The 71,706-nt window shown below is 46.0% G+C and overlaps 2 protein-coding genes and 1 pseudogene across 2 annotated transcripts; all 3 read left to right on the top strand.

The window, feature by feature from the left end:
- Nucleotides 1-28,190: 28,190 nt before the first annotated feature.
- LOC132590575 (zinc finger protein 3-like) lies at nt 28,191-40,210 on the top strand (the record flags this gene model as incomplete). The annotated part of the gene is made up of 5 exons (XM_060263515.1): nt 28,191-28,280; nt 31,390-31,587; nt 35,223-35,349; nt 38,982-39,049; nt 39,521-40,210. Coding segments are annotated over exons 1-5 (1,173 nt in total), but the record flags the coding sequence as incomplete, so codon positions are not given.
- A 126-nt stretch (nt 40,211-40,336) lies between these two features.
- On the top strand, nt 40,337-41,890 carry LOC132567499 (zinc finger protein 84-like; annotated as a pseudogene).
- Nucleotides 41,891-66,603: 24,713 nt separating this feature from the next.
- LOC132567497 (zinc finger protein 418-like) lies at nt 66,604-67,677 on the top strand (the record flags this gene model as incomplete). Its single annotated transcript, XM_060233176.1, has 1 exon — nt 66,604-67,677. A coding segment is annotated over one exon (1,074 nt), but the record flags the coding sequence as incomplete, so codon positions are not given.
- Nucleotides 67,678-71,706: the final 4,029 nt, after the last annotated feature.

Here is a 71,706-nt window from a genome sequence, read left to right as displayed (position 1 = left end):
GCACGCCCCTTCAACTTCCTGCCCTCTCCTTGGGCATGGGCCACCCCCTGCCCAGTTATGCTTCTTGCCCGTGCGTGTGTGGCTGGCAAGTCACGGTGGTAGTTGGTGGGCCTCCCCCAGCTTTCTCCTCTCGTATTCGCTCTCACTTGCAGAAAGTTTTACTATAACTCCTGCCTCCCTTTTACCCGCTGGCTTTTGTCAAGCGGGTTTAAAAAAAAAATCTGAAACAAGTTTGAGTGAGACCTATCGTGCACAGTGTGGGAATACTTCCAGGGATTTCCTCTTCCCGTGTTTCCTCTTTGCAAGGCATTTTCAAGGGACTGTTGGTCTCCTCCCATTCCCCCCCCCCCCCCGCCCCAGTGCAGAACTAGCAGCCGGGTAGGCGCTGAGTCTTCCGACTGTTTGCTGGTTGAAGCCTGGTAACAACTGTTCCGAAGAGAAGGTCTGCCCCCTCACTCCCTTGATTTGATTGACTGCCCCAACAAGTTCCATTGTTACACTTGGATTTGGGAAAAGAATGATAGGAAAGAGGAAAGGTGGATTCTAGCATTCAGTGTTTATTTTCATTCCTCTCATTTTAATGTTCTCAGCTTTGTAACTCGCTACATGTGGTTAGTTTGTAAGGATCGTCTGTCTCTGTACTTTCTTTAAGCATATCTTCCTACTTACTATAGGCTGATTTGTCAGTACTTTTTAAATGTTAACTTGGTTTTGTATGATTTATCATAACACAAATTTTATATAAAACCATATATCTGCAACAAAAATTATCACTGTGACTGGAAGCTCAAATTCATATAAACAAGGAAATTGAAAATTGATTCTTACACTGTACACTGGTCTTGATACATATGTATGTTGTTTGCCAATGCACTGTGCTAGAGATAAGGTTCTAATAACTTAAGGCAGTGCTGAAAACACATTTCTGGAAGTAAGCCACATTGGATAGACTAGTTTTCATTTCTGAGTAGACGTTCTTAGTGGTTGTGGATAGAGTCTGCTCAGAGTCCTACTCAGGTCTATCCAGTAGGGCTTATTTCCAGGAAAGTCCTCTTAGATTGTACTATGAGACCATTAAGGGCTTAGAAGGGGTTAACTCTACTATGGCACTGGAAATCATATACTTTAGAAATTATTTAGGTTAAGAAACATGTCTAATAAAAACGTAGAAACTTTAGTGATTTGCTGTAAGGTTATACTTTGAGATATACTACGTAAAGAGGTATTAAGTGTTCCAAAACTTTCAAGGGTTTTCCTTTGAAAAGGTGGCCTGGGTGCTTTCTAATAAACTTATTGCCCATTTTATAAATATATGAACACTTCAACTTTGAAAACAAACTGCTGCATAGTGCTAAGACCTGTGGGCTGGGCAAAACCTGGAGCACATGTAGAAGTGCTTGTACGAGTATGTTGTAGTGCTGAGAGTGTTGCTATAACAAGTTTAAATACTGTTTACTTGGAAAAACAGTCTGGAAACACTTTTCACCACGATTTTAAACTGGATGTAAAACTAATGAAGAAAATCTTTGTTCATACCGATATTAATACCTTTCAATGTGGTTTCAATGTGGTATTAAACATTGCATTGATTTAGTACATTTCTTTATGGAATAATGAAATCATTAACCTCTTTGGACCTTAGTTCTGCAGTTAGCACATACAAACCTAATGTGCTATAGGCATTGTGCCTGCAACAAGACCAGGGTTTTTTTTTTTAAAAAAAAAAAGAAAAGCCCAACAGGAACTCATTTGGATATTAGGCCACACCACCTGGCCTGGGAACATGTGGCTGCAGCATGGTGGGTCAGGCCAGCCAGAGCCCTGGCCAGCTCAGGTGGAGCTCTGCTCCTTTGGTCTCCAGCAGAAAAAAAAGCCCTAAACAAGACTATCCCTTGAACCCCATGCACAATATCAGGCAGATCTGTATATTTTGTAGAATGACGTTTGTGATCTTGGATTAGGAGTATATTTGAGATACAAACAAAGCAAAGTAGAGATTAGAGAATTCACTGAGTTTTCAAACAGCAATTGTATAATGCTCAGTTACATTTACAAATGTATATGATAATGAACGTTGTATGTGTCTGTTGTTGGCTTTGAGACACAAGAAGCTGCTATACTGATTCAGACCATTGTTCTATCAAGGTTAGTATAATCTGATGTGACTCAGAGTCCCAGTTGATATCACCTGCTGCTTTATCCTTTATATTAAAAGTTTACTTTCTTTTAAAGACCTAGTGAATAAAAAACTAAAACTGTGTATCTAGAACCTGAACCAATACATATTTGTTCAGATATAGGTGTTAATAGGTTTTACTCTACACATTTACTTCTAGGTGAATGTGTAGAGTTGCAGCCTTGGACTGCTGAACTGTCACAGTAGTTCAAAATGTCGCAGACTAAGATTGCTCTGAAATGTTCAAAGCTTTTCCTTTTAAGAGGTGGCTGGGGTGCAACCAAACTGTTGTGCAGTGCTAGGACCTGTGAGCTGGGCAAAACCTGGAGTGCATGTGGAAGTGCTTGTGTGAGTCTGACTATTATATTGTTGAGAATATTGCTATATTCAGCAGAACAAGCAAAAGAATTTGGATTTTGGATTTCTCTGAGATACAGGCTTGCTTAGTCTGGGTGGTACTCACCTGATAATTTGTAAGGAACTCAGAAGTGAACTTTAGTAAAATATATCCAAATAGGCAGCCGTGCGGAGAGAGGGAGTGGTTGTAGTTCACATCTGCATAACTGATTTTGGTGGATAATAAGAAGCATTTCCTCAGGTTAACATGAGAAGGGAGGCGTTCTTTCAGTAGGGGGGAAACAAGCACGAAAATGAAATCCTGATGAGCATCTTGTCATCAGTTTCAGTGATGCTGAATTAAGTTTACAGAACACTGTGTGGATGTTTAAATTGTCAGGACAAATCTTTTTGCTTTCCTGCCTGTGAGTTCTAGAAATGAAACTCATGGAGAAATGGCTGTGGCGCGGGGAAACGATGTCACAGGAAGTGATGTCACTTCCTGTTTCCGGCGGTGGCATGACGTCACCGGAAGTGACGTCACTTCCTGTTCCCGGCGGCACTCACTTCGCGCGCACACGCACCCATTCATTCCCCCCTCAAGGTGTCCCTGGCTGGCCTGCAGATATTATGGCCACCCTACTATATGCACCAAATGGCGCAAAAGATGTTTTTTTTTAAGATATTATTCGACAGTTGGATGAAGTGTCTTATGACCAGATCTTGGTGATGGGTGATTTTAATGGAACAATACAGAACAATATAGATAGGTCTGGCCAAAAGAGTAATAACAAGGAAGGGAAACTACCAAAATCTTTTTTTGAGTTGGTTAAGCAAGGAAGTTTGGAGGATATTTGGAGAAAATTTAACCCTGAAGTAAGAGACTATACTTTCTTTTCAGCAAGACATAATACTTCCTCCAGAATTGACATGTTATGGGGCTCTAAAGAGTTGGGCCTCATAACTAGAAAAGTAGAGATTCTACCAAAGATATGTTCAGATCATAATCCAATATTTTGGGCTACAAAATTGCAAAGGAAAACAAGAAGATGGAGAATAAATGAAGATTTGTTACAAAAGAAAGGTACTGTGACATTTCTAGAAAACGAAACCAAAGCTTTCTTCCAAATAAATGACACTGATGATATAGAATTCCAGATGGTTTGGGACACTTAAAAAGCGGTAATGAGAGGAATATTGATCACATTAAATAATAAGGACGGGAAAAAAAGAAGGAAAAACAGAGATTGGACATCCAGAATGAGATAAAGAAAAAAGAAGGGGAATTGAGAAAAAGACCGGAGAAAAAGAATATTATAAAGGAAATTACTATATTACAAACCCAAATGAGACATTTGTTGAATAAAGAAGTGGAATGGAACTTGAAAATCAACAACAGAAATCGTTTGAAAGTGCGAATAAACCTGGAAAGTACTTAGCCTGGCAACTGAAGAAAAAGAAAGAAAGTAAAATTATTAATAAAATTGTGGCTAATGGAAGATAGATAGATAGATAGATAGATAGATAGATAGACAGACAGACAGACAGACAGACAGACAGACAGACAGACAGATTTATTGTCATTGTTCTCAAAAAAGAAAAATGAGAGCAACGAAATGAGGTGCTCTTCCACAAGCATACCAACACATCAACACCAAAAAAACGAACATATACATAGACCATTTAAAATACATTCAAAACAAATAACCATTCATAACCCTGCATTTAGCCTAACCACGGCACTTGGATAGAAGCTGCCCTTAAATCTATTTGTCTTAGCCTTCAACACTCTATATCGTCTACCTGACGGTAAGATCTCAAATAACAAGTGACCTGGATGTGAAGGGTCCCTTAAGATCATTTGTATCTTCCTTTTACATCCCATATTATACAGATCCACCAATGAGGGGAGAGGACATCCACAAATCTTCTGTGCTCTTACCATCATTCTTTGGAGCACCCTTCTCTCTGCTTCCGTGCAGCTCCCAAACCACACGCAGAGGCAATAAGATAAAATGCTCTCAATGGAACTACGATAAAAGGCAACCAGCAGACTCCCTGACAGTTGTTGTGATCTTAAGAGACTTAAATAATATAGCTGTTGCTGGGCCTTTTTCTCTAGAGCTAAAGTATTTGCCCCCCATGTTAGATCCTGTTTCATAGTAATTCCCAAAAACTTCCATTCTGTCACCTGTTCTACCATAACACCATCAATAAACAACGGCTGAATGTCCAGACTACTCTTCCTGTAATCCACTATGATTTCCTTCGTCTTATTTACATTAAAGATAAGATTATTTACTTTACTCCAAAGGGACAGCTGATGAACTTCCCTCCTATACGCAGACTCATCATTCTCGGAGATGAGCCCCACTAACGTTGTATCATCTGCATACTTAATGATTTTGTTACTCAGACTACTAGAAACACAATCAGACGTGTAAATAGTGAAAAGAAGTGGACTCGACACATCCCTGAGGAGTGCCAGTATTTAAAATCTTCACGGAAGAAGTATATCCGTCCATTTTAACCCTTTGTGAACGACCTGATAAAAAGTTCAAAATCCATTCACATATAGAGTCTGACAGCTTCAAATCCTTAAGCTTAAACAACAATCTATGGGGTGATATTGTATTAAAAGCGGAGCTAAAATCCACAAACAACATTCTAACATACGTCCCCTTTTTATCCAAATGCGATAAGGCAGTATAAAGGACAGTATTAACAGCATCCTCAGTAGATCTATTTTTCCTGTAAGCAAACTGATATTCATCAAAAATAACAGGAAGGCAGGAAATAATATATTTTCGAACTAATTGCTCAAAACACTTCATTATCACAGAAGTCAAGGCCACTGGCCTATAGTCATTTAAAACCTTTGCTGGCGTTCTCTTTGGTATTGGGACACTAAGAGAAGCCTTCAAACAAGTGGGAACAATAAATTGTGACAAAGAACGATTGAAAATCTCAGTCCACACCCCAGCTAACTGCCCTGCACATTCCTTTACTACACAACCAGGGATATTATCGGGACCTGCAGCCTTTCTAGAATTTACTGCTTTCATTATACACCTAACATTGTGCTCCCTCACAACGAAAGGAGCACCTTGTTCGGTCTCCAGCGGTGATGTAACTAATGATTCCGCTTCCTTTCGAACCACTTCGAACCGGGCATCAAAAGTGTTTAACTCCTCTGCCATCTCCTGCTTTCCATTCATACTAGCCTTTAGCGCCTTGAAATTAGTTAACTGCTGAATCCCCTGCCAGGCTTGTCTCAAATTGTTCTGAGAAAGCCATTCTTCTATCCTGCCCTTATATGCAGCTTTGGCCTGTTTAATACCCCGCTTCAAATTCGCTCTGGCCACACTATAAAGTGAGGCATCCCCAGACTTAAAAGCCTTATATCTCCTATGCAAAAGGGACCTAACAGTGCCAGTCATCCATGGCTTTTGATTTGGATAGGTTCGAATACACTTGTTTGTCGTAACAGTATCAATACAGTGGGCCATATACCCCAAAACTGAATCTGTATAGCACTCCAGGTCTGGATGTTCAAAGATGTCCCAATTCGTTCGTTCAAAACAGTCTTGAAGCTGCATAGTCGCCCCCGCAGGCCAGCATCTCACTGTCCTAGTTACAACCACCCCCCTCTTCCGCTTAGAAATATACACAGGAACCAAAACCAAGGATAAATGATCCGACATACCTAACTGTGGTAGCTGCAAAACTCTATACCTCTGTGCAATATTTATATAAACTTTATCTAAAATATTCAAACCCCTAGTCACACATGCCACTTGTTGATAAAATTTAGGAAGAACAACTCTCAAATCAACATGATTAAAATCCCCTGCTACAATAAAAACAGCATCTGGATTCTTAGTTTGCAACTCACTAACTTCATTGCCTAAACAATTTAAAACTAAATCAGCTTTTGCATCTGGTGGAATGTATACAACCAATATAATGACCGCACTAAATTCCCGTGGCAAATAAAAAGGTCTAATCTTTACAGTCATATATTCTACTTCAGCAGAACAATGGCTTGTTATAATCTTCGAGTCCGTACTCCAGATAGTGGATCAAGAAGGAATAAAAAGGGAATTTTTTAAGTATTATGCAAACCTATTCAAAGGTGTGAAAACAAAAAAAAGAAAAGATTGAAGAGTATTTACAAAATATTAAAATAGCACCCTTGACTGAATATATGAAAAAGATTCTGAATGATCCAATTGAAAAAATTGAACTTGAAGCAGCAATTTATTTATTTCACATTTATATCCCTCCCTCCCCACCGAAGCAGGCTCAGGGCGGCTTACGTTCCATAAAAAGTCATATAAAACCAGTATCTATATAAACCTCAATCATAAAAATATGGAATAAATAAAAACATAAACAGTATTGGGTGCTATTTCAATCTCAGGGGGAGTATGTTAATGTTAATGATGGCAGATAGGTCTTAAAGCTTCGATTGTGCATTTGAGGTGGGCCAGATAGTTCTGCTACTTTGGGCCTGGTGGTTCAATGTCTGTTGTCATTGAGTAGCAAATACCTGGTGGAAGAGCACCTCATTAATGCAATGAAAGTAAGAAAGGCTCCTGGGCCAGATGGATATACAGCTAAATTTTATAAAACTTTTAAAGAAGAAATTGTACCAAGATTGCAAAAACTGATGAATACGATAAGAATAAAGGGGAAAATTCCAAATACCTGGAAAGAAGCTGTAATTTCGTTTATTCCTAAAGAAGATAGAGATGTCACAAATATAAAGAATTATAGACCAATTTCATTATTAAATAATGATTATAAGATATATACAAGAATCTTGGCAGAACGACTTAAACAATATTTGATTAATTTTATAAAGGAAGATCAAGCAGGATTTCTACCTAAAAGGCAAATAAGGGACAATATAAGAACAGTTGTAAATATTGTAGAATACTATGAAAAGCATCCAGAAAAGGAGGTGGCATTATTCTTTGTGAATGCAGAGAAAGCCTTTGAAAATTTGAACTGGGACTTTATGTTTGCAGTAATGGAAAAGATAAAATTTGGAGAACACTTTATAAGAATGATAAAAGCAATATATATGGAACAACGTGCAAAGTTGTGTATAAATGCTGACCTTACGAATGACATGATGGTTTGTAAAGGTACAAGACAAGGATGTCCGCTCTCACCATTGCTGTTTATAATGACTCTTGAAATTTTGTTAAGGCAAATACAAGATGATAAAGAAGTAGAAGGGTTGAAAATTAGAAGATTTTCTTACAAATATAGAGCATTTGCTGATGACATTGTGTTTATAACTGAAAATCCTATACAAGTAATACCTTTGTTGCTGGCTAAGATAAAAGAATATGGAGAACTGACAGGACTTTACATTAAGAAAGAAAAACCGAAATTTTTATGTAAAAATATGCAACCAAAGAAACATCAGGAGCTGCAGAGATTGGCGGGATGTGCAGTTACCTCTAAAGTTAAGTATTTGGGCATGGAGATAACAATGAAGAATATTGATTTGTTTAAAAACAATTATGAAAAGTTATGGCATAAGATGGATGAAGACATGGTGAAATGGAATAAACTTAATTTGTCATTGTTGGGCAGGATAGCTGTAATTAAGATGAATATTTTGCCAAGAATAATGTATTTGTTTCAAACTATTCCGATTGTGAAAGATAGTAAACGATTTAATAAATGGCAAAGGAAGATTTCAGAATTTGTATGGGCTGGGGAAAAAACCAAGGATCAAGATGAAAATTTTAACAGATGCTAAAGAAAGAGGAGGATTTCAGCTTCCAGATATAAGACTATATCATGATGCAGTTTGTTTAGTATGGATAAAGGATTGGGTGATGCTAGCAAATAAAAAACTATTAATGCTGGAAGCTCATGGAAGTAAATTCGGCTGGCATGCTTATACGTATTATGGGAAGAAAAAGATGGATGGTCTTTTTTCTCACCATTATATTAGAAATAATTTGTTAAATACATGGACAAAGTACAAGAAATATGGTGATGAAAGAAAGCCATTGTGGATAGTGCCAGCGGAAGTAATAAAAATAACAGCTGAAACTGATGAAGAGAGAGGGTTGTCATATAATCAGTTATTAAAAATACAAAGTGGCAAAATAGAACTGAAATCTGCTGAAGAGCTGAATAACAAATATGATTGGTTTCAAATGCAACAAATAAAAAGCCTGATGGAGAACGATATCAAAACTGAAGGAATTAGACATGAACAAATAGAAATGGAAAAGGTTCTGCTTGGAGATAATGAAAAATTAATTTCGAAAATTTATAAGTTATTGCTGAAATGGTCTACAGAAGAAGAGGTAGTAAAATCTCAAATGATTAAATGGGCAATTAATATAAATAAGGAAATACAGATGGACACATGGGAATATCTTTGGAAGATCTCTATGAAAATATCAATATGTCAGAGTATTAAAGAGAATTCTTTTTAGATGATGTATCGGTGGTATATGACTCCTAAAAATTGGCAAAGATGAGCAAAAAGATGTCGGATAGATGTTGGAAATGTAAAAAACACGAAGGTTCTTTCTATCATATGTGGTTGACATGTGAAAGGGCGAAAAAGTTTTGGCAGATGATACAACAAGAAATATCTAAGATCTTGGGATATGAGTTGAAGAAAGTAGCAGAGACTTTTCTGTTGGGATTACAAATGGAAAAATTTCCAAAAGAAGACAGAACTCTGATCTGGTACTTGCTTTCAGCGGCTAGAACATTATATGCGCAGTTATGAAAGCAGGAAAACATACCAGAAAAATGGGATTGGATTGTTAAAGTTTTATCATGGAGTGTGTGACGGAACCGGCCCGATTTTGCCTTCAGACCCGGTCCCGTCAACTCCCTATTGAGTTGCCCACTCCTGGAGGGAGCTATTTCTCCTCCGGCCACTTGGGCTCGCTGCCACCACCTGCTCCGTCTAGGGGTTCAGAGTGAGAGGAACAGGACTCCCAATCCCCCTCTCCAGCTATGAGGCCAGGCCTCAAGGTCCTCTGCCACCCTGTACTTGGGTATCACAGAGACCACAGCACTTCTTCGGGGAACCCCTGGAGGAATGGCACCTTATCCAACTGCATGCCTTCCCCGGGGCCCCCTTCATAAAGCAGCGTGGTCTAAGCGGTCGGGATCTATGTGGTACAGAGTTTGACTGCCAGCATTCAAAACAGTAAAAATGTTTAATTAAAAGAGAAAAACAAAACAAAACAAAACAAAAACAGTTACATGTAAAAGTTGAGCACAGCACAGCATGACAAATAAAAGGGTGGATATAAACGCATCCTACTGTCCCTGGTCTAACTTGCCCTGCCTTGTGGATGACTTACTCCGTCTGACTGCCTGGGGTCCTTCTCCTCCTGAGTAGGCCTCTCCCCCAGTCAGGAGCCCACAGACTCACAACCTCTCTCCTTGGAGGACCAGCTGCAGACTCCCTGTTCCCCCCTAATTCAAATAATAAGAAACAAAAGAAGTTCCTGCCTCTCTAGGAGGCTTTCCTCCAAGAGTCGATGGTTTAACTCCGTAAGGGAGGGGGGGAGTAAAGGGAAGACTAGGCCGCAAAGCCTGCCTGGCAGTTTCATGTTCCCTCCCAACCAAGCATCATCATGAACTAAGATGGCACTTCTCCACACGTCCCCCTCCTTAAATTCTGAGCCGGAGGGGTTGCCTCCTACAGAGGTGACCCCGTAGCAGAATACAAACAAACAAGGAGAAACCAATTAACCAAAACAAAACATATACCAAGATTAGGAATTTTCCCAACAATAAACAAAGTCCAACACCCTAGGTGTCCCTATCCTTTCTGGACAAAAAGTCACATTGCTGCATTCAGAAGGAATGTCTAGTCTTTAAAGTGTACTCCTCCATCTCCCAGGACCACCTCTGGAGTTTGGTGCTCTCCCTCAGTTGCTGCTGTTGCTGGGATGAGTGGTCCATCAAAGGAGGAAATTCCTGGCCCCATATATGAGGTTGGAAACTGCCCAGTTCCCACACAGTTGCTTCTTCTTTATCCCTCATTGGTGGAATGTTCCCTCTATCCACTCTGTCCTCCCAGAAAACCACCTCTGGTGCTCCAAACAATTGTTGTTCCAGCTTCTTTTTATCTCCTTCCTTCCTACTTACATGCAGCACCATGGACCTCGCAGGGAATGGCTGCTGTATATTCACCTGCACCACTTTAACTGTCTTTCCAGTCTTCCCCATAGCCCCTCCATAGCATCGTCCAGGTCATCCACAATCATATCGGGTCCCTCCCATTCCGCTTTCCGTTCTCCAGTATGAAGTGGCAGGAAAACCATCACCCTATCCCCTGTCTCAGCTTCTGAGGACTCCACTTTCTGGTCCCTTGCCACCTCACACAGTGATTCCAGACTAGGGTCACTTTGAACCTCAGACAGGAACATTTCAAGCTCCCCCAGACTTTCCATCATCTGTTCCTTCAAGCCACCCCTAGTCCCACTGTTTCCAGAATCCTCAGCAAGGGTTTGGCTTGGGTTCTCAGTCCCCTCGGTTGGTTTTTCAGCACTCCCCAACTGACCCCCTTCCTTCCTGGAAGGCCCCACAGCTTCCCAGGACTCCTGTCTGCCCTGCTTCCAGACAACCTATTCGGAGAGAGTCTTGGAAGATCCCACTTCCTGATCCACAGCTACTTGGTGAACCGGTTCCAACCTAAGGTCACTCAGGACCTCCTTCTGGAACCACTCCCATTCCCCCAAGCCTTCAGCTATGTGCTCCTCTGAGCCCACATTAACCTTGCTGCTCTCAGAACCTCCTGTGAAATCTCCACCCTCCACCTCTGTCTCTTCAGCATGCACATCCTTTACGCTAGACAGGTTCCCTTCCTCGCTAGGAACATCTGCAGCCTCTTGCTGCACTTGGGGAAAGCTACACCCCTCTTCCCCTTGGGAACACCCTCCTCCAGGGCTTGAGACAGGCTGGTCCTCCCCCTCCTGGGTGACTGACCTCTCTTCGTCCTCAGTAACCTGGGCTATTTCCCCCTCCCTGGTTGGTGGTGAGGTGGCTTCCCTAAAGTTGCCTTCCTCCCTCCACTTTCCTCTGAGGGTTTGGCTGCGGGTTACAGCATTGATAGAGTACTGGCCAACCAACAAATCCCAGCCCAATAACACTGGAACTGTCTGTTCCTTCATTACCCCAACCTCCATAAGACCTGCTGATCCTCGCCATTCCACTGGCATCCGGGCCACAGGAATATTGGCTGGTGGTCCCAGAACCCCCTTGATTCTGAATGCCATATCGGGGACAATGTCAGCTTCTGACACCAAATCTGCCCTCACAAGGGTGACTGAAGAGCCAGTGTCAGCATATCCCAAAACCAACCGGTCCTTAAGCCTTACTGGTTCAACAAAATCACCCCAGGCCTCTGCAGGCTCCATTCTGATGAAAAGATATTCATGGCTTACCATGGCCACATACTCCTCCTTCACCTTTGGAGTGACTGGTGCTTGTGTTGTGGGTTTGGGGGGTTCAGCTTGCAACTCTGGGCAGGCTGACCGTAGGTGTCCAGCCTTCCCACAATTGTACCACGTTCGAATCTGGGGCCGATCCTGATTAGTCAAACCAGGGGATTTCCTACCCTCTTCCTGGGCAGGTTTCCCATCCCTTTTGGGTGCCGGGTGTTCCTTCCCACCCATTGGGGACCCCTTTTGTCCCCTTCCCAACTGGGAAGGGATCCAATCCAACCCCTCTCTGTTCTGCACCAGCTCGTCCGCCAGTTCTGAGGCCTCTGTAATGGTTTTAGGTTTCCTATCTTTTACCAGGCATTTCAACTCTTTGGGAAGTCTTAAGCAGAACTGGTCTAAAATCAACAACTGAAACAAAGCCTTAAAATCCTGGGCCTTTTCTTCCTCTACCCATCTCTTCCCAAGATCACCTAGCTTTACACCAAATTCAGAATAGGATTTACATTCTTGTGGGGCTAAACCCCTGAACTGCTTTCGGAAGTGGTCTGCCCCCAGTCTAAACCTTTTAAAGACAGTGGCTTTGTAGGCTGCAAAAGTTATCCCCCCATCCTCCATAGGCATGCTGTGATAGATGGCTGAAAGTTCTCCAGTCAGGATGCTACAGAGGTAAGACATATAGTCTTCCTCTGAAATTCCCCACTGTTTGGCTGCCTTCTCAAAGTTGGAGAGGTATATGGAGGGGTCTTCTCTCTCTTTGTACACTGCAAAGTCTTTGGGGGTGACTTTGATCTTTTTGCTTTGTTCAGCTTTCAGATATAGCACCTCAAGCTCATGGCGATGTTGCTCTTCCTGCTCCCGTCTGCGGATCTCAGCTTTCTCTCTTTCCTCCCGTCAGCGGATCTTGGCCTGTCTTTCATCCCTCTCTCTTTCCTCCCGGCTGCGGATCTCATCCCTCTCTCTTTCCTCCCGGCTGCGGTCTCGGTCTGCCTCGATACGCATTCTCTCCAGTTCCAATTGTAGCCGTAAGGTTGCTTCTGACTGGGTGGGGTGCCCTTCTGCAGGTGCCCCTGCATGCTGATGATGCTCCAACAGGAGGTCTTTTCATATCTACTACAGTCAAGTTGTCACACTCCAGCTTTTGCTTTGCGCACTCTTCCTGGAGCTGTGGCTTTGTCATCTTCAGGATGTCCCGTCTCTTAGCACGCTCCATCCTAACTAAACTAACCTTTCCCTACTCCAGTTGACCCGAAAATAAAACAAAACCTCTGTTGCTTCCTCTGGATGCTTGCACGTATCAAAAACAAAAATGCCTGGCCAATCAAGTTCTCTGTTTGTTTGTATCCCACCGCTGCCACCAAATGTGATGGAACCGGCCTGATTTTGCCTTCAGACCCGGTCCCGTCACCTCCCTATTGAGTTGCCCACTCCTGGAGGGAGCTATTTCTCCTTCGGCCACTTGGGCTCTCTGCCACCACCTGCTCCATCTAGGGGTTCAGATTGAGAGGAACAGGACTCCCAATCCCCCTCTCCAGCTATGAGGCCAGGCCTCAAGGTCCTCTGCCACGCTGTACTTGGGTATCACAGAGGCCACAGCACTTCTTCGGGGAACCCCTGGAGGATTGGTACCTTATCCAACTGCATGCCTTCCCCCTTCCCCGGGGCCCCCTTCATAAAGCAGCGTGGTCTAAGCGGTTGGGATCTATGTGGTACAGAGTTTGACTGCCAGCATTCAAAACAGTAAAAAAGTTTAATTAAAAGAGAAAAAAGAAAAGAAAAACAAAACAAAAACAGTTACATGTAAAAGTTGAGCACAGCACAGCATGACAAATAAAAGGGTGGATATAAACGCATCCTACTGTCCCTGGTCTAACTTGCCCTGCCTTGTGGATGACTTACTCCGTCTGACTGCCTGGGGTCCTTCTCCTCCTGAGTAGGCCTCTCCCCCAGTCAGGAGCCCACAGACTCACAACCTCTCTCCTTGGAGGACCAGCTGCAGACTCCCTGTTCCCCTCTAATTCAAATAATAAGAAACAAAAGAAGTTCCTGCCTCTCTAGGAGGCTTTCCTCCAAGAGTCGATGGTTTAACTCCGTAAGGAAGGGGGGGAGTAAAGGGAAGACTAGGCCGCAAAGCCTGCCTGGCAGTTTCATGTTCCCTCCCAACCAAGCATCATCATGAACTAAGATGGCATTTCTCCACAGAGTGAGATGGACAAACTAACAAGAATCTTAAGAGACTATGATTTGGAAGTGTATACAAAGGAGTGGAAGAAGTTTAGATGTTATGTAGAAAAAGAATGGAATGTAAAAAGACATTTTCTAATAATGACTAAGTATTAGAAAAAGGCAGAATATGATTTTAAGTTTTGACAGTACCCTTAATAGTTAATTTTAAGTATATAACTTCGGCGGGAGTCAAGTAATGGAGGGAGGGGGGATCAGAAAATAACATATGGGATAGAGAAAGAGAGGATTTAAATGGATATAGTTACCATATGTTATCAATAAAATTGTTTTGACCCAAAAAAGAAAGGGCAGCTTCTGTGAAAGCTCTCTCAGCCCCACCCACCGCACAGGGTGTCTGTTGCGAGGAGGTGAAGGAAAAGGAGATTGTAGGCCGCTCTGGGACTCTGAGATTCAAAATGTAGGCTGGGATGTAAATTCAATATCATCATCATCAACCGCTTCTTGAGGCCGGCCCATCAGAGAATCCACACAGGGGAGAGACCTTTTGAATGCTCAGAGTGTGGAAAGAGATTCACTTGGAGTGGCCATCTTCAGCCAAATAACCCACATAGGGGAGGGAAACCGTTCAAATGCTCAGAGTGTGGAAAGAGATTCACTTGGAGTGGCCATCTTCAGCAGCACCAAATAACCTACATAGGGGAGAGAAACCGTTTGAATGCTAAGAGTGTGGAAAGAGATTCAGTCAGAGTGGCCATCTTCAGTGGCGCCAAATAACCCACATAGGGGAGAGAAACCGTTCAAATGCTCAGAGTGTGGAAAGAGATTCACTTGGAGTGGCCATCTTCAGCAGCACCAAATAACCCACATAGGGGAGAGAAACCGTTTGAATGCTCAGAGTGTGGAAAGAGATTCAGTCAGAGTGGCCATCTTCAGCGGCGCCAAATAACCCACATAGGGGAGAGAAACCGTTCAAATGCTCAGAGTGTGGAAAGAGATTCACTTGGAGTGGCCATCTTCAGCAGCACCAAATAACCCACATAGGGGAGAGAAACCGTTTGAATGCTCAGAGTGTGGAAAGAGATTCAGTCAGAGTGGCCATCTTCAGCGGCGCCAAATAACCCACATAGGGGAGAGAAACCATTTGAATGCTCAGAGTGTGGAAAGAGATTCAGTCAGAGTGGCCATCTTCAGCGGCACCAAAGAACCCACATAGGGGAGAGAAACCGTTCGAATGCTCAGTGTGTGGAAAGAGATTTAGTCAAAGTGGCACTCTTCTGAGGCACTAAAAAAACCACAAAAAGAGCAACCATGTAACTGCTTAGACTAACCTCTTAGGCCGTTAAAAGAGCTTTTCTCTTATTTTATAACTAAAAAACAACCACAAACCGTATAAAGGACTGGCACTATATGAACTAATGTAGAAAGCTTGAATCTACACAGAAATGTTACTGTAACCAGGAAGAAATATTAAAAATGCTCTCAATATGGAAGAAGTTTTAGCCATGTTCAAAGCCTTCAGCTATATCTCACTACTCCATATGGTGTCAAAAGGACACCAGACTCTCTTCTTCCAGCCAGTTGGCAACCCTAGATTGTTTATTAATCTGAGAAAACGAAGCTGAACTAAGGAATGTTTATAGGTTGTTTAAGAGATTATTATGTGTATCAGGTACATCAGATTTATACTCCTTATACATAGCTATCTGGTCCTTTGAAATTAATTTTAATAAGTCGATGATTATTGCTGTGAGATTATTGTAAACTACTGTATTATTTTAAACTGTATTTTTTCCATCTAATTGTGGGGGCTGGGGTGAACAGAAGTATCATTTGTTATTGAAGTTCGTTCCCTTTCAGATATTTGACCTGCAACCACAAATTGTAAGTTGCTTCGGCTCCAGCTACCAAAGGAGTGTTGTTCTAACCCTCTGTGAAGTATTCCATCTGCGGCTTTGGTGTGTTCTCCCTAAGCATCCCACACCTGCAAATGATACTTCATCATTCGGCCTTGATTGGCTGGCAGGCTCTTTAATGCTGCTGGAGGCCTTCCTTTAGGGGGATTAGCCTCTTCCCCTCCTGGTCACCTGGGTCTGAGAGTTTGAAACTTCCTGTCTCTGTTATCTGACAATGATGCTCATGTATCTTATAGAGTCTCTTTGCTTGCCCTTGCAGCTGATAAGCGCAAGAGTGATATCAAATGTAACTGATGGACAGTTTGGTGTAGTGGTTAAGTGTTCAGACTCTTATCTGGGAGAACCAGGTTTGATTCCCCACTCCTCCACTTGCAGCTGCTGGAATGGCCTTGGGTCAGCCATAGCTCTCTTAGGAGCTCTCCTTGAAAGGGCAGCTGCTGTCAGAGCTCTCTCAGCCCCACCTACCTCACAGTGTGTCTGTTGTCGGGAGGGGAAGGAAAAGGAGATTGTAAGCTGCTCTGAGATTCAGAGTGAAGGGTGGGGTATAAATCCAATATCATCCATCAACAACAACTTCTTGAGGGCGGCCCTTCTGGGGAACTTTTAAGATGTTTTCTGTGAACTTTGGCGTTTGTGTTCTGTTTTGTAATGGCCAATGGCTATACACAATAAATTTTTGACTGACTGAAACTTTGCTGGCATTGGTATTCTTTTTTCTCTATCATCAGACAGTGATTTGTTACTTTTTTGACTTTTTCTTAATAAACTTTGTCAGGTTTTTTCAAAGCTGAACTGTGGAACAGTTTTGTCAATCAGTGCGTCTTCCATCCCAGAGCTGAACCGGAAACTGGAGAGGTGGCCTTTAAAGGGGGGAGGGTTTTAATTCTTGTTAATCCACCAAACCACTCCTTGCCAACTCGAAGCCATGCGCCCCTGCAGCTTTTGATGTGCAGAGCCGGGGGTGGAGGGGAGAGAAGCTCCAAGTCCACGGAGGATTATACTATTAACTACTTACACATAGCTATCTGGTCATCTGAATTGGAACATTGCGTATCAAAGGCTGAAATGGAGCCAAAGGACCATGGCTCAGTGGTGCGGGGCTGTTTCACGCACACTGAAAAATGCACTTTCCATGCACTTTGCAACTGGAGTTTACTGTGCGAAAGGCCAAAATCCACTTGCAAATGGTCACTAAAGTGAATAGAAACAGTGTTTTTTAAAATGTCTGAAACCGCCTACAGCAGGGTTTCCCAAACTTTTTTTTCCTGGTTATTTTTACACTTCTTCGTGCCCCACTAAAATGTGGGAGTGGAGCCAGGAGACTTCGGGGGTGAAGCTGGGAGACAGGAATTATGTCATTTCCTGTGGTGTCACTTCCAGGTCAAGGGCCAAGTGATGTCACTTCTGGGGCACACTGAACCAAAACTTCACCTTTTCATGTGATGTCAATTCCAGGGCATTCCCCCAAACCTGCTCCTTCTTCTGAAGTAACTTCGTTTTCGGAAAAACCTTTCTGAAACTCATGCTGAGCCAAAATGAGGGTGGAAAGGGGGCAGTCTGCAACTTTTTCATTCATTCCCAGGGTCCCCTCTTTCCACCTCCACACCTGCATGCACCTATGTGTGTGTTCTTCTCCACCTTCCTCATGCCCATGTTCAGTTGCCTGCACCACCTACACAGCCCTTCCTCAACAGCACTGGCCAGTGTATGCAGTTGGGAGTGCTGTTGCCATTGCCATCAGGAGTGCCAGCACTGTATACCACCCACACTGGGCCCTGGCAGCTGCTCTACCTCAAAATATCTGACACATTTAGTAGGCCTTTCCTTCAGCCGCTACTACTGGAACCCTGCCTCAAGCTACAACCAAGCTTGCTTGGTTTCAAGAAAATCTTTTGACAGCTATTTTTCATACTTGGCTAAAACACTGGGAAATTGCTGTGAAAGGTAGCAGAGAATTGTACTGTAATTAATAAATTAATTTTAAGTTATATAAGGTTCATACAAGCTTTTCTGCAGTTATCCCAAAAAGGATATTTATGAGGGGCTTGCAGCTTTTTACTGGCTGTTTTCCCCATTTCTTTGTTTCCTGCCCCCCTCCCCCCAGCTCCAAGAATACAGACAGAGCACCACTTGTAGGGAAAGAAAGAAAAGAAAGAAAGAAAAGAAAGAAAGAAAGAAAGAAAGAAAGAAAGAAAGAAAGAAAGAAAGAAAGAAAGAAAGAAAGAAAGAAAGAAAGGGGGGGGAGAAAAACCAAGGAAGGAAGCCAAATAGAGGTCAGGCTTTGCAGCCTGTGTCAGTCTTCAAGGCTAGCTTTTCTCTGCACAACAGAGAGATGGGGGAAGGAAGGAAGCAGAGCAGAGTCATGCTTTGCTGGGGGCAGGGCTAGCTTTGGCTTTTCTTGTGAACCAGTACTAAGGCATCTGTGGCCCGGTACCTGGTCGCAACCATGCAAACGGGAAACACTGGCCTACAGAAATTCCTTGGCATGAAGAAGCTCCCAGGGTCTTTTATGCCATTTGATAAATGGGTTTTCCATCATAGGAAACTTCTTCTGTTTTGTTTTGAGTCCCCCCCCCCCTTTAAAAAATTTTTCCTCCTACTAATGACTGGCATCCGAGGAGGTGAGCAGTGACTCACAAAAGCTCACAGCCTGCCAGAAATTTTGTTAGTCGTTAAGGCTTCTAGTGTCCCATACGTCGTGGCCGGGAGGTCCTGACAGAGGGATCCCAATTGGACTCTTTAATGTTGAGAAGATAAGAGAAGCCATGTTGGATCAGGCCAAAAAACCCAGGCATCACCAGTGGGGCCAGGACGCTAGGAGTCCTGTTAGCTACAGGGTATAGATGGAACTCTCTGTCTGGGGCAGTGATGCTCTGTATTCTTGGTGCTTGAAGGGACACAGTGGGAGGGCTTCTAGTGTCCTGGCCCCACTGATGGACCTCCTGATGGTGCCTGTTTTTTTCGACCTTTTTGTGACACAGAGTGTTGGACTGGATGGACCATTGGCCTGATCCAACAGGGCTTCTCTTATGTCTAGGGCACTGATGCTCTATATTCTTGGGGCTTGGGAGGGGGCACAGTGCGAGGGCTTCTAGTGCCCTGGCCCCACTGATGGACTTCCAGATGTTACCTGGTTTTTTTGGCCTGATCCAACATGGCTTCTCTTATGTTCTTAACATTCATTTAAAAGGCACGAGGTCCCTTTAAAGGTGATTGCCAAAACTTCTTTGGGAGTTCAATCTTGCTTGCCACACCTGGCTCCACCCCCAAAGTCCCAGATATTTCTTGAGTCAGATTTGGCAATCCTACACTGAGTCCAGCTTCCAAGGCAGCCATTTTCTTTAGTGGGAACTCTGTTTTCAGAGGGTTTGAATTGGCAGGCATCTCTTTTAACGGAGGGAGGACTAGGGATTTTTAAAAGAATTTTTAAATGAAAGGCCCCGTGGCGCAGAGTGGTAAAGCAGCAGTACTGCAGTACTGTGGTCTGAATTCTCTGCTCACGACTGAGTTAGATTCCGGCGGAAGCTGGATTCAGGTAGCCGGCCCAAGATTGAGACAGGGGAGGGACAGTGGCTCAGTGGTAGAGCATCTGCTTGGTAAGCAGAAGGTCCCAGGTTCAATCCCCAGCATCTCCAACCAAAAAGGGTCCAGGCAAGAAGGAATGAAAAACCTCAGCTTGAGACCCTGGAGAGCCGCTGCCAGTCTCAGTAGATAATACTGACTTTGATGGACCGAGGGTCTGATTCAGTATAAGTCAGCTTCATATGTTCAGCCTTCAATCCTTCCGAGGTCGATCAAATGAGTCCCCAGCTTGCTGGGGGGGAAGGCAATGGCAAACCACCCCGCAAAAAGTCTGCCGTGAAAACGTGAACGTCACCCCAGAGTCGGAAACGACTGGTGCTTGCATGGGGGACTTTTCCTTTTCTTCTTCCTTAAATGAAAACGGTTTCAACTATTATTGTAAGCACTTTGAACTATAAGGAAAGGTGAAGCTTAATGAAATGAATTGTAAATGTCCCAGGTTAGGGGTGACAGGTTATTTATCACTGCAATGCCGTGGGACTACCCTTGACCCTAACTCAGAAACCACAGCTAGTGCAGAACCCTGCAACACAGCTGTTAACGGGGCTCCCTCGATGGGAGCACATTCAACCGGTGCTGAAAGAGCTGCACTGGCTACCTATTGTGTTCCGTGTCCGTTGCTATTGACCTTTAAAGCCCTATATGGTCGGGGCCCTGCCTATCTACGGGACCGCCTTTCTCCGCCTGTTCCCCAGAGAGCACTGCGTTCAGGGACACAAAACCTACCGTCTATCCCCGGATCAAGGGAGGCCAGATTGTGTTCTACAGGGGTGCTAGGGCAGGGGTGTCAAAGATGCAGCCCTGTGGAATCTTTCCCATTTCCACAGGGCCTGCAAAACTGAATTGTTTTGACTGGCTGACACCTAACTGGGAGAGGACTGCCCCCTTGCACTGCTGAGGAATTACGATCATTATAAGATCACTGTCGGAAGAAAGAAAGATCCTGCCTACACTGAAGTTAAGCAGCACCGTAAAATGTTTTTCAATTGTTTTTATCGTTTTAAAATTGTAATTGTAGATGTTTCGACTGATTGTTAGCTGCCCTGAGTCCGCTTGCGGAGAGGGCGGGAAAGAAGTCTAAAGTAATAACAAAGGAAAGGGAAAGGTCCCCTGTGCCAGGACCAGTCGTTTTCGAATCTGGGGTGACGTTGCTTTCACAACGTTTTCACGGCAGACTTCTTACGGGGTGGTTTGCCATTGCCTTCCCCAGTCTTTTATACTTTGGGGACTCATTTTACCGACCTCGGAAGGATGAAAGGCTGAGTCGACCTCGAGCCGGCAACCTGAAAACCCAGCTTCCGCCGGGGATCGAATTCAGGTCATGAACAGAGCTTAGGACTGCACTACTTCAGCTTTAACACTCTGCGCCACGGGGCTCTTAATAAGTAATCACTCAATCAATAAATCAGTGGGGGATGGGAGATGGAGGCTTGCCAGCTCAAGGTGGGGAAATTCCTGGAGATTTGGGGATGGCGCCAGCGGAGGAGAGAGACCTCAGTGGGGTGCAGGGTGCTCAGGTGTGTGTTGGGAAAGAGCTGGAGATTTTGGGGGTGGAGCCTGAGGAGGGTGGGGTTTGGGGAGCAGAGCTCATCAGGGCACAGGGCTATAGGGCTCGACCGCTGAAGCAAGGAATCTGATCTCTCTAGTCAACTATCGATCAGCAGCAATGCCAGGAGATCCCTCCCCAGGCCCTAACTGGAGGTTGGCAACCCTAGCTGCGGTGCAATGCCATAGAGTCCGTCCACTCCCCGCCCCCCCCCAAAAGCATCGATTGGTTCTGTAGCCTGTAGAGGGCGAGCTGTTTAGGGGCCCTCACCCCGCTTCAGGGTCATCAGAAAGCAGAGGGTGAGGAAAATGTCTTCGAGCACTCCATTATTCCCTAGGCAGACCAATTCCCATAGGGTATAATACAGAATTGATCTGTGGGTATCTGGGGCTCGGAGGGGGGCTCTTTTTTGAGGTTGGGGTACCAAACCTGCAGCATAGTATCCAGTGCCTCTCTCCAAAATGCCTTCCAAGTTTCAAAAAGATCGCACCAGGGGGTTCAATTCTATGAGCCCCCAAAGAAAGTGCCCATATCCTTCATTTTTTCCAAGGGAGGGAAGGCATTTAAAAAGGCGTGCAGTCAAATTTGGAGTATAATGGTGCTTTTCACAGCCTTGCTCCTGGCTCCACCCCCAAAGGCTCCTGGCTCCACCCCCAAAGTCCCCAGATATTTCTTGCATGGGACGTGGCATCCCTAATTCCAGGCGCCGAACTTCACCCGCTGAGTTTCTGCCTGCCCTGCTGCAACGCAGACAACGCAGAGCTCTGCAAGGAAACGGGAGCGGGAGAAGGTCGGGCCGGGGCTAAAAGACGGCGCGTGGAAAGGAGCCCCACCTGCAAGGAAGGAAGGAGGGAGGGAGGGAAGGAAGGAAGGAGGGAGGGAGGGAAGAAAAGAAGAAAGGAAGGAGGGAAGGAAGGAAGAAGGGAAGGACCGAAGCCCCCGGAAGGGAGGGAAGAAAGGAAGGAAAGAGGAAGGAAGGAGCAAGGAAGAGGGAGGGAAGGAAAAAAAGGAAGGGGGTCCCCGGGAGGGAGGGAGGGAGGCCGCTGCCGCCGGGCGAGAACTCTTGGAGGAGGCCGGAACTGTTGGGGGCGGAACCCAGGGGCCGGGGAGGGTCTCCCGGCGAGGGCGGCGCGCTGTGGCTGCTGCACCCGGAGGCCCTGGGGGAACGGAGCCGGCGGACTGGTGAGTCTTGCAGCCCCCTCCTGCTGCTCTTGCACGCCGGCTCTGGCTCCCCGAAGGCAGCCCCGCTCGCTCAATGCACGGAGCCCCGCGAAAGGAGGCGGGAGGGCTTGGCAAGCAGAGAGGGCTCCGGAAGCCTGCAGGGAAGGACCCGCCTCTCCTTCCTGGGAGGGGCTTCAAGAGAGGCTGCGGGGCCCCTGACAGCAGTGAGGGTCCTGTGCATTGAGGGGAGGGGCTTGTGAGTGTCTTGCATTGCACACAGGTTGTACTAGATGACCCTGGAGATCCCTTCCAACTCTAGGATTCTATGCTTTAACTGGGCTCTCTTTCCTGGGAGGGGTTTCAAGAGAGGCTGCAGGGCCCCCTGACAGCAGTGAGGGTCCTGTGGATGGAGGGGAGGGGCTTGTGAGTTCCCTGCATTGTGGAAGGGTTGGACTAGATGACCCTCTAGGTCCCTTTCAACTCTAGGATTCTGTGCTTTAACTGGATTCTCCTTCCTGGGAGGTGTATCAAGAGAGGCTGGATGGCCCAATGACAGCAATGAGGGTCCTGTGGATTGAGGGGGAGGAACATAAGAACATAAGAGAAGCCATGTTAGATCAGGCCAATGGCCCATCCAGTCCAACATTCTGTGTCACACAGCGGCGAAATATATATATATATATATATATATATATATATATATATATATACACACACACACACACACACACACACTGTGGCTAATAGCCACTGATGGACCTCTGCTCCATATTTTTATCTAACCCCTTCTTGAAGGTGGCTATGCTTGTGGACGCCACCACCTCCTGTGGCAGTGAATTCCACATGTTAATCACCCTTTGGGTGAAGAAGTACTTCCTTTTATCCGTTTTAACCTGTCTGCTCAGCAATTTCATCGAATGCCCACGAGTTCTTGTATTGTGAGAAAGGGAGAAAAGTACTTCTTTCTCTACTTTCTCCATCCCATGCATTATCTTGTAAACTTCTATCATGTCACCCCTCAGTCGACGTTTCTCCAAGCTAAAGAGCCCTAAGCGTTTCAACCTTTCTTCATAGGGAAGGTGTTCCAGCCCTTTAATCATTTTAGTTGCCCTTTTCTGAACTTTCTCCAATACTATAATATCCTTTTTGAGGTGCGGCGACCAGAACTGCACACAGTACTCCAAATGAGACCGCACCATCGATTTATACAGAGGCATTATGATACTGGCTGATTTGTTTTCAATTCCCTTCCTAATAATTCCCAGCATGGCGTTGGCCTTTTTTATTGCAAACGCACACTGTCTTGACATTTTCAGTGAATTATCTACCATGACCCCAAGATCTCTCTCTTGGTCTGTCTCTGCCAGTTCACACCCCATCAACTTGTATTTGTAGCTGGGATTCTTGGCCCCAATGTGCATTACTTTGCACTTGGCCACATTGAACCGCATCTGCCACGTTGACACCCACTCACCCAGCCTCAACAGATCCCTTTGGAGTTCCTCACAATCCTCTCTGGTTCTCACCACCCTGAACAATTTAGTGTCATCCGCAAATTTGGCCACTTCACTGCTCACTCCCAACTCTAAATCATTTATGAACAAGTTAAAGAGGATGGGACCCAGTACCGAGCCCTGCGGCACCCCACTGCTTACCGTCCTCCACTGCGAAGACTGCCCATTTATACTCACTCTCTGCTTCCTATTACTCAGCCAGTTTTTGATCCACAAGAGGACCTGTCCTTTTACTCCATGACTCTCACGCTTTCTAAGGAGCCTTTGATGAGGAACTTTATCAAAAGCTTTCTGGAAGTCAAGGTAAACAACATCTATCGGGTCTCCTTTGTCCACATGTTTGTTCACCCCCTCAAAGGAATGTAACAGGTTAGTGAGGCAAGATCTTCCCTTGCAGAACCCATGCTGAGTCTTCCTCAATAACCCGTGTTCATCAATGTGCCTACTCATTCTGTCCTTGATAATGGTTTCTACCAACTTTCCCGGTATTGAAGTCAGACTGACTGGCCTGTAATTTCCCGGATCTCCTCTGGAACCCTTTTTAAAGATGGGGGTGACATTTGCTACCTTCCAGTCCTCAGGAACGGAGGCAGATTTCAATGAAAGATTACAGATTTTTGTTAGAAGATCCACAAGTTCAACTTTGAGTTCTTTTAGAACTCTCGGATGTATGCCATCCGGACCCGGTAACTTATTAGTTTTTAATTTGTCTATTAGTTGTAGGACCTCCTCTTTTGTCACCTCAATCTGACTCAGGTCTTTCAACACCCCTTCCAATATTAGTGGTTCTGGGGCGGGCAAACACTTCTCATCTTCCACGGTGAAGACGGAGGCAAAAAATGCATTCAGCTTCTCAGCCATTTCCCCATCCTCCTTCAGTAATCCTTTTACCCCATGGTCATCCAAGGGCCCCACTGCTTCCCTGGCTGGTTTCCTACTTCTAATATATTTGAAGAAATTTTTATTGTTGGTCTTTATGTTTTTTGCAATATGCTCCTCATAGTCCCTTTTTGCCTGCCTGATCACAGTCTTGCATTTGATTTGCCACTGCCTGTGTTCCGTTTTATTAATCTCACTTCGACTGGTTTTCCACCGCTTAAAGGAGTCCTTCTTACTTTTTACAGCTTCCATTACTTTGTTTGTTAACCATGCTGGCCTCTTCTTATACCTGTTTGTGCCTTTCCTAACTTGTGGTATGTATTTTATCTGAGCTTCTAGGATTATAGTTTTAAATAGCCTCCAAGCTTCCCCAAGGGTTTTGACCGTATTTACCTTTCCTTTCAGTTTCCTCCTCACATGCCTCCTCATCTCAGAGAATTTACCCCTTTTAAAGTTAAATGTGGTTGTGGCGGTCTTTTTGGGCAACTCCCTATTTATACAAATGGCGAAATCAAAAACATTATGGTCACTGTTCCCAAGCGGCGCAATCACTTTTACGTCTCTCACCAAGTCTTGGGCATTACTTAGGACCAGATCCAGGATCGCCCCACCCCTGGTAGGTTCTGAGACCATCTGCTCCATAGCACAGTCATTGAGAGCATCAAGAAACTCAATCTCTTTCTCTCGACCAGAACACATATTGACCCAATCAATCTGCGGGTAGTTAAAATCACCTATTACGACACAGTTTTTACGTTTAGCCGCTATCTTTAATCCCTCCATCATATTATAATCGTCCTCTCTCTTTTGATTTGGTGGGCGATAACAAACTCCCATAGTTAAATTTCCTTTTGGGCCCTCTATTTCAACCCAAAGCATTTCTAAAAGGGAATCTAATTCTCTGACCTCAGTCTTACTGGACCGTATATCCTCTCTGACATACAGAGCCACCCCACCTCCAACCCTTCCCTCCCTATCCTTCCGATATAACTTATATCCAGGAATCACCGTGTCCCACTGATTCTCCTCATTCCACCAAGTTTCTGAAATTCCCACAATGTCTATGTTTTCTCCCAACACTAAACATTCCAATTCACCAATTTTACTTCGGACACTTCTAGCATTTGCATACAAACATTTATAATTTCCCAAGCAAGCTAGGCCCGCCACCTCTCTCCTGCCGCCTCGAGACTCTAGCAGACAGTCCATACTGTTTGTCACCATCACAGTGGACAACTCTGATCCGTTACTCGGTAGAAAAATAGAAGCCAACCCTTCATCTCTTTGAGACGAGTCCTCCCGAACCAGAGACATTCCATCTCCTGTCGGCTTTCCCCCAAGATTTAGTTTAAAAACTGCTCTGCCACCTTTTTGATTTTAAGCGCCAGCAGCCTGGTTCCATCCGGAGACAAGTGGAGACCGTCTCTTTTGTACAGCTCCGGCTTGTTCCAGAAAGCATCCCAGTGCCTAACAAACTTAAACCCTTCCTCCTTACACCATCGTCTCATCCACACATTGAGACTTCTAATTTGCGCCTGTCTCTCCTGCCCTGCACGTGGAACAGGTAGCACTTCCGAGAAGGCCACCTTGGAGGTCCTGGCCTTAAGTCTCCCACCTAGCAGCCTAAATTTCTCCTCCAGGACCTCACGACTGCATTTCCCCACATCGTTGGTGCCAACATGCACCATGACCACAGGCTCCTCCCCAGCACTGTCTCACAGGAGCTTGTGAGTTCCCTGCATTGTGCAGGGGTTGGACTAGATGACCCTGGAGATCCCTTCCAAGCTCTTGGATTCTATGCTTTAACTGGGCTCTCCTTCCTGGGAGGGGTTTCAAGAGAGGCTGCGGGGCCCCCTGACAGCAATGAGGGTCCTTTGGATTGAGGGGAGGGGCTTGTGAGTTCCCTGCATTGTGCGGGGGGGGTCTTGACATTTTCAGTGAGTTATCTACCACGACCCCAAGATCTCTCTCTTGGTCAGTCTCTGCTAGTTCACACCCCATCAACTTGTATTTGTAGCTGGGATTCTTGGCCCCAATGTGCATTACTTTGCACTTGGCCACATTGAACCGCATCTGCCACGTTGACGCCCACTCACCCAGCCTCAACAGATCCCTTTGGAGTTCCTCACAATCCTCTCTGGTTCTCACCACCCTGAACAATTTAGTGTCATCTGCAAACTTGGCCACTTCACTGCTCACTCCCAACTCTAAATCATTTATGAACAAGTTAAAGAGCATGGGACCCAGTACCGAGCCCTGCGGCACCCCACTGCTTACCGTCCTCCACTGCGAAGACTGCCCATTTAAACTCACTCTCTGCTTCCTATTACTCAGCCAGTTTTTGATCCTCAAGAGGACCTGTCCTTTTACTCCATGACTCTCAAGCTTTCTAAGGAGCCTTTGATGAGGAACTTTATCAAAAGCTTTCTGGAAGTCAAGGTAAACAACAAGGTAAGGGGTTGGACTAGATGACCCTGGAGGTCCCTTCCAACTCTAGGATTCAATGCTTTAACTGGGCTCTCCTTCATGGGAGGGGTTTCAAGAGAGGCTGGATGGCCCAATGACAGCAATGAGGGTCCTGTGGATTGAGGGGGAGGGGCGTGTGAGTTCCCTGCATTGTGCAGGGGTTGGACTAGATGACCCTGGAGATCCCTTCCAAGGTCTAGGATTCTATGCTTTAACTGGGCTCTCCTTCCTGGGAGGGGTTTCAAGAGAGGCTGCGGGGCCCCCTGACAGCAATGAAGGTCCTGTGGATTGAGGGGGAGGGGCTTGTGAGTTCCCTGCATTGTGCAGGGTTTGGACTAGATGACCCTGGAGGTCCCTTCCAACTCTTGGATTCTATGCTTTAACTGGGCTCTCCTTCCTGGGAGGGGTTTCAAGAGAGGCTGCGGGGCCCTCTGACAGCAATGAGGATCCTGTGGATTGAGGGGGGAGTGGTTTGTGAGTTTCCTGCATTGTGCAGGGGGTTCGACTAGATGACCCTGGAACTCCCTTCCAACTCTAGGATTCTCTACTTTCAGGGGCTTGGGTGATATTACAGTGACTATTTTCCTGTGTGTGGGGGGTCATCCTCCTTACCTCATTGTTTGTACTTACAAGCAGTTTTAGGGCTCTTGCCCCCCCTTTTTTCGTGGTAGTATTTGTGGGAACTGAGAAAGGACACCTATTGGTGGGAGTTCTGCCAAGTCCTGAGAGGCAAATTGGAAAGTAGTGAAGCTTTCTATTTGAATACGGGCACTTTAAACAACAAGCAGCACTGGTTTTAGGGGCTCCTTTTAGGTATCGAGCACAATTTTCTGTAGTTTGGTGGCAGGAGATGCCGGTTATAGAGGGTCTTGTTCAAGCTGAGCACACTTCTTCAGATACACCAAAATGGAGCCTAGCAGTCCATATCTGTAGGAAGAGGGTGAGCAGTGGATTAGCACACAACACAGTGAAGATGTGTAAGAGATGCGAGGACCCAACAGGGATAACAAGCTGAGTTTATATAGTCCCCGTACGGTACAGGATGGACGGTACAGGATGTCTGGCTTGGCACGGGTAAAGGGAGTGGAGTTCAGAGCCTTTCTCACCCAGGCCATTGTAGAGACTGCATGTGTTTGGATCTAATTCTGGGGGGAAACATAGGGAAGCAAATCAGTTAATGGAAATTGGAGACTGATGTGCAAATGTACCCTTTTTACTTGTGGAATGCTGAGAGTCATTAACTGTTTTCATGCTCTTCAGCCCTGCAACTGCACTGAGAGTTTCTTTCTAGTTGAGAAGAGAGCCAGGAGGAGCTGGTTTTCAGCCTCCCCCAAAGAGCTCCTCTTTGCTGGAGATCTAACCAGGAGCTGAACAACTGAGCCCCACAGATCAAAGGGGGCCCCCTCCTTGCTTCGTGGAAGAGGTGCTCTTCCTAGTACTTCACATCTATTGAAAGGAGAGAAAAAAGGATGAAGGGGACACCAGTCCGCCTGAGGCCCCAGTTTGCCTTAAGAATTAGCCCCATCAGACAGACTGGACCAGTGTAATGAGAGGCTAAGCTCGTAACATCCTTCAAGAGCCAAGCAGAGACAGTGAACTTTCCGAAAGAAACAAGGAGGCATATCTAAACTAGTCTGGTACATTACATTACATAGCAAAGCAAAATAGGAGTTAAGGGGCACCTTTAAGACCAACTTAGTTTTATTCAGAACATAAGCTTTCATGTGGTCTCATGTAGCTACATAAGACTGTTTTATTATTTCTGTAGCTGTTTATCTGTTTGATTTATAATCTGATATATGCCAAAAAAGGCTTCTGATAGATAGTAAAATTAACAAATTGAGCAAACCTTTGATCTGAGTAGCATGAGCATTCAAAAGCAATAAAACAGTAATATGTCAGAATGTGAGAATGTCAAGGACTCTATGGTATTAAGCCTGGAGCAAAAGGAAGGTATTTATATCTCAGATTAATACAATATAGTCATTAAAAGACATTCTCACATTTTGACATATGACGGTTTTATTGCTTTTGCATACTCATGCTTCTCAGATCAATAGTATGCTCCATACTACACGTGTAGTAGATAGGCTGATATATAGTGCTGGGGAGGAGCCTGTGGTCGTGGTGCATGTTGGCACCAACGATGTGGGGAAATGCAGATCTGTTGAGGCTGGGTGAGTGGGCGTCAACGTGGCAGATGCGGTTCAATGTGGCCAAGTGCAAAGTAATGCACATTGGGGCCAAGAATCCCAGCTACAAATACAAGTTGATGGGGTGTGAACTGGCAGAGACTGACCAAGAGAGAGATCTTGGGGTCGTGGTAGATAATTCACTGAAAATGTCAAGGCAGTGTGCGTTTGCAATAAAAAAGGCCAACGCCATGCTGGGAATTATTAGGAAGGGAATTGAAAACAAATCAGCCAGTATCATAATGCCCCTGTATAAATCGATGGTGTGGTCTCATTTGGAGTACTGTGTGCAGTTCTGGTCGCCGCACCTCAAAAAGGATATTATAGCATTGGAGAAAGTTCAGAAAAGGGCAACTAGAATGATTAAAGGGCTGGAACACCTTCCCTATGAAGAAAGGTTGAAACGCTTAGGGCTCTTTAGCTTGGAGAAACGTCGACTGAGGGGTGACATGATAGAGGTTTACAAGATAATGCATGGGATGGAGAAAGTAGAGAAAGAAGTACTTTTCTCCCTTTCTCACAATACGAGAACTCGTGGGCATTCGATGAAATTGCTGAGCAGACAGGTTAAAACGGATAAAAGGAAGCACTTCTTCACCCAAAGGGTGATTAACATGTGGAATTCACTGCCACAGGAGGTGGTGGCGGCCACAAGCATGGCCACCTTCAAGAGGGGGTTAGATAAAAATATGGAGCAGAGGTCCATCAGTGGCTATTAGCCACAGTGTGTGTGTGTGTGTATATATATATATATATTTGGCTGCTGTGTGACACAGAATGTTGGACTGGATGTGCCATTGGCCTGATCTAACATGGCTTCTCTTATGTTCTTATGGTTCCTTGGCGCGAAAGGATTCCCGCTCACCAACCGAAGAAGAGGTCCCTTCTGAGGGTGCATTCCCCTTATCCTCAGCACGGTGCCCTGTTCCCTCTCGACCCTCACGCTCTCTGGTAGCAACGGGGCTGCTACATTCAGAGTGGGGCTCATCTAATACGCCCCCGAGAGTCTTCCCCAAGTGCCTAACTGACACTCTCTGCTTCTCCAGGGCAGTCACCTCGGCCTCAAGGGTATGAACTCGTTCCCTGAGGACCAGAAGCTCCTTGCATCGAGCACACACCCAAGACTTCTGTCCTTTGGGCAGATAGTCGTACATGTGACACTCAGTGCAAAACACTGGAAAGCCCCCAACCCCCTGCTGGCTTTCTATCTTTTTATCTATCTATTTTTTTATCTTTCTATCTTTTTATCTATCTATTTTTTTATCTTTCTATCTTTTTTCTATCTATTAAAATATACAGTCCTCTTTAAATCCTGTTTGTTTAAGTGGCTCCCCTTCTGGAGGGTCAACTTACCTTATTGGGAGAACAAGGAAATCAGGGATCTGGGTTCCTGGTCCTTAGGGAGCCCTCACGTGAAGAGCCACAGGCCAAGAGCCCTTTAGCTCTTGCCCTTTGAAAGGCGCAGCTTAAAATGCAAAGAGGGTGGAGCAGAGGCACTCCTCAGCAATCAGCAGCAATCACTCTCAATCACTTTCTCCTTTAGCCCACTCAACCAAACAAAGACCAAACAAAGACCAAACAAACAGCAGTTCCCCAGCTATCACACCTCAGAATTTTAGGCAGCCCCACAAAGCTCAGAATGAAGTCTTCCAAAACTCAGAAATTCCCAGCAACTTCTCCAGCTGCCCCATCTATGAGAGCTGCTCTGCTCTGTTCTGCTCCTCTCAGACCTCTCGTCTGATGAAGTGTGCTTAGAGAGCACATGAAAGCTTACATTCTGAATTAAACGAAGTTGGTCTTAAAGGTGCCCCTTGACTCCTATTTTGTTCTACTACTTCAGACCAACATGGCTGACTACTTGGATCTAGTTACATAGCAAAACGAAACAAAACTGGATCTACAAAGCACAAGAAGCAGTTTTTTCTGATCCACTGGGGCAATTCTCATTTGCTTTCCTTGTGACAGCTCTGTCTCTCCTTCCCCCTCCCCAGAAAGAAGCCTCTCTTCATAGTCAAGTCACTAAAGGGACATTGACACAGTTGGAGGTGGCCCAAAAGAAGGGGACGGAGATGGAAGAGCAGGACCCAGAAGGACCTGGAGCTTCGAAGATGGCAAGCATAGGCACCCAAGCTGGGAGCAACATTGAATTCTGGGAAAGCCCTGTGCCAGAGAACCTGCCTAAGGGCACCGTGACCTCAGACGCACATTTCCAATGCTTCACGCAGTTCTGCTACCATGAGGCTGATGGGCCCCGAGAGGTTTGCAGCCAGCTCCATCGCCTTTGCAACCACTGGCTGAAGCCAGAGAGGCTCACCAAGAAGCAGGTCCTGGACGTGGTGGTTCTGGAGCGGTTCCTGGCCCTCCTGCCCCAGGAAATGCAGTGCTGGGTCAGAGGATGTGGGCCAGAGGCCAGTTCCCAGGCAGTGGCCTTGGCTGAAGGTTTCCTCCTGAGTCAGGCAGAGGAGAAGAGGCAGCCAGAGCAGCAGGTGAGGGGGTTTCCTCCAGCTACATCCAATTCCATATCTGACTTTACCTAAGGTTTCCCTGAGGGAAATTTGTCCAAGGGTTAATCTTCCAAAGGGGAGATTTAATCCCTCCTTCAGCAGCCTCTTCTAGTAGTTAATTTCTGCTCCCTCCAGATAAGTGACCAGGTCTGCTGATGGAAGGGTGCAGAGTCTGGGAGTGGGACAGGATCCAGTGCATGGTCTCTTTTCCATCCTGTCTCTTACCCCTTTCCCTCACTGCCGTTTCAGATGTGGGGACCATCGGTGAAGGCAGAAGCTCTCTTCTCTAGGGCAGACGGAGCTTCCTTGGAGCAAGGGCAGAGGGCGCAGGAGGGTGTCCAAGATGCCCTCTCCTCTGGTAAGGACTCTTTGTGCCTGGAGGCGATTGGGGCACCCCGTGAATGTGATGGGGAGAGCATTAAGGTCACAGCGCTGGAAACCAGTTCCTAGAGGCCAATAATCAAGGGGGAGATGTGGCTTCTGTGCCTGTGCTTATAGGGGCATCTGAGGGGCCACTGTGGGAAACAGGATTGTGCAATTGGGATGACAGGGTGTGGCCGGAACCCCAGGAGATTTGGGGAGGCCTTGGTGTGAAGCTTGGCATGGAGAGTACCCTAGATCAGGGGTGTCAGACTCCTTCATTAGGAGGGCTTGTTAGAGAATTTGCAAGCAGCAGAAGACAATGAAGAAGAGGGACAGGCAAACACAGGAATTAATAGACAAGACAACTGTATGCAATAGTAGAATATATTTACCAGGACAGTATCCAATATTCAGAGTCGTTGCCAGGCCAAGGTCATACACAGTAATCAGTACATCAGTAGATAACAGTATACACCAGTAAGTATACACAGAACGATCCAAGCACAGTAGCACAGTATCAATACCAGCAGTGTTCGCTGCCACCCGGACGGTGAGTCTCACAGTACCCACAATCCTTACAGGCAGGAAGAGCAAGCTCTCACTGAGCTTCCCTAAATACACCCACCAATCATGCAAGCTCACCAGAGGTAGCATCAGCTCTGTGAGTCAGCACAAAGCCTAGTTACAGGTGAGGTCATTCCACCTTACCTCAGTAACAAGAAACAGCTGGGCCATGATGCAGCATGACTCAGCATGACATTTGTAGAAACAACATTACTATTAGGGTGTGAAGAATCTTTCGGGCTCAAGTGCCGTGTTCTACTGGAGAAAGTTTTCCTTCCAGACGTTTCCAGACTTGAGCCCGAAAGATTCTTCACACCCTAATGATGTTACCAGCCATAAAAACCTGAAATCTTCGATAACATTACTATTACTAAGATGGAATCAGTCAGCCATTTTTGGACTGATTTCCAACAGGGCTGGAGCTGACAGAAATAGGACTTTGTGGGGCCAGGCCGTGTCTGTCATAAAATATATTGCCAGGTAGTGGAGAATTTGTATCCCACCCTGAGCCACCTGGTGGGAAGGCGTAATATAAATTACAAATAAGTAAAATAAAAAAATAAAACTTTATAACACACGCAGACAAACACAGTTAAAGATATTATTTTTAAACTTAAAATACAAACTTGCTTAAAACTCTTCCAGTATTTTGTTTGTTGGAAAGGTGGGGGGACAGTGAAATTTGGCAGTGCAGTTTTTAAAATAAAACATCAAGAAAAGGCACAAAGGGTCTGACTCTGTGGAAACAGTGAAATGGCTGTGGAAACAGTGAAATGAATTGTAAGCTTCTCCCCCAACCCCAAGTCTACTCAGGTTGGCTATAGCTTTCCAGTACAATATCCCCCTTTGGCTGTGGGTTCCCACATTAGAGTACTCACTAGATTAGAGCCATTCAACAGATAAGCTGGCTGAAAGCATCAACATTTTGTTTTTAGGGACACAACTACAGGAAGCACGAGTTTGAGCTGCCTATAGGAACTCTGAAAATGTAACCCTCTCCACTCCATTTAAAACCATTGCAGATCAAAGAGAAAGCTACAAGGAAAACATGGAACGGACCTTAAAATCCACCCCACGTTTTCCTTTTAGCAGCCAGCAAAGAAAGGCAGGAAGAGCTGGGAACTGAGACTCAACCTGTGAGCTTCAAAGAGGGATTCAAAGAGCTTTTAAAGCTCCGAACTGAAGGAGACTCTGCCTCAGAGCTTCAAAGAACCTGAGAAGTGAAAGGAAGGTAGTCTTAGACGTTCAAAGGGTAAAGACAAGAGGGGGCAGAAAAGAGCTCCATGGGTCTGATCAAAGCCCTGGGCGGGTCGCTTCTGGCACATGGTCCAAGTGTTTGACACCCCTGCCCTGGATTCTCGAGAAATGCTCCAGTGACATCTAGGATTTGGGCTGAACATGATGGTGACATTTCATGCAACGTCATTTCCTCCCCTGTCTATATCCACCCCCAGCCCAGACTCAAGAGTCCAGGCGGCAGAAGAATGGGATTCCTGGGTTTGGTATCTGATCCAGCAGGGATGCTGTAACTTTAGGAACTCCAGAGTTCCCAGGGCACGTTTGAAGTCTGAAATATGTTGGCAGAGGTTTTCTCCCCGAGCCTCATGGGTATTTCTCTTCTGCCTCTCCCAGGATTTAGTAAAAAATGTGAAAGAATGTGTTGAGTGTACAAAAGCTTGTCTCAGACTCCTGGGGAGGGGGTGCGTGAAGTAGGGAGTGACAAAGCAAATGGAATAAGAAGTCAAACCCCCTCCCTTCTTCCTTTCTGTTATGAACAGGCAGTGGAGAGACGCTGTTGAGCCGCTGTCTTTCTGGAGGTGTGGAAACGGCTGCTTTACCTCCAGTCCAGGTAGGGGAGATGAGCGGGAGACAGCCTGGGTCCCCCTTCTTTCTCGGGGAGGGGGGGCTTCTGCTCCCACAGTTCCTACAATGGTCCAGATGAGAGAGGATCTAAATCCAGCTCCCTTTCCCCATGCCAAGCCGTATATCCTGTTCCGTCCCAGATTCCTCCCTTCCAGTGTGCAATGTCTGTCCGGCTTCCTTGGGAGGTGGTGGGCTCTCCTTCCTTGGAGGTTTATTTATTTTATTTAGTTATTTTGCGGATTTCTAGTCCACCCTTTCCCAAGTCGGATTCAGGAAAGATTACAATATAATGAAATAATTAAATCACACAATAAAACAGTTAAAATTAAACAGTTAAAACCATTAAAAAGAAAGAAGACAAGGCAGATGACTAGATGGCTATCTAACAGCAATGAAAATCCTGTGAACGTAGGGGGAGGGGTTTGTGAGTTTCCTGTATTGTGCAGGGGGTTGGACTAGAGGACCCTGGAGGTCCCTTCCAACTCTATGATTCTGTGATTGCTGACGAGGGAATCTACTTTTTCTTTCAGTGCCCCGTTTCCTTTGAGGAGGTGTCTGTCTCCTTCACCCCAGGAGAGTGGACCCTGCTGGATCCGGGCCAGAGGACTCTCTACAGGGAGGTCATGCGGGAGAACTATGGAAGCGTCATCTCTCTGGGTAAGGAGCTTTCACAGGGGCCAAATGTGTGAGTTGGTACCCCTGGGATGATGCAGGATTCAAACTGTTGAACAGCAATACATCATGTTGAGGCCTTTCCAGCTTTGGTGAGGGGCGACTGAGACCAGTGTTGTGGCCGTCACCGAAGCCTGAGAAGGTGTCCCGGATAACAATGTTTGGTAAAACCTTTTTGGAGAAACCATATAATCTTTTTGTACATTACAACAGCACAAGAAAGGTCCATTCTCAGATTACAGTATTACAAGAGAGGCAAGCCCGTACCTAAGGGAGGCCCCAGGGGGACACGGCCCCTGCACCCAACCCCCCTCAACATGTATGGCCCCTCCTTTCCCCGCTGCTCTTGTGGACCCTGATCTCTGCGCTGCTGTTCTTGCGACCCTCGCCCAATCTCCACACTCCTTGCCTGGCTGCCCCCACCCGATCTCCCCGCCGCTGCTCTTGCGGCCCCCGCACAAACTCCCCGCCGCTTTTCTGGTGGCCCCCACTCTCATCACCGCTCTTGCGGCCCCCACCTGAATTCCTCACTGCCGCTCCGCAGCCCCCCCCCCACCAATTTTTTTTTCCTCTGGGGCCCCTCCCCCAGAACTTTTCTGGCTACGGGCCTGGAGAGAGGTCCAGTGAGCCTCTCAGATTTAGATGAGATATAGGCTCATTTTGTCAATGAATTTCTTCCTCAAGAGTAGTCCTTATTTCTTTCAGGGTTGTCAGCCTCTTGTAACAATTGAATGTAAATGCTTTTCTGCAACATCTGTTTTTTTCAAGTTCTCTCATCCTGGGGTAAACCAGGGAGATAACAACAGGACACACCACAAAGCTGAATGGAAATAGATAATTTTTAAATTTTAAGATATCGTTAATTGTTGGAAAAAACTTACCACTCAGTCACACTTAAGTGTATATATGTATTTATTTGGAGCTTAAACCAGTCCTGAACCACTACTTTAACCAGATGCAAAAGCCTTCTGGAGATTGCTGGCAAATTGCTCTCTACAATATTTTTATTAGGAGCAAGCCGTTCCTTTTGATGGCAGAAAGCAAGCTCCAAAGGGATTGAATGGTAAGTTTCTGGGTGCACATTGGACCTTTCTTGTAATATTGTAATGTGAGAATGGACCTTTCTTGTGCTTTTGTAATGTACAAAAAAAATTATGGTTTTTCTAAAAGGAAAGGAAAGGTCCCCTATGCAAGCACCAGTCATTTCCGACTCTAGGGTGACATTGCTTTCACAATGTTTTCACAGCAGACTTTTTACGGGGTGGTTTGCCGTTGCCTTCCCTATTCGTTTACACTTTCCCCACAGCAAGCTGGGTACTCACTTTACCGACCTCAGAAGGATGGAAGGCTGAGTCAACCTTGAGCCGGCTACCTGAATCCAGCTTCCACCGGAATCGAACTCAGGTCGTGAGTAGAGAGTTCAGACTGCAGTACTGCTGCTTTACCACTCTGTGCCACGGGGCTGCTTTCTAAAAAGGTTTTACTAAACATTGCTAGCCAGTACACCAGTGTTTGTTTCTCTTGTTGTGTGTAATGTGAAATATGATCCCGTTTTGTTGGTGTTACTGAAAAGGTGTCCCATCCAGAGGTAAAGGTGGAGAGAAAGAGAACGTGAGAGAGAATCCGGAAGGGGCCAGATCCTCATTTCTCTGCTGCTTACATTTACAACACCCCCTCCCCCCTGGATGGGATTACAAACATCCCCTTTGACTGTGACCTGGAAAAGATCCTATCAAGAACCCAAGCCTGGGTCCCCCTGGTATTATACTTCTACCTCTGTAGTGTCAGGTGGTCTGAATGACCCAATCGAGGGTCCTCCCTGATGGAATCTTCCAGAAGCTGTCAGCACCCCCTAACTCCTGGTTACACAACTGGATACAGGTTCTCAGGATTCACCAAAGCCAGCCTTGAGAAAAATAAGGTTGGGGGACGGGGTGAAATCATCAACATCTGCAAGTCAGACAAACCATTTAATACTCACATTAACCCTTGAGGGGAACTAGGCTGCTTTGCCTCACAGATCTGTCCCTCTTACACTGGCTGGGATTGCGGGCTAAAATCCTGACCATGATTCCAGAAGAATTTTTACTCTTGAATTTATTTCCTTCCCGATAGAAGAATGATTACTTTTTCTTTCTCTCTCTGCAAATGAAGCCAGAAGTATAAGAGAGACTTTGGTGGAGAAAGACAATCGCCTTGCATCCAAAGAAAAGCTGGGGAGTTTCTCAAGAAGATCTCAAGAGCATATTTCCTCCCCAAATGAGCTGTCTGACAGTAAGTATCATTCAGTTAGGCCAAGAAAGAGGCAAGGCATAGCCATGGGGGAGTTTGGATTGACTTCGGAGCAACATTTAGTTATTTATTTTATTTTTATTTCTTGCACTTGTATCCCGCCCTCCCCAAACGGGCTCAGGGCAGCTAACAACGGTCACAATTTGATGAAAGATTCAACTTATAACAATAAAACATTATTAAAACATTCAAATATTAAAACAGTTTAAATGCAGTTCAGATGGCGCGCTCTGTCTGTTTTGAATTAATTTCTGATGCTCTTGTGGGGTAGATAGTACACACCCCCATAGATGTTAAAAGGGCCTCCGTTTAGTTATTAAAAACCTGCCAGAACAGATATGTCTTCCAGGCCCTGCAGAATTGTGATAAATCCCGCAGGGCCCTGGTCTCCTAAGGGAGGGCCTTCCAGAGGGCATGCGCAGCCACGGAAAAGGCTCTTGCCCTTGTAGTGGTCAAACGGGCCTCCTTTAGCCCGGGGATCTTGAACAGATTTAACGAGCTTGATCTTAGTGCTCTCTGGGGCTCGTGTGGGGAAAGGCGGTCCAGAAAGTAGACAGGTCCCAAGCCATATAGGGCTTTAAAGGTCATAACCAGCACTTTGAACTGGGCTCGGAAAACTACAGACAACCTGTGCAGCGTCTCCACTGCAGATTGGTACAATCACACAGCCCGCTGCGGGGGGAGGAGTCCTTCTGGGGATGTCAAGAAGAAAAAGATATTAGATTTATATTTGGCCCTATACTCTGAATCTCAAGACTCTCAGAGAGGTCACAATCTCCTTTACCTTTCCCCCCGCACCACAACAGACACCCTGTGAGATGGCTGGGGCTGAGAGAGCTCTCCTCAGAAGCTGCCTTTTCAAGGACAGCCCTGCGAGAGCTATGGCTGACCCAAGGGCATTCCAGCAGCTACAAGTGGAAGAGTGGGGAATGAAACCCCGTTCTCCCAGATAAGACTCCGCACACTTCAGCACTACACCAAACTGGCTCTGGAGGAGGCAAGGAATAGCCATGGGGGATTTTGGATTGAGTTCAGAGCAACATTCAGTTGGTACAATCACACAGCCCACTGCAGGGACAGGAGGACTTCTGGGGACTGGGACTTGTAGGGTCAGGAGCTCCCTCTGAGCAAGAGCTCAGGTGTGGCTCTCGTAGGGATGAGGTATCCTGAAAGACTAGATATCTGGGGAGGGTGAGAGAGAGGTTAAGATCAGGTAAACCAAAGGTGGCCGAAGGGCCCTCAGTCCTTTCCTCCTGCAGTAACATCAATGCCTTTAGAACTTACCGACCCTCCAGGTGTTAATGGGATCTCTCTTCTTATTCCAGCCCAGGACGATCAGAGCAATGAGGAGGGTGAGAAACTGGATCAGCAGTTGCCAGATCGAGTTGAAAAGGTGGACTTGAAAGAAAACATCAGGAATCCAGGAAGACCTAAGAGAAAGAAAGGCAGCCATACAGCTGAGAAGAGAGATGGAAGACGACATAATGCGCGTTTTCCAAAGCAGAGGATAATGAGGGCAAGTACATCCGTTCAGTGTGTAAAGTACTTCAAAACCAGATCACAGCTCCCTCTGCACCAAAGACAACGAAGAGGGGAGAAACCATTTGAATGCACAGAGTGTGGAAGGAGATTCAGTGAGAGAAGGAATCTTCACAAGCATCAGAGAATCCACAAAGGGGAGAGATCTTTTGACTGTTTAGAAAGTGAAAAAAGATACAGTCAGAGCAGCACCCTTCAAAAGCATCATAGAACCCACATAGGGGAGAGACCTTTTGAATGCTCAGAGTTTGGAAAGAGATTGAGTCGGAGTTGCAATCTTCAAAAGCATCAGAGAACCCACACATGGGAGAGACCTTTTGAATGCTCGGAGTGTGGAAAGAGATTCAGTCGGAGTTTCAGTCTTCAAAGTCATCAGAGAACCCACACAGGGGAGAGACCTTTTGAATGCTCAGAGTGTGGAAAGAGATTCAGTCGGAGTTTCAGTCTTCAAAGTCATCAGAGAACCCACACAGGAGAGAGACCTTTTGAATGCTCAGAGTGTGGAAAAAGATTCAGTCGGAGTTGCAATCTTCAAAGTCATCAGAGAACCCACACAGGGGAGAGACCTTTTGAATGCTCAGAGTGTGGGAAGAGATTCAGTCGGAGTTTCAGTCTTCAAAGTCATCAGAGAACCCACACAGGGGAGAGACCTTTTGAATGCTCAGAGTGTGGAAAGAGATTCAGTCACAGTGGCAGTCTTCAAAGTCATCAGAGAGCCCACCTAGGGGAGAGACCTTATGAATGCTCAGAGTGTGGAAAGAGTTTCAATCACAGTGGCAGTCTTCAAAGGCATCAGAGAACCCACACAGGGGAGAGACCTTTTGACTGTTTAGAAAGTGAAAAGAGAAACAGTCAGAATGGCATTCTTCAAAATCATCATAGAACCCACACAGGGGAGAGACCTTTTGAATGCTCAGAGTGTGGGAAGAGATTCACTGACAGTGGCACTCTTCAAAGGCATCAGAGAACCCACACAGGGGAGAGACCTTTTGAATGCTCAGAGTGTGGAAAGAGATTCAGTCACAGTGGCCATCTTCAAAGCCATCAGACAACTCACACACGGGAGAGATCTTTTGAATGCTCAGAGTGTGGAAAGCGGTTCAGTGAGAGACGGAATCTTCAAAATCATCAGAGAACCCACACAGAGGAGAGACCTTTTGAATGCTCAGAGTGTGGAAAGAGATTCAGTCGGAGTGGCTCTCTTCAAAGTCATCAGAGAACCCACACAGGGGAGAGACCTTTTGAATGCTCAGTGTGTGGAAAGAGATTCAGTCAGGGTGGCAGTCTTCAAAAGCATCAGAGAACCCACACAGGGGAGAGACCTTTTGAATGCTCCGAGTGTGGAAAGAGATTCAGTCAGAATGGTCATCTTCAAAGTCATCAGAGGACCCACACAGGGGAGAGACCTTTTGAATGCTCAGAGTGTGGGAAGAGATTCAGTCACAGTGGCAGTCTTCAAAGTCATCAGAGAACCCACACAGGGGACAGACCTTTTGAATGCTCAGAGTGTGGAAAGAGATTCAGTCGGAGTTTCAGTCTTCAAAGTCATCAGAGAACCCACACAGGAGAGAGAACTTTTGAATGCTCAGAGTGTGGAAAAAGATTCAGTCGGAGTTGCACTCTTCAAAGTCATCAGAGAACCCACACAGGGGAGAGACCTTTTGAATGCTCAGAGTGTGGGAAGAGATTCAGTCGGAGTTTCAGTCTTCAAAGTCATCAGAGAACCCACACAGGGGAGAGACCTTTTGAATGCTCAGAGTGTGGAAAGAGATTCAGTCACAGTGGCAGTCTTCAAAGTCATCAGAGAGCCCACATAGGGAAGAGACCTTATGAATGCTCATAGTGTGGAAAGAGTTTCAATCACAGTGGCAGTCTTCAAAGGCATCAGAGAACCCACACAGGGGAGAGACCTTTTGAATGCTCACAGTGTGGAAAGAGATTCAGTGAGAGAGGGAATCTTCACAAGCATCAGAGAATCCACAAAGGAGAGAGACCTTTTGAATGCTCAGAGTGTGGAAAGAGATTCAATAAGAGACGGAATCTTCAGAGGCATCATAGAACTCACACAGGGGAGAGACCTTTTGAATGCTCAGAGTGTGGAAAGAGATTCAGTCAGAACGGCATTCTTCAAAATCATCATAGAACCCACACAGGGGAGAGACCTTTTGAATGCTCAGAGTGTGGAAAGAGGTTCAATAAGAGACGGAATCTTCAGAGGCATCATAGAACTCACACAGGGGAGAGACCTTTTGAATGCTCAGAGTGTGGAAAGAGATACAGTCAGAGTGGCACTCTTCAAAGGCATCAGAGAACCCACACAGGAGAGAGACCTTTTGAATGCTCAGAGTGTGGAAAGAGATTCAGTCACAGTGGCCATCTTCAAAGCCATCAGACAACTCACACACGGGAGAGATCTTTTGAATGCTCAGAGTGTGGAAAGAGATTCAGTCGGAGTGGCTCTCTTCAAAGTCATCAGAGAACCCACACAGGGGAGAGACTTTTTGAATGCTCAGAGTGTGGAAAGCGGTTCAGTGAGAGACGGAATCTTCAAAATCATCAGAGAACCCACACAGGGGAGAGACCTTTTGAATGCTCAGAGTGTGGAAAGAGATTCAGTCACAGTGGCAGTCTTCAAAGTCATCAGAGAACCCACACAGGGGAGAGACCTTTTGAATGCTCAGAGTGTGGAAAGAGATTCAGTCGGAGTTTCAGTCTTCAAAGTCATCAGAGAACCCACACAGGGGAGAGACCTTTTGAATGCTCAGAGTGTGGGAAGAGATTCAGTCGGAGTTTCAGTCTTCAAAGTCATCAGAGAACCCACACAGGGGAGAGACCTTTTGAATGCTCAGAGTGTGGAAAGAGATTCAGTCACAGTGGCAGTCTTCAAAGTCATCAGAGAGCCCACATAGGGAAGAGACCTTATGAATGCTCATAGTGTGGAAAGAGTTTCAATCACAGTGGCAGTCTTCAAAGGCATCAGAGAACCCACACAGGGGAGAGACCTTTTGAATGCTCACAGTGTGGAAAGAGATTCAGTGAGAGAGGGAATCTTCACAAGCATCAGAGAATCCACAAAGGAGAGAGACCTTTTGAATGCTCAGAGTGTGGAAAGAGATTCAATAAGAGACGGAATCTTCAGAGGCATCATAGAACTCACACAGGGGAGAGACCTTTTGAATGCTCAGAGTGTGGAAAGAGATTCAGTCAGAACGGCATTCTTCAAAATCATCATAGAACCCACACAGGGGAGAGACCTTTTGAATGCTCAGAGTGTGGAAAGAGGTTCAATAAGAGACGGAATCTTCAGAGGCATCATAGAACTCACACAGGGGAGAGACCTTTTGAATGCTCAGAGTGTGGAAAGAGATACAGTCAGAGTGGCACTCTTCAAAGGCATCAGAGAACCCACACAGGAGAGAGACCTTTTGAATGCTCAGAGTGTGGAAAGAGATTCAGTCACAGTGGCCATCTTCAAAGCCATCAGACAACTCACACACGGGAGAGATCTTTTGAATGCTCAGAGTGTGGAAAGAGATTCAGTCGGAATGGCTCTCTTCAAAGTCATCAGAGAACCCACACAGGGGAGAGACTTTTTGAATGCTCAGAGTGTGGAAAGCGGTTCAGTGAGAGACGGAATCTTCAAAATCATCAGAGAACCCACACAGGGGAGAGACCTTTTGAATGCTCAGAGTGTGGAAAGAGATTCAGTCAGGGTGGCAGTCTTCAAAAGCATCAGAGAACCCACACAGGGGAGAGACCTTTTGAATGCTCAGAGTGTGGAAAGAGATTCAGTCGGAGTGGCTCTCTTCAAAGTCATCAGAGAACCCACACAGGGGAGAGACCTTTTGAATGCTCAGTGTGTGGAAAGAGATTCAGTCAGGGTGGCAGTCTTCAAAAGCATCAGAGAACCCACACAGGGGAGAGACCTTTTGAACGCTCCGAGTGTGGAAAGAGATTCAGTCAGAATGGTCATCTTCAAAGTCATCAGAGGACCCACACAGGGGAGAGACCTTTTGAATGCTCAGAGTGTGGGAAGAGATTCAGTCACAGTGGCAGTCTTCAAAGTCATCAGAGAACCCACACAGGGGAGAAACCTTTTGAATGCTCAGAGTGTGGAAAGAGATTCAGTCGGAGTGGTCATCTTCAAAGTCATCAGAGAACCCACACAGGGGAGAGACGTTTTGATTGCTGAGAGTGTGGAAAGAGATTCAGTCGGAGTGGCAGTCTTCAAAGTCATCAGAAAACCCACCCAACTGAGAGACATTTTCAATGCTCAGAGCGTGGAAACAGATTTAGTCAGAGTGACACTCTTCAGCGACACCAAAACCCCCAAAGAATAGAAACCATGTAATTGCTTAGCCTGTTAAAGCAGCTTTTATCTTATTTTATCACTAAAAAAGAGCCACAATCCATATAAAGAACTGGCACTATATAAACTATTGTAGAAAGCTTGAACGTACACAGAAATGTTAGTGTAACCAGGAAGAAATATTTAAAAATGCTCTAAATATGTAAGAAACTTGAGCCGTGTTTGAAGCTTTCATATACATCCCACTACTGCATATGGCATTAGAAGGACACCAGACTCTTCTTCCAGGCGGTTGGCAACCCTAGATTGTTTATTAATCTCAGAAAACAAAGCTGAACTAAGGAATGTTCATAGGTTGTTTAAGAGATTATTATGCGTATCAGGTATATGAGACTTATACTCCTTATACATAGCTATCTGGTCCTTTGAAATTAGTTTTAATAAGTTGATGAATCTCTCTCTCTCTCGGCTTGGCTTCGCGAACGAAGATTTAAGAAGGGTGCAATAGTCCACGTCTGCTGCAGGCTCGCTGGTGGCTGACAAGACCAATGCGGGACAGGCAGGTCCGGCCACAGTGGCTGCAGGGAAAAGTCTGATTTAGGGTTGGTGCTGTAGCAGTGCGATTCTTCCTCAATCTCCTTTTGTCCTCAAGACCAGCTATGCGTGCGTTCTCAAAGGAAGAGACAGCCTGGTGGATGGTGTGCCTCCATGCTTTGCGATCTGAGGCTAGGTCAGACCACTGGTGATGGTTGATGCGACAGGTGCCAAGGAGTCGGCCAAATGCACGGTTTGCCTTTGCCAGCCTGTTGTCAATCTCCTTGTCGATCTTGGCATCTGAGGAGATGATGCACCCCAGGTAGCTGAACTGCTGGACTGACTTCAGAACTGATTCACCCACAGTGATGCAGGGAGGGTGATAATCTTCCTGGGGCGCAGGCTGGTGGAGAACTTCTGTCTTCTTCAGACTAACTTCTAGGCCGAATAGTTTGGCAGCCTCTGCAAAGCAGGACGTCATATGCTGCAGAGCTGATACCGAGTGGGAGACGAGTGCAGCATCATCAGCAAACAGTAGCTCTCGGATGAGTTTTTCCATTGTCTTGGAGTGGGCCTTTAGTCGCCTCAGGTTGAACAGGCTGCCATCGGTGCGATAGCGGATGTAGACACCATCGTCATCTGCTTTACACCTGTGGCTATTGGGAAGGGCTCCGAGAGGTCGTTGCAGTGTCTGACTTGGCCTTGCTGGTCTTCGTGTAGCTGGATGATCATGCTGAGGAACCTTGGGGGACATCCTAAACGTTCCAAGATTTGCCACACGCCTTTCCTGCTAACGGTATCGAAAGCTTTGGTAAGGTCGACAAAAGTCACATACAGAGCCTTGTTCTGTTCCCTGCATTTCTCTTGGAGCTGCCTGAGAACAAATACCATGTCAGTGGTGCTCCTGTTAGCTCTGAAGCCGCACTGGCTCTCTGGGAGGAGTTCTTCTGCAATGGCGGGCACCAGTCTGTTCAGGAGTATTCTGGCAAGGATTTTGCCTGCGATGGAGAGCAGGGTTATCCCCCGGTAGTTGGAGCAGTCTGACTTTTCCCCTTTGTTCTTGTATAGGGTGATGATGATTGCATCGCGAAAGTCCTGTGGTAATTTGCCTTGTTCCCAGCAGGTGACAAGTACTTTGTGAAGTGAGCTATGTAGTACTGTGCCCCCATGCTTCCAGATCTCTGGTGGAATTCCATCAACTCCTGCTGCCTTGCCACTTTTCAGTTGCTTGATGGCTTTAACAGTCTCTTCTAGGGTGGGGATCTCATCCAACTCTGTTTTCACTGGTTGAAGTGGCGTGAGGTGGATTGCTGAATCTTGAACTACGCGGTTGGCACTGAAGAGAACTTGAAAAACTCCGACCACCGGTTCAGTATGGATGCCTTGTCTGTGAGGAGCACTTGGCCGCCTGCACTACGCAAGGGACTCTGAACCTGATATGATGGACCATATACTGCCTTCAGGGCTTTGTTAAACCCTCTTAAATCACCAGTGTCTGCACACAGCTGGGTTCTCTCTGCAAGCTTGGTCCACCAATCATTCTGAATGTCTCGAAGCTTGCGCTGGAGGTTGCTACATGCAGCGCGAAAGGTTGCTTTTTTCCCAGGACAGGAGGGCTGAGCAAGATGTGCTTGGTAGGCAGATCTCTTTTTCACCAGTAAACCTTGGATCTCTTGATTGTTCTCATCAAACCTGTCCTTGTTCTTCCTTGTGGAGAACCCGAGGACTTCTTCAGAGATCTGCAGGACGGTAGTTTTTAGGTGTTCCCAGAGTGCTTCTGGAGAAGGGTCTGTGGGGCAACTGGGGTCCTCAATTCTTGACTGGAATTTTGCCTGGAAGGCAGCTTTAACTTCAGCTGACTGGAGGCTGCCAACCTGAAACTTCCTCCGAGGGATACCTCCTCTCCTGGGTGTGGGTTTAAAGTGAAGACGGAGATTGCAGCGTACAAGACGATGATCCGTATGACATTCTGCACTGGGCATTACTCGGGTGTGTAAGACATCTCGAAGGTCTCTCTGGCGCACCAGAATGTAGTCGATAAGGTGCCAGTGCTTGGACCGTGGGTGCATCCAGGTTGTCTTCAGGCTGTTCTTCTGCTGGAAAATAGTGTTGGTGATGGTGAGCTGGTGCTCCATGCAGAATTCTAGCAGGAGGCGCCCGTTGTCATTGCAGTTGCCAATGCCGTGTTTGCCAAGTACTCCTTTCCAGGCTTCCGAGTCTTTACCTACTCTGGCATTGAAGTCGCCAAGGATGATCACCTTGTCCTCTGTAGGGGTCTTCCGTACGAGGTTGCGTAGGAATACTGCTATGAAATTATTGTAAATTACTATATTATTATTGTAAACAGTAATTTTTTCCCCATCTAATTGTGGGGGCTGTGGTGAACAGAAGTATCATTCATTATTGAAGCTTGTTCCCTCTCAGATGTTTGACCTGCAACACAAATTGTAAGTTGTTTTGGCTCCAGCTGCCAAAGGAGTATTGTTCTAACCCTCTGTGAGGTATTCCAGCTGGGGCTTTGGTGTGTTCTCCCTAAGAATCCTACACCTGCAAATGATACTTTATCTTTTGGCCTTAATTGGCTGGCAGGCTCTTTAATGCTGCTGGAGGCCTTCCTTTAGGGGGATTAGCCTTTTACCCTCCTGGTCACCTGGGTCTGAGAGCTTGAAACTTTCTGTCTCGGAGATTCAGCAAGATGGCGCAGTGACACGGAACGAAGTCCCATAGCTGGTGGGAACGTTCTGTATTTGCAAGCCTCAGAGGGGGCCTCCTTTGGTGGGTACCCCTTAAAGGAGTGTCAGAAGACACACCGCAGCCAGGAGAGCTGGTGGAAATTTGAGGGGAGCAGCAGAGGCTTCTCCTCACGTCTCCAACCTTTTTCTAGGCAGAGGCTGCAAGTGCTTCTAGCAGTAACTGGGCTGCTGAAAAAGGAGTATGAAGGACCAAGCGAAGCTCCATCAAATCATCTCAAGGTCTGACTTTTATCTAGAATATGGGCAGTAGGGGCTTGGGAGGGGGTACAGTAGGAGGGCTTCTAGTGTCCTGGCCCCACTGATGGACCTCCAGATGGCATCTGGCTTTTTTGGCCTGATCCAGCATGGCTTCTCTTATGTTCTTAACATTCATTTAAAAGGCATAAGGTCCCTTTAAATGTGATTCCCAAAACTCCCTTGGGAGTTCAGTCGTGCTTGCCACACCTGGCTCCACCCCCAAAGTCCCCAGATATTTCTTGAGTCGGACTTGGCAACCCTACACTGAGTCCAGCTTCCAAGGCAGCCATTTTCTTTAGGGGGAACTGAACTCTGTATTTTGGAGATCAGTTGTAACTGTGGGAGACCTCCAGGCCCCACTAGCTGCACGGAGAAGTGACTGAGGGCCAGGCTGCATCCCGGATCTACGTCTCCTCACCTCAGAGCTGGCAACCGTAGGCTGGGAGACCCTGGCTGGAATTCCTCTTCTGCCCGTCTGTTTGCCAGGGCTTTTCAGGGAGTTTGAATTGGCAGGCGTCTCTTTAAAGGGAGGGAGGACGAGGGGTTTTTAAAAGTATTTAAAAATGAAAACAGTTTCAACTGTTATTGTGTTGTGTCCTAGGTTCAAATGGAGAACTGTTACTTTTGGAGGGAAGCTGAACAAGCCAAGCTTGTACTCCACACCAGGGTTCCAGAGAAGGCCTAAGCGTGCCCAATCAGGGGAAGGATTGAAACATAAGTAGCCAATCAACATCTAGGCTCATACTGTACCCTGATAGGCCCTTAGGCCTCTGTAAATAGCCAATCCATGTACATAGTTAAGGTCCAATCAGAAGGGGGCAAGAATGGTATAAAGGAGCGGGAGGTTTGAATAGAGCTCAGTCTGTGTGTGTGTTCCTAAAGTAAAGCTTGCTGAAATCACTCTCCGACTCTGGTCTCTTACTGCGCCGACCCCAGTACTTTGCATATTGTAAGCACTTTGAACTATAAGGAAAGGCGAAGCTTAATTAAATGAATTGTAACCATCCCAGGCTAGGGGTGACAGGTCGCCCTTGGCCATCAGTGGGGGATGGGAGATGGAGGCTTGCTGGCTCCAGGTTCATAGAATCATAGATTCCCTCTAGGGTCATCTAGTCCAACCCCCTGCACAATATAGGAAACTCACAAACACCTCCCCCTAAATTCACAGAATCTTCATTGCTCTCAGATGGCCATCTAACCTCTGTTTAAAAACCTCCAAGGAAGGAGAGCTCGCTACCTCCCAAGGAAGCCTGTTCCACTGAGGAATCGCTCTAACGGTCAGGAAGTTCTTCCTAATGTTGAGCCGGAAACTCTTTTGATTTAATTTCAACCCATTGGTTCTGGTCCTACCTTCCAGGGCCACAGAAAACAATTCCACACCATCGTCTATATGACAGCCCTTCAAGTACTTGAAGATGGTGATCCTATCACCTCTCAGCTGCCTCCTCTCCAGGCTAAACATCCCCAGCTCCTTCAACCTTTCTTCATAGGACTTGGTCTCCAGACCGTCAACATCTTTGTCCCCCTCCTCTGGACCCGTTCCAGCTTGTCTATATCCTTCTTAAAATGTGGTGCCCAAAACTGAACACAATACTCCAGGTGAGGTCTTACCAAAGCAGAGTAAAGCGATACCATCACATCACGTGATCTGGACGCTAGACTTCTGCTGATGCAGTCCAAAATTGCATTTGCCTTTTTAGCCACTGCATCACACTGTTGATTCATGTTCACCATATGATCCACTAAGACTCCTAGATCCTTTTCGCACATACTGCTGCTAAGACACGTCTCCCCCATGGCTGTGCTAGGGAAGGAGGAGGAGCAGGTGGTGGAGGCAGCTGCATGGAATGGACCGGGAAGGGGAGGAAGGGATCTGGCTGCTGGCTGCTTGCACACTGCAGTCCCGTCTTGACTCCAAAATGTTAGGATTGGCTGCCTCGATTTGGCCGCTTTCAGAACCTCCAGCTTTTGCTCCAACCCCAGAAAGCTTCTGAGCAGCAGAAAGTGCCATAGTGGCTGGGAAAAGGCCCCCCCTGACTTTTTAAAAAGCCCCCTGACTTTTAAAATCTAGCTATACCCCTGGCTACCCCCCCACCCAGCGGGGCTTCTCTTGACTGCTCTTCGGACAGGCAGATATTTCAACATGCCAGGTAGGGTTGCCAATCCTCAGGTGGGGTCAGGGGATACCCCAATTTGGAGGTCCTCCCCTCGCTTCAGGGACATCAGAAAGCGGTTGGGGGGGAGGAAAATGTCTTCGAGCACTCCATTATTCCCTATGGAGACCCATTCCCATAGGGCAGGGGTGGCCATCGGTAGTAAGGTTGCCAAGTCCAATTCAAGGAATATCTGGGGAATTTGGGGGTGGAGCCAGGAGACTTTGGGGGTGGAGCCAGGAGACATTGGGGGCGGAGCCAGGATGTGACAAGCACAGCTGAACTTGGAAGGGAGTTCTGGCCATCACATTTAAAGGGACAGCACACTTTTTAAAATGCCTCCCTTCCATAGGAAATAATGAAGGATAGGGACCTTCTTTAGGGGCTCATAGAATTGGACCCACTGGTCCAATTGTTCTGAAACTTGGGGGGGTATTTTGGGAGAGGCACTAGATACTATACTGAAAATTTGGTGCCTCTACCTCAAACAACAGCCCCCCAGAGTCCCCGATATCTCCAGATCAATTCCCCATTATACCCTATGACAGTGATGGCAAACCTTTTAGAGACCGAGTGCCCAAACTGCAACCCAAAAGCCACTTATTTATCGCAAAGTGCCAATACAGCAATTTAACCTGAATACTGAGGTTTTAGTTTAGAAAAAAACAACTCAAAGTGAAACTAACAAACTGAAAGAACATTTGGTCTGGATAGCATTTGCTTAGGAAGCCAACAAAATAGCAACATGTCAGAATGGGAGACTGATGGTGAGAGTGTCATAAAGCAATAAATGGAGGCTGTTCATTGCTCTGTCCCTTGCAAGTCTGGGTTAAGCTGAGAACATGCCTTTCCCAGAGGTGTTTCTGCCCACCTAATTTACTTTTGAACATGTAACATACATTATAAATATCATTCTAGTTTGCCATTAGGGAAAAAAGAATGCATTAAAATATAGTGTGTTTAGTGGGAACTGGTGTTTAGGGTGTCCAAATCAGATCTGGGAGGTCCTGATTCATAGGCCCACTCTGCCCTGGCAGCTCGCTGGGAAACCTTGGACCAGCAATATACTCTGAGTTAACCCGCCTCATAGGCTCGTTGTGAGGATAAAAGAGAAGGGGAGAGTATGTTAAACCACTTCGGTGTCCTTTTGGGGGAGGAAGTCAAGGAATACATGATGTTAGTTAATAAGCCTCATGCAAGGGGTGGTGGTGAGGGAGCGCACGTGCCCACAGAGAGGGCTCTGAGTGCCACCTCTGGCACCCGTGCCATAGGTTCGCCACCACTGCCCTATGAGAATCGAACTCCACATAGGGAATAATGAAGTGCACAGCAAACATTTCCTTCGCTCTCCCCCCCCCAGCCCCCCGTTTCTGGCGACTCTGAAGTGAAGGATTGGCGTCTCTACTCATGAGTTGCTGCCAACTTCTTCAAAGTAACACAGACACCCCATCCCAAGAGGAAGCCTTTCCAATCGGAGACTGAAGCCTCCGGAGCGGGGAAGGCACATGGGGGCTTTGGGGGCGGGGCTTCCCCTGCTGGAAGCTGACTGGGGGCGGGAAGGAGCCTGGGGAAGCGGGAGAACCCCCGCTGGGACCTGGGGGTTGGCAAGCCTAAACGGTATCTCTCCAGATGTTTTTCACCTACAACTCCCATCAGCCCCAGCCAGCATGGCCAATGGCTGGGGCTGATGGGAGTTGTAGGCAAAAAACATCTGGAGAGCTACCGTTGGCCACCCCTGGGCTAGAGGAGTCTATAAAACTCTAGGCGAGGCTTCGGCCTAGCCTCTTCCTCCTTCCCCCTCCCCTCCTGTCTGGAAGCAGGACTTTTGAGGAGGCCTCCTGGAGAGACAGGAAGTCTTTCAGGCTGGACTCCTAGAAGGCTGCAGGAGGGAAAACCAGTTCCTGGGCGGGAACTGGGGTTTATAGTATAGATTTTGGGAGGGAAGGGGAGTTTGATTTGAGTCTTGGAGACGGGTGAGTCGGTTCTGGCTGGTATGGTCAGGGCCGGTTGTATATTAGGGAAAGAAGGAGCGTTTATCCCTAGTTTGATTTATTTCTTCTGTTCACTATTTTATAATGCCTGTATATAGTTGTACATTTTAAAGAAATTTCTTGCTTGCTTAAAAAGGTAGTCCCTCTGTGCCACCAAGGTTCCCCAGCCGCCTTAGACCAGGCTACTCGGCCAATCCCCAGGTCCCAGCGGGGGTTCTCCTGCTTTCCCAGGCTCCTTCCCTCCCCGTCAGCTGGCCGGTTGGGGGATGCCCCGCCCCCAGAGCCCCCATGTGACTTTCCCCCTCTGGAGGCTTCAGACTCCACTGGAAAGGCTTCCTCTTGGGATGGTGCCTCTGTGTCTTTAAGGCTGGAGGGGGGCGGGGCAGCAGGCAGAACAACATGGCTATGGAAGCAGCCCAGACCCTCCGTTGGTCACACAATTTTTGCAGAGTTTGGTTGCTCTATGTTACTTTGAAGAAGTTGGAAGTTCAGCCACTCGTGAGTAGACATGCCAATCCCCAGGTGAGAGCAGCCCCTTCCCTGCTTCAGAGTCACCCCTGCCATAGGGTATAAAGGAGAATCAATCTTGTGGGTATCTAGGGCTTGGGGAGGGGGTGGTTGTTTTTTGAGACAGAGGCACCAAATTTGCAGCATAGTATCCGGTGCCTCTCTCCAAAACACCCTCCAAGTTTCAAAAAGATTGGACCAGGGGGTCCAATTCTGTGAGCCCCCAAAGAAGGTGCCCCTGTCCTTCATTGTTTCCAAAAGAGAGAAGGCATTAAAATGTGTGCAGTCCCTTTAAAGGTGATGGCCAGAACTCCCTTTGGAGTTCAATTGTGCTTGTCACAACCTTGCTCCTGTCTCCACCCCCAGAGTCTCCTGGCTCCACCCCCAAAGTCTCCTGGCTCCACCCCCAAGGTCTCCTGGCTCCACCCCCAAATTCCCCAGGTATTTCTTGAATTGGACTTGGCAACCCTAATGCCAGGCGCCGAACTTCACGTGCTGAGTTTGTGCCTACCCTGCTGCAACTCAGAAAAGCGCAGGACCTCTGCAAGGAAACGGGAGCAGGGGAAGATCCAGAGTTCCCTCTAAGCTGAGTTAGTGTGAGTTAGCTCACAGTTTTTCAGCCTCCAGCTCACTCATTTTTGTCTCAGCCCAGGAAAAATGGCCCCAGAACAAACTAATTTCTGCAGGAGCTCACAACTTTAATACCCACCAATTTTTATTGAGAACGTCAGCTTTCATGTGCCCTCTAAGCACACTTCACCAGAGGAGGCGATGAGGTATTGTGGCCTGAAATACAAGCAGTCTGTTGATTAAGTATGCAGAGTTTACTGTACTGTCAGTCTGCAGACTTCATCAGCACGCGGCTTGCATTTCCCGGCCGGGCTAAAAGGCGAGAATGGAAAGGAGCCCCCGCCCCCCTGCAAGGAAGGAGGGAAGAAAGGGAGGGAGCCCCCTGGGAGGGAGGCCGGTGCCGCTGGGCGAGAACTCTTGGAGGAGGCCGGAACTGTTGGGGCGCGGAACCCAGGGGCCGGGGGGGGGGTTTCCGGCGAGGCCGGCGTGCTGTGGCTGCTGCACCCGGAAGCCCTGGGGGAACGGAGGAAGCGGACTGGCAGGCAGGAAAGAAGGAAGCAGGGAGGGAGGGAGGAAGTCCCTGGAGGGCGGGAGAAGGCCAGTGCCGCCGGGCGAGAACTCTTGGAGGAGGCCGGAACTCTTGGGGACGGAACCCAGGGGCCGGGGAGGGTCTCCCGGCGAGGCCGGCGCGCTGTGGCTGCTGCACCCGGAGGCCCTGGGGGAACGGAGCCGGCGGACTGGTGAGTCTTGCAGCCCCCTCCTGCTGCTGCTGCACGCCGGCTCTGGCTCCCCGAAGGCAGCCCCGCTCGCTCAATGCACGGAGCCCCGCGAAAGGAGGCGGGAGGGCTTGGCAAGCAGAGAGGGCTCCGGAAGCCTGCAGGGAAGGACCCGCCTCTCCTTCCTGGGAGGGGCTTCAAGAGAGGCTGCGGGGCCCCTGACAGCAAGGAGGGTCCTGTGGATTGAGGGGAGCGGCTTGTGAGTATCTGCATTGGGCAGGGGTTGGACTAGATGACCCTGGAGATCCCTTGCAGCTCTAGGATTCTATTCTTTAACTGGGCTCTCCTTCCTGGGAGGTTTTTCAACAGAGGCTGCCTGGCCCCCTGACAGCAGTGAGGGTCCTGTGGATTGAAGGGGAGGGGCTTGTGAGTTCCCTGCATTGTGCAGGGGTTGGGCTAGATGACCCTGGAGGTCCCTTCCAGCTCTAGTATTCTATGCTTTAACTGGGCTCTCCTTCCTGGGAGGTTTCTAAACTGGGGCTGGATGGCCCTCTGACAGCAATGAGGGTCCTGTAAATTTAGGGGGAAGTGTTTGCAAGTTCCCTGCATCGTGCAGGGGGTTGGACTAGATGACCCTGGAGGTCCCTTCCAACTCTATTATTCTCTGCTTTCAGGGGCTTGGGTGATATTACAATGACTATTTTCCTGTGTTTGTAGGGTCATCCTCCTTACCTCATTGTTTGTACTTGCAAGCAGTTTTAGGGCTCTGCCCCATCCCCCCTTTTTTCGTGGCAGTATTTGTGGGTACTGAGAAACAGCCCTTTTTGGTGGATGTTCTGCCAAGTCCTGAGGGGGGAATTTGTGGAAAGTAGTGAAGCTTTCTATTTGAACACAGGCACTTGAAACAACAAGAAGCACTGGTTTTAGGGGCTCCTTTTAGGCATCGAACACAATTTTGTGTAGTTTGGTGTTGGGAGATGCCGGTTATATAGGGTCACGTTCGAGCTGAGCACGCTTCTTCAGATTCACTGAAATGGAGGCTAGCAGTCCATATCTATAGGAAGAGGGTGAGCAGCAGATTAGCACACAACTCAGTTATAATGTATAAGAGATGTGAGGACCCAACAGGGATAACAAGCTGAGTTTATTTGCTCCCCATATGTTACAGGATGTCTGGCTTGGCACGGGTAAAGGGAGTGGAGTTCAGAGCCTTTCTCACCCGGTCCATTGTAGAGACCGCATTTGTTTGGATCTAATTCTGGAGGGAAACATGGGGAAGCAAATAAATATATGGAAATTGGAGACGGATGTGCAAATCTACCCTTTTTCATTGTGGAATGCTGGGAGTCATTAACTGTTGTCATGGTCTTTAGTCCTGTAAGTGCACTGAGAGTTTCCTTCTAGTTGACAGCAGAGCCCTGAGGAGCTGGTTTTCAGCCTCCCCCAAAGATCTCCTCTTTGCTGGAGACCTGACCAGGATCTGACCAAGTGAGCCCCACTGATCAAAGAGGGGCCCCTCCTTGGTGCTTGGAAGAGGTGCTCTTCCTAGTACTTCACATCTATTGAAAGGATAGAAAAAAGGATGAAGGGGTCACCAGTCCGCCTGGTCCATTTGGGGCCCCAGATTGCCTTAAGAATTAGCCCCAGCAGACAGACTGGACCAGTGTAATGAGAGGCTAAGCTCGTAACATCCTTCAAGAGCCAAGCAGAGACCGTGAACTTTCCCAGAGAACCAAGGAGGCATATCTAAAATAGTCTGGTACATTACATAGCAAAACAAAATAGGAGTCAAGTGGCACCTTTAAGACCAACTTAGTGTTATTCAGAACAGAAGCTTTCATGTGGTCTCTAAGCACACTTCATCAGACGAGGAATCCGGTACAGGGAGCAAAGCCACACCTAACTGGTAGTCAGTGGCTCAGAATGCAAACGGGTACAAATTTAAGATCCAGTCGCAGTATAGTAAAATTATCTGGTAGGGAGTGGTTTAGAATGCAAATTTAAGATTCAATGACAGAATAGTAAAATTAATCCCATCTAGGGTTGCCAAGTCCAATTCAAGAAATATCTGGGGACTTTGGGGGTGGAGCCAGGAGACTTTGGGGGTGGAGCCAGGAGACATTGGGGCGGAGCCAAGAACAAGGGTGTGACAAGCATAATTGAACTCCAAGAGAGTTCTGGCCATCACATTTAAAGGGACAGCACACTTTTTAAAATGTCTTCCTTCTATAGGAAATAACAAAGAATAGGGGCACCTTCTTTTGGGGCTCATAGAATTGGACCCCCTGGTCCAATCGTTTTGAAACTTGGAGGGTACTTTGGGGAGAGGCACTAGATACTATATTGAAAATTTGGTGCCTCTACCTCAAAAAACAGCTCCCCCAGAGCCCCCAAAACCTCCAGATTAATTCCCCATTATACCCTATGAGAATTGATCTCCACATAGGGAATAATGAAGACGTTTCCCTCTCCTCCTCCCTCCCCCCCCCCTTTCTGGCAACTGAAGCGAGGGACTGGCCTTTCTACTCACGAGTTGCTGCCAGCTTCTTTACAGCAGCAGTCACACCATCCCAAAGTGGAGCCTTGCAATCAAGCCTCCGGAGGTGCAAAGGCACATGGTCCTTTGCAGGCGGGGCTTCTCTCCTCCCCCCCCCCGCCCCCAGCCAGCTGACTGGGCGCGGGAAGCAGCTTGCGAAAAGGAAGAACGGCTGCTGCAACGGGGCTGGGTGGGAAGGGAAGGGAGGAGGAGAAGCATCGGGCATTGGAGTCCGTCAAGACCCGCCTGCGTTCGGCAGCCACCTCCACCCGCTCGCTGGCGAGCCAGCCTCCCTTCTCAAGATTCCCTTGCCAGGCTCAGCACCTCCTCCCCGGACAACGCAAATGCTCCTTGGCGCCATTCCCCCCTCCTCCCCCCGCTTCCAGAGTTATGGAAAGCGGGAAAAGAGGCTGAAAATCCAGTATTCTCCCGCCAGGGCGGGAGGCTTGGGAAGCCTAATCCCATCCATAGCCACATATGACTGTTTTATTATTTCTGTAGCTGTTTATCTGTTTGTTTATACTCTGATATATGCCAATAAAGGCTTTTGATTGATAGTAAAATCAACAAATTGAGCAAACATTTGATCTGAGTAGCATGAGCACGCAAAAGCAATAAAACACTAATATGTCAGAATGTGAGAATGTCAATGACTATATGGTATTCAGCCTGGCTCCAAAGGAAGGTATTTATATCTCAGCTTAATACCATATAGTCATTAACAGACATTCTCACATTTTGACATATTACTGTTTTATCGCTTTTGCATGCTCATGCTTCTCAGATCAAAGGTTTGCTCCATCTGTTAATCTTACTATTCTGTCATTGAATCTTAAATTTGCATTCTAACCCACTCCCTACCAGACAATTTTACTATACTGTGATTGGATCTTAAATTTGTACCAGTTTGCATTCTGAGCCACTGACTACCAGCTATGTGTGGCTTTGCTCCCTGTACCAGATTCCTCGTCTGATGAAGTGTGCTTAGAGACCACATGAAAGCTTACCTTCTGAATAAAACTAAGTTGGTCTTAAAGGTGCTCCTTGACTCCTATTTTGTTCTACTACTTCAGACCAACATGGCTGACTACTTGCATCTAATTACATAGCAAAACAAAACAAAACCTGATCTACAAACCACAAGAAGCACTTTTCTTCTGATCCACCGGGGCAATTCTCATTTGCTTTCCTTGTTACATTTAATTCTTTCTTTCTCTCCTTCCCCCTCCCCAGAAAGAAGCCTCTCTTCATAGTCAAGCCACTAAAAGGACATTGACACAGTCAGAGGTGGCCCAAGAGAAGGGGAAGGGGATGGAAGAGCAGGACCCAGAAGGACCTGGAGTTTCGAAGATGGCAAGCAGAGGCCCCCGTCCCACCCTAGCTGGGAGCAACGTTGAATTCTGGGAAAGCCCTGTGCCAGAGAACCTGCCTAAGGACACCGAGTCCTCAGACGCACGTTTCCAACGCTTCACGCAGTTCCGCTACCATGAGGCTGATGGGCCCCGAGAGGTTTGCAGCCAGCTCCATCGGCTTTGCAACCACTGGCTGAAGCCGGAGAGGCTCACCAAGAAGCAGGTAATGGACGTGGTGGTTCTGGAGCGGTTCTTGGCCCTTCTGCCCCAGGAAATGCGGTGCTGGGTCAGAGGATGTGGGCCAGAGGCCAGTTCCCAGGCGGTGGCCTTGGCCGAAGGTTTCCTCCTGAGTCAGGCAGAGGAGAAGAGGCAGCCAGAGCAGCAGGTGAGGGGGTTTCCTCCAGCTACATCCAATTCCATATCTGACCTTATCTAAGGTTTCCCTGAGGGAAATTTGTCCAAGTGTTAATCCTCCAAATGGGAGATTTAAATCCCTCCTTCAGCAGCCTGTTCTAGTAGATAATTTCTGCTCTCTCCAGATAAGTGACCAGGTCTGCTGATGGAAGGGTGCAGAGTCTGGGAGTGGGGCAAGATCCAGTGCCTGGTCTCTTTTCCATCCCATCTCTTACCCCTTTACCTCACTGCTGTTTCAGATGTGGGGACCAAGATGCCCTCTCCTCTGGTAAGGACTCTTAGTGCCTGGAAGCTATTGGGGCACCCCGTGAATGTGATGGGGAGAGCATTAAGGCCAGGAAAAGAATGAAATAGGTTTCCACAGAACACACAGCACTCAATATCCACTAACCCTCATTCTTCTCCAAGGGGATCAGACCGACTCAGCCTTCTGGGGCAGCAGAGCGCTGGAAACCAGTTCCTAGAGGCCAATAATCAAGGGTGAAATGTGGCTTCTGTGCCTTTGCTTATAGGGGCATCTGAGGGGCCACTGTGGGAAACAGGATTGTGCAATTGGGATGACAGGGTGTGGCCGGAAGCCCAGGAGATTTGGGGAGGCCTTGGTGTGAAGCTTCGCACGGAGAGTAGCCTAGATCAGGGGTGTCAAACTCCATTGTTAGGAGGGCTGGAGCTGACACAAATGGGACTTTGTGGGGCCAGGCCTTTTATGTCATAAAATATATGGCCAGGTAGTGGAGATATAAACTTTATAACAGACGCAGACAAACACAGTTAAAGATATTGTTTTTAAACTTAAAATAAAAACTTGCTTAAAACTCTTCCAGTATTTTGTTTGCTGGAAAGGTGGGTCTTAAATCTTCGTTCGCGAAGCCAAGCCGAGAGAGAGAGGGGGAACAGTGAAATTTGGCAGTGCAGTTTTTAAAATAAAACATCAAAAAAAGGCACAATGGGTCTCACTCTGTGAAAACAGTGAAATGGCATTATAAGCTTCTCCCCCACCCCCAAGTTACTCAGGTTGGCAATGGCTTTCAAGTAAAATATCCCCCTTTGGCTGTGGAGTACTCACTAGATTAGAGCCATTCAACAAATAAGCTGGTTGAAAGCATCAACATTTTGTTTGCAGGGACACAACTCCTGGAAGCATGAATTTGAGCTGCCTATAGGAACTCTGAAAATGTAACACTCTCCACTCCATTTGAAACCATTGCAGAGCAAAGAGAAAGCTACAAGGAAAACATGGAACGGACTTTAAAATCCACCCCATGTTTTCCTTGCAGCAGCCAGCAAAGAAAGGCATGAAGAGCCAGGAGCTGAGACTCAACCTGCGATCTTCAAAGGGGGATTCAAAGAGCTTTTGAAGCTCCCAACTGAAGGAGACTCTGCCTCCGAGCTTCAAAGAGCCTGAGAACCGAAAGGGAGGTAGTCTTTGAGGTTAAAAGGGTAAAGATAAGATGGGGCAGAAAAGAGCTCCGTGGGCCTGATCAAAGCCCTGGGCTGGCCGCTTCTGGCACACGGGCCGAGTGTTTGACCCCCTTGCCCTAGATTCCCCAGAAATGCTCCAGTGACATCTGGGATTTGGGCTGAATGCAATGGTGACATTTCATGCAATGTCATTTCCATCTCTGTCTATATCCACCCCCAGCCCAGACTCAAGGGCCCAGCCAGCAGAAGAATGGGATTCCTGGGTTTGTGCTCTGATCCAGCAGGGATGCTGTAACTTTAGGAACTCCAGAGTTCTCAGGGCACGTTTGAAGTCTGAAATATGTTGGCAGAGATTTTCACCCCGAGGCTCATGGGTACTTCTCTTCTGCCTCTCCCAGGATTTAGTAAAAAGTGTGAAAGAACGTGTTGAGTGTACATAGGGCTTGTCTCAGACGCCTGGGAAGGGGGTGCGTGAAGCAGGGAGTGACAAAGCAAATGGAATAAGAAGTCAAACCCCTCCCTTCATCCTTTCTATTATGAACAGGCAGTGGAGAGACACTGTTGAGCCGCTGTCTTGCTGGAGGTGTGGAAACGGCTGCTTTACCTCCAGTCCAGGTAGGGGAGATGAGCGGGAGACAGCCTGGGTCTCCTTTTCTCGGAGAGGGGGGGGGGGCTTTTACTCCCAGTTTTTACAATGGTCCGGATCAGAGAGGATCTAAATGCAGCTTCCTTTACCCATGTCAAAACGTATATCGTGTTCCGCCCCAGACTCCTCCCTTCCAGTGTGTAATGTCTGTCCGGCTTCCTTGGGAGGTGATGGGCTCTCCTTCCTTGGAGGTTTATTTATTTTATTTAGTTATTTTGCGGATTTCTAGTCCGCCCTTTTCCAAGTGGGATTCAGGGGTGATTACAGCATAATAAAATAATTAAATCACACAAGAAGACAGTTAAAATTAAACAGTTAAAACCATTAAAAAGAAAGAAGACAAGGCAGATGGCTAGATGGCCGTCTGACAGCAATGAAGATCCTATGAATTTAGGGGGAGGGGTTTGTGAGTTTCCTGCATTGTGCAGGGGGTTGGACTAGAGGACCCTGGAGGTCCCTTCCAACTCTAGGATTTTGTGATCATTGATGAGGGAATCTGCTTTTTCTTTCAGTGCCCCATTTCCTTTGAGGAGGTTTCTGTCTGCTTCACCCCAGGAGAGTGGGCCCTGCTGGATCCGGGCCAGCGGACTCTCTACAGCGAAGTCATGCGAGAGAACTATGGAAGTGTCATCTCTCTGGGTAAGGAGCTTTCACAGGGGCCTAAGGTGTGAGTTGGTACCCCTGGGAGGATGCTGTAATCAAACTGTTGAACAGCAATACATCATGTTGAGGCCTTTCCAGCTTTGGTGAGGGGCGACTGAGACCAGTGTTGTGGCCGTCACCGAAGCCTGAGAAGGTTTCCCGGATAACAATGTTTGGTAAAACCATTTGGAGAAACCATATAATGTTTTTGTACATTACAACAGCACAAGAAAGGTCCATTCTCAGATTACAGTATTACAAGACAAGCAGGCCCGTACCTAAGGGAGTCCCCAGGGGGACACGGCCCCTCCACCCAACCCCCCCTCAACATATATGGCCCCTCCTTTCCCTCCGCTCTTGCGGCCCCTGATCTCTGCGCTGCTGTTCTTGCAACCCTCGCCCGATCTCCTTGATTCTGTGGATTGGACGTATATGAAGATTATATTTCAAAAGTGTGGGTTTGGGGAGAAATGTTTAAATGTGATTGAGGTGATATACTCTAAATCCAGGGCGTTGATAGGAGTTGATGAATCAGTAGAGGGATATGTTCAGGTAATGAGTGGTACGAAACAGGGATGCCCATTATCTCCTATGCTATTTATTTTAGCATTGGAACTGTTAGTGAATAAATTAAAAAAGGATAAAAGAATTATAGGCTTTGAATTTCCAGGTAAAGGGAAAATAGATGGGAATCTTTTAATGACATGATGACATGCAGATGACATGATGATGTCAATTAAGGATGTGGAGCCTGTGGCGGCTCCCTTAAAAAAGATATTACAGGAATTTGAGGAGGTGTCAGGGTTGAAAGTGAATTTTTCAAAATCTTCGATGGTGTGTGTCAATGTAAAACCAGGTTCACAGCAGCTTCAAAAATTTTGGGTATTCCTATAGCAAATAAAGTGGTGAAATATTCAGGGGTTAATATTCCTAGGAATATAAAAAAAATATTTGAGTATAATTATAAAAGAATCTGGTGTGGAATTCAAAGTAAAATGAGGGACTGGAGGAAAAGGAAAGACTCAATAAACACTAGGATTGCTATGGTTAAAATGTTTTTAGTTCCTAGGTTGACGTATTTTTTTTATGTATTGCCTTGGCATATACCAGAAAGCGTATTAAAGGGGTGGCAAGGAGAAATAGATAGATTTGTGTTTGCATCTAAGAAACCAAGGACAGCCAGTAGGTATAGATATTATGGTATAAAAGATGGGGGATTCCGAATATAATTTATTATTTTGATGCATATCAATTAAGGCATTTATTGATTTGGTTGGAGGGAGAGTTAGGAGAAGAGATGAATGGAATAGAAAAGGAAAATTTAGAGGTAGTAGGAGGAAAGGAAAGTTTATTTGATAGAATCAAAAGGAGAAAGAAGGTAGGTGATAAATTATCAACTTTTATGGGGCCCAGTAGGGTATGGGAGGTGGAAAAAAGAACTTGCTCCGGAGATATCATCTATTATTAAAATGTGGTATTATGATAAAGTTGCTCCTTTAAGGGGATCGTTGTCAAAGGAAGTAGGGGATAAATTGAAGAGGATGACGATTCAAGAATTGAAAATGATTTGGGGTACAGATAGGATGGAGATAGAGGAGAATAATATTTTGAATAATATTAATTGGTTGTTAAAAAGTCAAATCTCCTCATTGTTGAAAGAGGAAGAACTTAAAAATATTGGTAAAACAATTAATACTCCATTTGAAAAATTGGTGAAAGAATATGAAGAAGATAAGTCAAAAATAGTTTCAAAATTGTACAAGATTTTGTTAGGTACAGGGAAATCCCCGAGAGATTTTATGAAGGAATATTGGGAAACAGATATTGAAGAAAAAAATTTAGATGAAGATTGGGAAAGGATTTTTAGATTACCTCCTTTTGTTACAACATCTAGGTTAATGCAGGAACAGGGTTTGAAGATGATACAAAAATGGTATTATACACCGATTAAGCTGTATTATATTTCTAAATCAGGGAGTAAAAATTGTTGGAGGAAATGTGGAGAAATTGGAACCTTCAGTCACATGTGGTGGGATTGTCCCTTAGTGAAAAAGTTCTGGGTTCAGGTGGGCATAGAGATAACGAAGATTATGGGAAGTAGAATAAGCATATCTAAAGCAATGGCACTTATTAATTTGGATGGTGTAAGGTTAAGATCAAAAGAGGATAGTAAATGGATTAATTTGATGATAATAGCAGCAAGACAAGTGATAGCAAGGAATTGGAAAGAAGCAGAGGAACTGACAATTAATCATTGGAGGGGAAAAAATGAATAATATAGTAATTATGGAGTTTTTAACGATGAAGATACGCAGGATGAATGGATTAAAGGTTAGGGAACAGGAGGAGGGCTGGTTTAGAAAGATGGTGAGGTATTTGGAAAAAGTTAAACGATTTAAGATGATTGGTTGGTTAATAAGGAATTGAATGAATTGGAAGTTTATATAGAGTGATGGAGTTGTACTTGGACGGGAAGTTAATGTTTATTATTATATGGAATATAAATGTTATGGAATATCATTATGTATCTATGGCCTGGTTTTCTCACAGAGGTGAAATGGTGTTGGAATATATTAAAAACAACAAATTTTATATAAAAAAAAGATGAGATATAGGCTCATTTTGTCAATGAACTTCTTCCTCAAGAGTAGTCCTTCTTATTTCTTTCAGGGCTGTCAATGTCTTCTAACAATGGAATGTAAATGCTCTTCTGCAACATCTCTTTTTTTCAAGTTCTCTCATCGTGGGATAAACCATGGCGATAACAACAGGACACACCACAAAGCTGAATGGAAATAGATAATTTTTAAATTTTAAGATATTGTTAATTGTTGGTAAAAACTTACCACTCAGTCCCACTTAAGTGTGTGTGTGTGTGTGTGTGTGTGTGTATATATATATATATATATTTACTTGGAGCTTAAACCAGTCCTGCACCACTTCTTTAATCAGATACAAAAGCCTTCTGGAGCTTGCTGGCAAATTGCTCTCTACAATATTTTTATTAGGAGCAAGCCATTCCTTTTGATGACAGAAAGCAAGCTCCAAAAGGATTGAATGGTGAGTTTCTGGGTGCACATTAGACCTTTCTTGTAATATTGTAATGTGAGAATGGACCTTTCTTGTGCTTTCGTAATATAAAAAAAAATTTATGGTTTTTCTAAAAAGAAAGGAAAGGTCCCCTGTGCAAGCACCAGTTCTTTCCAACTCTAGGGTGACGTTGCTTTCATAATGTTTTCATGGCAGACTTTTTACGGGGTGGTTTGCCGTTGCCTTCCCCAGTCTTTTACACTTTCCCCCCAGCAAGCTGGGTACTCATATTACCGACCTCGGAAGGATGGAAGGCTGAGCCAACCTTGGGCCAGCTACCTGAATCCAGCTTCTGCCAGAATTGAACTCAGGTCGTGAGTAGAGAGTTCAGACTGCAGTACTGCTGCTTTACCACTCTGCGCCACGGGGCTGCTTTCTAAAAAGGTTTTACTAAACATTGTTAGCCAGTACACCACACTGTTTATTTCTCTTGTTGCGTGTAATGTGAAATGTGATCCCGTTTTGTTGGTGTTACTGAGAAGGTGTCCCAGCCGGAGGTAAAGGTGGCGATGAAAGAGAACCTGAGAGAGAATCCGGAAGGGGCCAGATCCTCATTTCTGTGCTGCTTACATTTACAACACCCCCTCCCCCCTGGATGGGATTACAAACATCCCCTTTGACTGTGACCTGGAAAAGATCCTGTCAAGAACCAAGCCTGGGTCCCACTGGTATTATACTTCTACCTCTGTAGTGTCAGGTGGTCTGAATGACCCAATCGAGGGTCCTCCTTGATGGAATCTTCCAGAAGCTGTCAGCACCCACCCAGTCCCCCCTAACTCCTGGTTACACAACTGGATACGGGTTCTCAGGATTCACCAAAGCCAGCCTTGAAAAAGATAAGCTGCGGGGGTGGGATGGGGTGAAATCACCAACACCTGCAAGACAGACAGACCATTTAATACTCACATTCACCCTCGAGGGGAACTAGGCTGCTTTGCCTCACAGATCTGTCCCTCTTACACTGGCTGGGATTGCGTCTAAGATCCTGACCATGGTTCCAGAAGAATCTTTACTCTTGAATTTATTTCCTTCCCGATAGAAGAATGATTACTTTTTCTTTCTCTCTCTGCAAATGAAGCCAGAAGTATAAGAGAGACTTTGGTGGAGAAAGACAATCGCCTTGCATCCAAAGAAAAACTGGGGAGTTTCTCAAGAGGATCTCGGGAGCATATTTCCTCCCCAAATGAGCTGTCTGACAGTAAGTATCATTCAGTTAGGCCAAGAAAGAGGCAAGGCATAGCCATCGGGGAGTTTGGATTGACTTCGGAGCAATATATAGTTATTTATTTTATTTTTATTTCTTGCACTTGTATCCCGCCCTCCCCAAACGGGCTCACGGCGGCTAACAACGGTCACAATTTGATGAAAGATTCAACTTATAACAATAAAACATTATTAAAACATTCAAATATTAAAACAGTTTAAATGCAGTTCAGATGTCACGCTCTGTCCGTTTTGAATTAATTTCTGATGCGCTTGTGGGGTAGATAGTACACACCCCCATAGATGTTAAAAGTGCCTCCGTTTAGTTATTAAAAACCTGCCAGAACAGATATGTCTTACAGGCCCTGCGGAATTGTGATAAATCCCACAGGGCCCTGGTCTCCTCAGGAAGGGCCTTTCAGAGGGCGGGCGCAGCCACGGAAAAGGCTCTTGCCCTTGTAGTGGTAAACGGGCATCCTTTTGCCTGGGGATGTTGAACAGATTTAATGAGCTTGATTGTAGTGCTCTCTGGGGCTCGTGTGGGGAAAGGCGGTCCCGAAAGTAGACAGGTCCCAAGCCATATAGGGCTTTAAAGGTCAAAACCAGCACTTTGAACCAGACTGAGAACACCACAGACAAGCTGTGCAGCGTCTCCAGTGCAGGTTGGTACAGTCACACAGCCCGCTGCGGGGGGAGGAGTCCTTCTGGGGATGTCAAGAAGAAGAAGATATTGGATTTATATTTGGCCCTATACTCTGAATCTCAAGAGTCTCAGAGTGGTCACAATCTCCTTTACCTTCCCCCCCCCCCACCGCAACAGACTGTCAGGCGTGGGTTCATTGAAGATCACAAGAACGCAGACTTAGTAGTTTTAAACAAAGTTGCATTTATTGGAAGCTTCAGCGTTACTCCAAACAAGCAGGTAAATTGGATCTGATAGAGATTGTTTCAATCTATGGCCATTTATCCCTCTACTTCAAAGCAATCGCATCTATCCCACAGTTCCCAAAACAAAAGGCTGCTTTTGCATATTCCCAGCGCTTCCCCCTTATCTTTTCCGTTGGTGTTCCATTGCCCAGAGGCGCTGGCCTTGGAGCCTCCGGGGAGGAGGTGAGAAGTTGGCACCTACAGCCGGCTTCAAAGAGCCTTGGCAACCTTTGATAGTCCTGGGAAACGGCTTTCTACTCTTCCTCCCCTCCCTCCTAGTTGACCCCGTTTCTGTGTTAGTAAGAAACAGCTTGCAGTATTGATGTCAAGAAGAAGAAGATATTGGATTTATATATGGCCCTATACTCTGAATCTCAAGAGTCTCAGAGCGGTCACAATCTCCTTTACCTTCCCCGCCCCCCCGCAACACAACAGACACCCTGTGAGGTGGGTGGGGCTGAGAGAGCTCTCCTCAGAAGTTGCCTTTTCAATGACAGCTCTGCGAGAGCTATAACTAATCCAAGGCCATCCCAGCAGCTGCAAGTGGAAGCGTGGGAAATCAAACCCCGTTCTCCCAGATAAGAGTCCGCACACTTCAGCACTACACCAAACTGGCTCTGGAAGAGGCAAGGAATAGCCATGGGGGATTTTGGATTGAGTTCAGAGCAACATTTGGTTGGTACAATCACACAGCCCACTGCAGGGACAGGAGGCCTAATGGGGACTGGGACTTGTAGGGTCAGGAGCTCCCTCTGAGCAAGAGCACAGGTGTGGCTCTTGTAGGGATGAGGTATCCTGAAAGACTAGATATCTGGGGAGGGTGGGAGAGAGGTTAAGATCAGGCAAGCCGAAGGAGGCCGATGGGCCCTCAGTCCTTTCCTCCTGCAGTCACATCGATGCTTTTAGAATTTACCTGTCCTCCAGGTGTTAATAGGATCTCTCTTCTTATTCCAGCCCAGGATGATCAGAGCAATGCGGGGGGTGAGGAACTGGATCAGCAGTTGCCAGATCGAGTTAAAAATGTGGACTTGAAAGAAAACATCAGGAATCCAGGCAGACCTAAGAGAAAGAAAGGCAGCCATACAGCTGAGAAGAGAGATGGAAGACAACATAATGCACGTTTTCCAAAGCAGAGGATAATGAGGGCAAGTACATCCGTTCAGTGTGTAAAGCACTTCAAAACCAGATCACAGCTCCCTATGCACCAAAGACAACGAAGAGGGCAGAAATCGTTTGAATGCACAGAGTGTGGAAGGAGATTCAGTGAGACAGGGAATCTTCACAAGCATCAGAGAATTCACAAAGGAGACAGACCTTTGGACTGCTCAGAGAGTGAAAAGAGATACAGTCAGAGCGGCACTCTTCAAAAGCATCATAGAACCCACACAGGGGAGAGACCTTTTGAATGCTCAGAGTGTGGAAAGAGATTCAGTCGGAGTGGCCTTCTTCAAAGTCATCAGAGAACCCACACAGGGGAGAGACCTTTTGAGTGCCCAGAGTGTGGGAAGAGGTTTAGTCAGAGTGGCACTCTTCAAAGTCATCAGAGAACCCACACAGGGGAGAGACCTTTTGAATGCTCAGAGTGTGGGAAGAGGTTCAGTCGGAGTGGCACTCTTCAAAAGCATCATAGAACCCACACAGGGGAGAGACCTTTTGAATGCTCAGAGTGTGGGAAGAGGTTCAGTCATAGTTGCAATCTTCAAAGGCATCAGAGAACCCACCCAGGGGAGAGACCTTTTAAATGCTTAGAGTGTGGGAAGCGGTTCAGTGGGAGAAAGCATCTTCAAAGTCATCAGAGAACCCACACACAGGAGAGACCTTTTGAATGCTCAGAGTGTGGAAAGAGGTTCCGTCAGAGTTGCCATCTTCAAAGTCATCAGAGAACCCACACAGGGGAGAGACCTTTTGAATGCTCAGAGTGTGCAAAGAGATTCAGTCAGAGTTGCCATCTTCAAAGTCATCAGAGAACCCACACAGGGGAGAGACCTTTTGAATGCTCAGAGTGTGGAAAGAGATTCAGTCACAGTTGCAGTCTTCAAAAGCATCAGAGAACCCACACAGGGGAGAATCCTTTTGAATGCTCAGAGTGTGGAAAGAGATTCAGTCAGAATTGCCATCTTCAAAGTCATCAGAGAACCCACACAGGGGAGAGACCTTTTGAATGCTCAGAGTGTGGAAAGAGATTCAGTCACAGTTGCAGTCTTCAAAAGCATCAGAGAACCCACACGGGGGAGAGACCTTTTGAATGCTCAGAGTGTGGAAAGAGATTCAGTCACAGTTGCAGTCTTCAAAAGCATCAGAGAACCCACACAAGGGAGAGACCTTTTGAATGCTCAGAGTGTGGAAAGAGATTCAGTCAGAGTGGCCATCTTCAAAGTCATCAGAGAAGCCACACAGGGGAGAGACCTTTTGAATGCTCAGAGTGTGGAAAGAGATTCAGTCACAGTTGCCATCTTCAAAGTCATCAGAGAACCCACACAGGGGAGAGACCTTTTGAATGCTTAGAGTGTGGAAAGAGATTCATTGACAGTGGCCATCTTCACCGTCATCAGAGAACCCACACAGGGGAGAAACCTTTTGAATGCTCAGAGTGTAGAAAGAGGTTCAGTGAGAGATGGAAACTTCAGAGGCATGAGAGAATCCACACAGGGGAGAGACCTTTTGAATGATCAAAGTGTGGAAAGAGATTCAGTCAGAGTGGCCATCTTCAAAGTCATCAGAGAACCCACAAGGAAGAGAGATTTTGAATGCTCAGAGTGTGGAAAGAGATTCAGTCAGAATTGCCATCTTCAAAGTCATCAGAGAACCCACACAGGGGAGAGACCTTTTGAATGCTCAGAGTGTGGAAAGAGATTCAGTCACAGTGGCCATCTTCAAAGCCCTCAGAGAACCCACACAGGGGAGAGACCTTTTGAATGCTCAGAGTGCAGAAAGAGATTCAGTGGGAGTGACATTCTTCCTAATCATCAGAAAACCCACCCAAAGGAGAGAGCTTTCCAATGCTCAGAGCGTGGAAAGAGATTTAGTTGGAGTGACACTCTTCAGCGGCACCAAAGAAACCAAAGAATATAAACCATGTAATTGCTTAGCAGGTTAAAGTAGCTTTTATCTTATTTTATAACTAAAAAAGAGCCACAATCCGTATAGAGAACTGGCACTATATAAACTATTGTAGAAAGCTTGAATCTACACAGAAATGTTACTGTAACCAGGAAGAAATATTTAAAAATGCTCTAAATATGAAAGAAACTTTAGCCGTGTTTGAAGCCTTCAAATACATCCCACTACCCCATATGATCTTAGAAGGACACCAGACTCTTCTTCCAGGCAGTTGGCAACCCTAGATTGTTTATTAATATGCGAAAACGAAGCTGAACGAAGGAATGTTCATAGGTTGCTTAAGAGATTATTATGTGTATCAGGTACATCAGACATAGCTTATACATAGCTATCTGGTCCTTTGAAATTAGTTTTAATAAGTTGATGAGTACTGCTATGAAATTATTGCAAATTGCTAAATTATTATTGTAAATTGTATTTTTTCCCATCTAATTGTGGGGGCTGGGGTGAAGAGAAGTATCATTTGTTATTGAAATTTATTCCCTCTCAGATGTTTGACCAGCAACACAAATTGTAAGTTGCTTCGGCTCCAGCTGCCAAAGGAGTGTTGTTCTAACCACCTGTCAAGTATTCCAGCTGGGGCTTTGGTGTGTTCTCCCTAAGCATCCCACACCTGCAAATGATACTTTATCTTTTGGGCTTGATTGGCTGGCAGGCTCTTTAATGCTGCTGGAGGCCTTCCTTTAGGGGGATTAGCCTCTTCCCCTCCTGGTCACCTGGGTCTGAGAGTTTGAAACTTTCTCTCTCTGTTATCTGACAATGATGCTCATGTATCTTATAGAGTCTCTTTGTTTGCCCTTGCAGCTATGAAAATAAGAGCAAGAGTGATATCAAATGTAACTTCGATAGCCAGTTTGTTGTAGTAGTTAAGTGCACGGACTCTTTGTGTTTTAACAATTTATTAATAACATATGGTTACAATAATTAATTATCTTTTTTCTATACTAACCCATATGATATTTCACCCCCCCTCCCTCCAATATTGACTTCCCCGAAGTTATAAATTTAAGTTCAATTCTAAAGGTACCACTAATCTATCAAAATTTAATACTTCTAATTAATACTATAAAATTGTCCAATGTCTTTTTACGTTCCACTCTTTCTCCATATATCCTTTAAATTTCTTCCACTCCTTTTTGAATAAATCTAAATCATAGTCTCTTAAAGTTTTAGTTAATTTGTCCATCTCACTCCACGATAAAACTTTCACAATCCAATCCCATTTCTCTGGTATTTTTCCTTGTTTCCAGAGCTGCGCATACAATGTCCTAGCAGCTGAGAGCAGGTTCCAAATTAAAGTCCTGTCTTCCTTTGGAAATTTTCTAATTGTAATCCAAGCAAAAAAGTCTTTGCAGTTTTCTTGAAGTCGTAACCTAAAATTTTGGAGATTTCTTGTTGTATCATCTTCCAGAATTCTTTCGCTTTTTCACAAGTCCACCACATATGAAAGAAAGAACCTTCATGTTTTCTACATTTCCAACATCTTATTTTATAACTAAAAAAGAGCCACAATCCGTATAAAGGACTGGCACTATATGAATTATTGTAGAAAGCTTGAATCTACACAGAAATGTTACTGTAGCCAGGAAGAAATATTAAAAATGCTCTCAATATGGAAGAAGCTTTAGCCGTGTTCGAAGCCTTCAGATACATCTCACTACCCCAAATGGTGTCAAAAGTACACCAGACTCTTTTCTTCCAGCCAGTTGGCAACCCTAGATTGCTTATTAATCTGAGAAAACTAAGCTGAACTAAATAATGTTTATAGGTTGTTTAAGAGATTATTATGTGTATCAGGTACATCAGACTTCTACTCCTTATACATAGCTATCTGGTCCTTTGAAATTAATTGTAATAAGTTGATGAATATTGCTATGATTATTGTAAATTACTGTATTATTTTAAACTGTATTTTTCCCATCTAATTGTGGGGGCTGGGGTGAACAGAAGTATCATTTGTTATTGAAGTTCATTCCCTTTCAGATATTTGACCTGCAACACAAATTGTAAGTTGCTTCGGCTCCAGCTACCAAAGGAGTGTTGTTCTAACCCTCTGTGAAGTATTCCAGCTGGGGCTTTGGTGTGTTCTCCCTAAGCATCCCACACCTGCAAATGATACTTCATCATTCGGCCTTGATTGGCTGGCAGGCTCTTTAATGCTGCTGGAGGCCTTCCTTTAGGGGGATTAGCCTCTTGCCCTCCTGGTCACCTGGGTCTGAGGGTTTGAAACTTTCTGTCTCTGTTATCTGACAATGATGCTCATGTATCTTATAGAGTCTCTTTGCTTTCCCTTGCAGCTGATAAGCGCAAGAGTGATATCAAATGTAACTGATTGACAGTTTGGTGTAGTGGTTAAGTGTTCAGACTCTTATCTGGGAGAACCAGGTTTGATTCCCCACTCCTCCACTTGCTGCTGCTGGAATGGCCTTGGGTCAGCCATAGCTCTCTTAGGAGCTCTCCTTGAAAGGGCAGCTGCTGTCAGAGCTCTCTCAGCCCCACCTACCTCACAGTGTGTCTGTTGTCAGGAGGGGAAGGAAAATGAGATCGTAAGCTGCTCTGATTCAATGACAGAATAGTAAAATTAATCCAATCTATAGCTACATAAGACTGTTTTATTATTTCTGTAGCTGTTTATCTGTTTGATTTATAATCTGATATATGCCAATAAAGGCTTCTGATTGATAGTAAAATTAACAAATTGAGCAAACCTTTGATCTGAGTAGCAGGAGCAATCAAAAGCAATAAAACAGTAATATGTCAAAATGTGAGAATGTCAACGACTATATGGTATTAAGCCTGGAGCAAAAGGAAGGTATTTATATCTCAGATTAATAAAATATAGTCATTAAAAGACATTCTCACATTTTGACATATGACGGTTTTATAGCTTTTGCATACTCATGCTTCTCAGGTCAATAGTATGCTCCATCTGTTGATTTTACTATCAATCAAAAGCCTTTATTGGCATATATCAGAGTATAAACAAACAGATAAACAGCTACAGAAATAATAAAACAGTCATATGCGGCTATGGATGGGATTAATTTTACTATTCTGTCATTGAATCTTAAATTAGCATTCTAAACCACTCCCTACCAGACAATTTTACTATACTGTGATTGGATCTTAAATTTGTACCAGTTTTCATTCTGAGCCACTGACTACCAGCTATGTGTGGCTTTGCTCCGTGTACCGGATTCCTCGTCTGATGAAGTGTGCTTAGAGAGCACACGAAAGTTTACATTCTGAATAAAACTAAGTTGGTCTTAAAGGTGCCCCTTGACTCCTATTTTGTTCTGCTACTTCAGACCAACATGGCTGACTACTTGGATCTAATTACATAGCAAAATGAAACAAAACCTGATCTACAAACCACAAGAAGCACTTTT

The sequence above is a fragment of the Heteronotia binoei genome, chromosome 2, assembly GCF_032191835.1.
Source record: "Heteronotia binoei isolate CCM8104 ecotype False Entrance Well chromosome 2, APGP_CSIRO_Hbin_v1, whole genome shotgun sequence".
NCBI classification, from domain to species: domain Eukaryota; kingdom Metazoa; phylum Chordata; class Lepidosauria; order Squamata; family Gekkonidae; genus Heteronotia; species Heteronotia binoei.
The sequence above is the reverse complement of the archived record's forward strand: the minus strand, read 5'-3'. Positions and strand labels throughout refer to the sequence as shown.